Source organism: Nicotiana attenuata, unplaced genomic scaffold, assembly GCF_001879085.1.
Source record: "Nicotiana attenuata strain UT unplaced genomic scaffold, NIATTr2, whole genome shotgun sequence".
In the NCBI taxonomy this organism is placed as follows: domain Eukaryota; kingdom Viridiplantae; phylum Streptophyta; class Magnoliopsida; order Solanales; family Solanaceae; genus Nicotiana; species Nicotiana attenuata.
The window spans coordinates 165,839-216,868 of NW_017671083.1; the positions used below are offsets into that span (position 1 = coordinate 165,839).

The following is a 51,030-nucleotide window of genomic DNA, read 5'->3' on the forward strand; positions in this document are numbered from 1 at the left end:
TCTATTAATTAATAAGAACAAGCAACATAAGAGAATTCATAAAGAACTTTCTAGTTCTTTAATATTTACCCATGTGAATTCTCTTTTATTTTTGCACATCATACTTGAATTGATATGGCTAAACCAATTATGCCAACTGAATAAATTATCAATATTGATAAACTTCATATTTACACCATGGCGTGTGCAATTATCAATAAACTCCAAGTTTATTATGATATGGGTTTTTATATCAATAAACATCCACTTTATTGTGGTATTCTTTTATTTGTGTAGTACAAACTGGAGAATAAAGCGGGTAGCTTTTCACATACATATTACCCCGCTACAAGTTGTAGTAATAGAAGATATTAAATCTTTCCTTTATTTATAGTCTCAATATAATCAACCGCTTTCGCGTATACTTTGGAAACTGAATAAGTTTCTTTGAGACTTACTACAACACAATACATTATTGGTAATCAATTGTGTTTCTCCAAAATAGTAATAATTGGCTCTTCCAGAGCTCTCAATTAATTTGGTACTACCACATATTCATCAACATCCATATGGTGAATATCTCTTTCAAGGAGAAAGTTATACCATTATGGTTATGGTCAAAATTATATGCCAGATCTGTTTCTTGCATTATTGTTGTCTTTTAATAATCACAATGCCAAAATATTTTGGCGTACAATAGGTACGTGACCAATGACCATTCATGCCATAATAATGACATTATTTTCTTATATCATCTCAAACCTTCTTTTAGAGGTGACTGCGGTATATTCACTACCACTAGCACGTTCATATTCTTTGAAGAATGAATATGTATTCATAAATCAGATGTTGTCACATTCACATCATGAATGGACCATAATTATCTATATGTGCTTTACAAAATCTCATGTCAAATCGATGACAAATATTTTTCATATAGTGAAAGATTATTTTGAGAATCCTTATTGTTCTCATTACCTCAAATGATGACGATTATAATTTCGTCTATTGCCATGTCCATATCCATTGATACATTCATAGTAATAATTTTGTCTTCTTTCAGACTTATCACATACTGCTATCACATTCTCTTAAGAGAATGAGAATGGACCAAATTTAATGGGAAGGGTTTCCACTTTTTGTGCACATAATCATACATGAATTTGATCATGGCAAGACATAGAAATTTTACCATTTCAGGTGGTTATAATTTCTTACAAACTCCATTAGAGTTATAATCAAACTTTGTTGTCTTTGCTTGTATTTAAAATCAAAGTATAGAATAAAAGAGAAAAATACAGTAAAATACTTACCTTAAATCCAGAATTTAATCATGAAGGAAGTTCATGGAATAATTGACAATCATTATGCTCAATCCAAAAGCTTCTACTCAATTGGTTAGAGTCTCGTGCTGATAGCGTGTTATGAAATAATAAAAGAAGAAGAGTATTGCAGAGAAAAGTAGAGGGAGAAAATTCTTATTGATTTTGGGATGGATTACAATGGAATAGAACCCTCTATTTATAGGGAGAGGTTGACTTAGCCACCAAGCAATAAACCCTAGAATCTCTCTAAATATGGACATTCACCATAAATAGAATTCTATTTATAACAAAATGATATTTTTTCTTTTCCGAATTATAAAGGACTATTATCGCCGGATTCACCTAGAAACTTGACAATAAAATTGTGAAATGATTGTCTTAAAAAAATGTGGTATGGCCAGGACGAATCCAGGATTTAAATTCTATGGGTTCAGTTTTTAAGATTTTTAACATTTAAAGTTATGGGTTTAAAACTATTACTTTTGAAATTTTAATGAATTTTTACACATAAATTTCTACTCCGCGTCGAAAGTTATGGGTTCAATTAAACCCGTAACCATCACACTGCATCCGCCTCTGGGTATGGCAATATTAAAAACAGATGTACCTACACCAAATGTTCTTTCTTGGTACAGATAGGGATGGCCATGGGGCTTGTGAACACCTAATTTTTTGCATTATTTTAACACCTGCTTAAGTTATTAGTATTTTTATTTATTTTAATTGTTTTTCTCAAATTTTGTGTCTTTAATTGCATATTTTTATCATGAAAATATCAAAAGATAATAGTTCTTCCCTCATTTGTGCATTTTAGGAATCGGCTAACTTTTCAATTGGTGAATCAATCTAGTTAATTGATCAATTGAATAAGTTATTTAATTAATTTATTTGTTTGTGTAAATTTAGTTTAATAAGTAGGATTAAGAAAGAAATTTGGCCAAATTTGAAAGAAAAAGTGGCCAAGAGTGCAAGATAAAGGGCTGCCATTGAAAGGATTTAAAACTACGTCGTCTCATTAAGTGAATCAAGATTTAATCTTGGCCACCCATCTTGACTTGATCCAACGGTCCTAGTTTGATCTTCATCCTAGGTATTTAAAGCCTAAAACCCCCAAAATTTTCCCCCATTTTCCCCTTATTTCCTTTCTTTTTCCCCTCTCATCACTCTCTCTTCTCTCCCTCTCAGCTCCGCCCACGCCGCCCCAGCTCCGCCCACCGCCGCCGGCCGGAAATCGCCGCCGGCGGCAGCAACCCTCCAATCCACCCCAAAATTTAACCATCTCTTCCCCTCTTCCTCCTCTTGCTACCTATACCACTCATATCCTCCAAATTTCCACCAATCTCCATAGATCTACAACAAATCCGAAATTTTAGCCGCCGCCCACCACCCCAAATTTCGAAATTTTACACCACCGGCTTCCTCTTCTCCGCCTCTTTTCATATCTCCAACTCAAAAAACCCAACCACCGCCGGCAGCCACCCCCACTGACGCCGTCCCGCCGTCGCCGTTTGGTCGTGTCACTGCCACCCGCACCCGCTGCCTCTCGTTTCTCTCCTCAAATCGGCCCCAAGCAAGGTTGTGTCGTTGATATCACTGAAATCGGACTCGGATTCGCTGGAGTTTTTGGTTTCAAGAATATCAACAATAGAAGCTTGCTCGAAGTCGTACCACTGCCTATCGTTATTTCCCGGATGACTCAAGTATATGGTAAAATCGTAATCCTCTGCTCCGTATTAATTTTCTATTTTTTTGGGGTTTTAGTTAGAATTAGTTTCTGTCTTGTTTCTTTATTTAATCTATTTCTGATTATGTTTATCTAGTTGGTTTTGTTAAATCGTTTCAGCGATAGCGTGTGTTTTGTTTGGCTTTAATAGTTAATTTTTGTTTGCTCATGTTGGTTCATAGTACATGTGTTGAAGTTTTAATTACATATTTTAATACTTGGTTTAATTTGAATCAATAGGGTGATATTAGTGTTGTTAAAATCTGAAGTTTAGATATTTTTGTTATAAAATAGGGTACTAGTAGCTTGCTTTTTAGTAGAGTGGCTGAAATAACTTTTTGGCTCCTGCCATAGCAGATTTCAGGCTGTCCTTTCACCTTTTGGACAGCCTTTAGCACACAAAGTCAGTCCCCTTTTTGGACAGATTTTTGGTGAACCAAAATCTGTCCAAAAAGGTTTTTCTTTGCCTATTTAAGGGATGCCCATTCCTCGTTTAAAAGGGGGGACTCCATCACACTTCTATAGACATTTTTAGAATTGCTTAAACACACAAAAACATAAAAAATTTCAGCAGTTGAACACATGAAAAGTAAGCTGAAATGGTGAGCTTTAGGAGTGAATCTTAGAGTGCAAACTTTTAGAAAAGTATAAGTCCTCTTTAGAGTTCGTTTTTGGGTTTCTTCTCGAAGTTTTCGGGCTGTTTTAACATGGATTTGCTGCTGGTTTTCTGCTGTTTTGCTGCTGTTTTTATTCTGCTTTAGTTGTTGAGCTTTCATTCTTCGTTGTTGTATTTATTATTCTGCGACTCAGGTAACTCTTTAATCGTATGTTGCAGATATTTTCACATTAACAAGAAGATTGGAACTCATCTTGATTGTTGGGAGCATATCCATTTAAATAAATGAGTGCTTAGCTAAATTTCTTTATTGTTTAAATATATCTTGTTGTAGTTCATATGTAAAAAATAAATCCTTGGTTGATCAAACACTCTTTATTCATGTGTTATTTGTCTTTACTATCTTTTATAGTTTTGATACATATAAAATGAGATGTTTCAAGTAGGTTGTAATGTGCTTAAAGATTCCTTTTGCACCTTTGAAATTCTGGCCAGTTTATGATAGGCTATTCTTTAAAGAAAAATAACAAAAGAGCCATGCTTGAAACCTTTATTTATTGTGATAAAATTCAGATTTTACATGTGACCATCTCTGCTAGGATTTTAGATTATTTTGGTAGAAAGTGGCTAGATCTTAAATAGGTGTTTGAAATTGCTAGTTAAAAATAAGGTTAATGGCTTAGAACAAAAGAGGCCAGACTCGCAATTTAAGCCAGGTGGGCTATCTTAATAAACCAGCATTTGAAATCCATTGGGCTTTCAGCTTATGCCCATTTTCGGAGCCCAATAATTGGCCAAGGCAGATTCTGTCCAATAGGCCTAATGCCTTTAAGAAGTCTATAAATATTTTGTCCATTTATTTTATAGATGTTGGCCCAATGCCATAACTAAATAAGCAAATTGGCCCACTTTCTCTATAAATAAAGGAATTTTTACTTCCTATAACAAAAGTTAACACCTTATTTATTTTAAATAAATACCATTTAAGAAAATTATATTCTATAGATACCTTTTAAGGTTTATAGCAAAATATTTAATTTTGGTTACCTCCTAGCCCTAAGCCACTAAATACGCTAATTAGTTACACTATTTTCTTTCTCTCTCTACTTTGATACATCTCATTCTCTTCCCCCATACCATTAAAGTTAAAATCAGTTACACCAGCGTTCCCATCCTTCCGCCGCCGTTCTTGGTTAGTGTTGATCAATCCAGTGTTGGTGCTTGGACCATTGCTTCAACCAACAGTGAATGCGAGTGTTCTTCACATCCTAAAGTACCTCACTCGCTCTGCTAAAACTTACGTCAATTCAGTCCAGGCGTATGTGTATGTTAAGGATGTTGCTCTTGCCCACATACTTCTCTACGAGACTCCTTCTACATCTGGCCGCTATATTTGTGCTGAGAGTGTGCTTCATTCCTTTTTTTTCATTGTATTTCAATGTATCCCGTTGTATTCTATGTATTTCATTGTATTCACTGTCTCGCTATATGCCATGAATGTATTCATAAGTTCTTTTTAATTAATATAATTTATGTATTCAGATGTATTATATAATTTCTCTGAAGATTGCGATGTTTTTGGGATATTTTTTGGTTGAGAATCTTTTTTATAACTGAAAGTAAAAAATTTGTGTGTTATAATTGAGTTTGTTGAGTTATATTAGGAGTCTATTATGTTAATTGATTCACTTTCCGTTTTAAAAACAGTGTAATCCCCTATTTCACGCCGTGAATACAGTCGAATACAATAATCTGTCCAGTTGTAATCCTGTGTTTCACTCCATGAATACAGTCGAATACACTCGAATACAACAACTGATTAGCTGGACTTCCTTGATTCACGTCTATTTTTGCTACTGTATTCATGAATACAATAGCTTAAATACATCAAATACATCTTATAACCACATAAAATGTATCTATAATCCGTAATATAGCAAATGGTATCTATAGATGGCTAATTACTACTAAAAGATAGTGCTTTATGAAAATTTCTCATAAATAAATAGCTGGCCCATCTTATAAAATCCATAAGCTGACCCATTTCTCCTTTTAACAAGAAGTTGGCCTATTTCTTTAAAATAGATTGAGTTGGTCCAACATTTTTTTGCATAATTTTGCCAACCATAAGGCTAGAAGATAATAATAGAGATCATATTTCTGTTATTAATTAATTAACACATTTTCTTTTTTATTAGTTGAAGCGCTAGGCAATTAGTAGGCACGCTTAAATCTTTTCATTCACGGATTCGCTTGCGTGGCATGATATTTAACATTCAATAATTTAATTCACTAATCTCTTACTATATCTATTGTTTTAGTTAAATTTCTAATCCTTTCACCATACTCGCGGATTCGCTCGCGTAGCGCGATAGTAACTTTTTAATAGCGATAGTAACCTTTTAGTAAATAATTATCTCAAAAGCACAAATACAGTAATTTTTTCTGAAAATAATAGCGTGCTAATAATCCTTTGTCATAACTGCGGATTCGCTTGCGTAGCGCTGTTACGACAAAATTAATAAAATTCGTTTTGGTCGCACATTCGCTTTGTTAGGACAATTTTATACTATTTATATCATATATTTTTAACAACTTTAATAATTAAAAGCGGATAGGTAAAACATGAAAATACATATAAATCACAGTTTGTCCAAAATTAATTCAAGCCAAGTTTAAGTCAATAAAGCGACCGTGCTAGAACCACGGGACTCGGGAAATGCCTTATACCTTCTCCCAGGTCAACAGAATTCCTTACCCGAACTTTATTTTCGCGGACCGATAAAAATAGAGTCAAATCTTCCTTTGACTAGGGATTCAAATAAATAGTGACTTGGAACACCGAAAAATCAATTCCAAGTGGCGTCTCTGAACAATAAAATAATCCCTACTCAAGTTTTGTCACTTTAATTGGAAAAACTCTTTAACCCATACACATATTCTTTTAGGAGGTACAAAAAGGGGTGTGACAGGGTTGTGCGGGTGTAGGTTTTAAATCATGTGAGGCGGGGCGGGTGCAGACGAATGCTAGGCGGGTGCGAGGGGTTTGAACATTCTTTTAAAAACTAAAAACGATTGCAGGGTGGTTGCGGGTTAAAAATCATGTGAGGTGGGTTCTTTAATTCCAGCAAATTTGTCATTGAGTATATAGAGTACCGTTGAAGATTTCTTCTTATACTTTTCTTTAAAATGAGATTTTGGATGTTTAATATTTTAAGGATGTGGTTATTGTATTAACTGAAAAAACCTGAATTTTCTTTTCCTCTTTTTTTTTTTTATTCATGTTTTTTTCCCTTTTTAGTTTTGAATAAAGTTGTTGCTGTAACTAAAAGAAAAATAAGAAAAAACAATAAAATCAATCCAGTAGCCAAATCTGGAAGTATGAATTTTTATTAAGATTACACAATAATATTTAATTAGCATAGCTAAGAAATCAGTTCGAGCAATAAATAGATGAGAAGATTTGGTAATTGACTTAAATTACCAAACTTCAGTAAATTAAAGTTGCACAGAACTAAAACTTTCAGATGAAACAGAGAGCTTATAGAAGAAAATGAATGATTTTTGTTAAGTGGGCCGGGTTGGGGCGGGTTTACGCGGGGCGGATTGGAGCGGGTTGAAAAAAGAAATAATGCTATGCGGTGCGGGACGGGGCAGGTTGAAATTTTGCGGGTTAAATCTAAACCCGCACTATCACTGCCCCGTCCCGCCCCACTGCCATCTCTAGGTACAGATGTCTTCATTTGGAGTCATGTTGGATTGTGCTTTCAAACAATTCAACGAAATAGTTTGAGAAAAGTCTTTTCCACAAAGATGAAGAAAATCAGACTAAAAATGTATACCTACTAAAGTGCCAGAACAAAAGAGTTTAATAGCCCGTTTGGACATAAGAAATTTTCCTTTTTTTTCAAAATAATTGTAATATTTTCGAAATCAGCGTTTATTCATAAAATGTTAATTATCACTTGAAGATACATTTTGAAAATTTTCTAAAATTTGAAAAACTCCAAAAAGCTGTTTTTCAAAATTTTCACTCAAATCACTCACAAAACTTCAAAAACAACCCAAAATCATATTCATGTCCAAACACAACTTAACTCTAAATTTCAAATACCATTTTCACTTGAAATTTTTTTGCCCTTGTAGACAATAAATTTGGTTCGAGAAAATAAAATCAAGACCGAAAAATATTGCAACAATCGTAGTATTTTATTTCGAATATTTGAGTGTACAATCTCTATGATTCCTCTGATTCTACTTTTCTAATATAAATTCAAGGGCCTTTGAGCTTGATCTTGAATTTGAATTTGATTTATCCGTCGCGAACACTTTGATTGTTGCCACGAATTTTATCACGAACAAGTAGCCTTGATCTTGAACGCCTTGTATTTGATTTGACTTCATCTTGATCTTGAATACTTGATCTGTTCTTCGTTCTTGAACTTGATTTCTTGAACTTGAACTTGAACTTGATTGCTTGAACTTGAACTTGATTGCTTGAAGCTTGAAACTTGTGGAGAAATTTGCAGTGTTTGATCCACGAGCTCTTTCTTGCTTCTTGTTATAACTTCTGGTCCCTTTTCTGGGTTATGAAGACCCCTATTTATAGTTGTGGAAGGAAGGAGTTGTGATAAGAACAAACTCTTTCCGACCAATCAAATTGAAGTGTGACATGGCCGCATTTGATTGGCCAGAACATGTCACTTGCACATGTGGCGCGTTTCATTGGCCTTTCAGTGTGACTGGGCATGCCTTGTCATTTTGACATGTGGCATGATCCTATTGGCTCTTCCGTTTGACTTGGCGCGTCACGTCATTTGACACGTGGCACCAAACTGGGCCTTTAGGAAGATGACATCTTGGGCTTAGTGAAGTGGGCTCATCACTTTAGCCCAATCAAATGGGCTAGCCCAATGGATTAAGACTTATTTATTTAATCCCTATATATTGGACTTATATAATTAATTCAATTATATTAGCCCATATCTTTATTTGGACCAATATATCTTGAATTTAAAATATAGTCCAAATTATTTTATAAATTTAATTTCAATAAAATTAGGGTGATTTTTAAAAATAGCCAGATTTACAATTGGTCGTTCAAAAATAGCCCAATTTCAAAAGTAATCGAAATTTAGCCACTTTTTATGTAAAGATAAATCTGAGCGAAAACACTGTTCAAAACCCGGAAAATACTCCAGTATATTATGCTGGAGTTCCAGCATAGTATACTTGAACTCCAGCATATTATACTGGAGTTCCAGGATAGTATGCTGGAACTCCAGCATAATATGATGGAGTTCCAGCATAAATACACTAGAACTCCAGCATAATATACTGGAGTTCCAGCAAGTATAATGGTCCAGTATAATATACTGGAGTTTGGAGCACCAGTGCTCCAGTCTCCAGTATATTATACTGGAGCCAGCAAAGTATACCGGTCCAGCATAATATGCTGGAGTTCATACACAAGTGCACCGAACTCCAGTATATTATGCTGGACCGGTCTCTATTGCAGCAAAACGGTGACTATTTTTCATTGACTTGCTAAACGCTGACTATTTTTGATTGACTAGTCCGAAAATTGGCTATACCGTGAAATTTTAACTTTAATATGCCTACAGCCCTATTTTGAAATTTTACAATTCGTATGTCCAAACGCCCACTAAGTTCCATTTTATGTGAAACACAGATATGATGGAAATCAGTTGTTTGAAGTTGTTGTTTAGGAAAATCAATTTACTATAATAATATTTCACATGTATAAACTCAAAAAGTTTCATTTCCAGTTTATTATTTTTCCAAAATACGTGCTGATACTAACGATTTGTAATATTATATTCATTACTGAAAATAGAACAAAGGAATAGATTAATAGAATAGTCTGCAATTATGTAGAGTTGCAATTATTAACTCCAAAGAAGCATCATGTTTGTTGACATTTCCCTCCAATTATTTAATTCCAAAAAGGAAAAAACATCATACATTTGTTGACAGTTGCGTTATTAACATTATGCACAATGATTTTCAGGTATTGCTGGTTGGTCTGGGTGCAGATTAATTAATAGTTTTTATATCGTTTGATAAAGAAGAATAAAGGACAAGTAGCAAACTTGAAACTCCAGACTACAAAAACTATCTCATCTAAAGCATAGCTCGGTTCGGTTCGATTGTGAATATTATCGGTTCGTCATATTAGTTATCGATTTATAAATATACTAAACATATAACCAAATTGATAAGATATCGATTATCGTATATCGGTTAGTGGGTTATAGATCTTTAGCGGTTCGGTTATCGGTTTATCCGATAAGAATAAAAACTATCCAAAAATTTTATATTTTTATTGTAGAAATCGTGATCATACTGTTAAGAGAAAGGAACTAAATTTTTGCTCTTAAGAATAAAGGGATTAAATTTCAACTTAAAACTTTCTTTGCATTTGAAAATCCCAATGAATAATCTCAATTTTCAAAGTAATAAGTCAGTAGAAGTAAAGGATAAGACATTAAGCAATCTAATCTTACTATTCCATTGCGAGCAGGCATAATTTAGAGGAAAATAATAAAATCATAATCTTGTAAATACTAAAAAATCAGTGCAACAAAACAAATAAATACAAAAACTAAACATCTTAACAATTAATTCTTTAAAGCTTAAAACTAAAAATCTTAACTGAAGAATTGAAATGAAAAATTCAAAAAAGTTTAAAACGTACTCTAAGAATTAAGATCTGAAGATGAAGCCTAACTACCAAGAGAATTGAGAGAATGAAGCCATAAGGTGGCTTTATATACTTAGTGGATAGAATTATAATTTTGTTAAACCTTATTAAGCTATCGGTTAAACTGTTAATGAAATTGGACAAATCGAGACCCGAACCGATAACCCGATAGTCAAATAACATTAAATCGTTATCGAACTATTTACCTAATAACCCGATATCGATAACCTAAGAGTATTTTATCGGTTCAGACTTTCGATTATACCCGATATATATACCTAGCCCTAATGGTGGCAGGCTATCTCAAAAGTGCAACATGTGGACTCTTTTTTCTTTTCTTTTTTTTTTACAAAAAAAGAAAAAAATATTCCAAGTAGTTGTTTCAAATAGACATTAATAATTATATTTCCCTGATAAAATAATTTACACCGATAGGGGATACAAAACCTTAAAAGAAATACATAAATATATTGTAAGCGGAGTGAAATTGGCTAATCTTTAAATATATTGTAAACTATGAAATATCTTAAACAACATACTTAAATTTGATTATCTGGTAGTATCATTTTCACTTATTTATAATATATTGTCTCGGTGTCCTGCCACTGCCAAGTCTTTAATGCATTTCAAGTGTGTTTCCGGATTTTATAACTTTCTTTCTTGTGTTAGATCCCTATTTTGCTGTCATGATCACAAGACCAAATTATTCCTATGCACAAAGGAAGAAAGAAACTTTTACACCATAAACGCCTGAAGTTGAGACAGGCCAAAGCCTCCATCCTTCTCCTTCGTGTTGAGAAATTACGCGGCGTTAGGTGTCGCTATTTCTAGTAAGAGGCCTACAACGGTCAAAAAATATTTTGTGGAGCCAAGGGAATTTGAACCCAAAACCTCTTAAACCAATTTTGAAGCTATCAAGCACTAGAATACTAAGTTGTTTTGTTATAAGTAGTGTCACTTTAATTACTTTTATCTTGTACTTCTGTTTTACTTATTATTTTTGTATATATAAATAGTAAAAACTTTCGACAAAGCGGTGTCCCGTGACACCGCTTGATGCTATATAAATCCGCCCCTGGTTAGGTGGATTAAAATATGAATATGTTAAAGGTTTGTTGTGCTTATGGAGTTATCGTAGTGCTGTTATTTTCAATCCCAGTACAAGAGAAGCGACATTTCTTCCTTGTCTAAATGTTGCTTAAGATTACAGTACTTACGATTATTACTATTCATTGGGTTTCGACCCAGATAAAAGCAAGGGCGGCGTCAAAGTCTGGGATGCGAGTTCGGCCGAATCCAATAGCTTTTAATGAAATCTTATATTAAATACTAATTAATAGTAGCTGAATCTTCCTAATTGTTCGAGCTAAAATTGAGGAACAGAATATTCTAAAAAGATTTGGCGTAAATCAGATCAAATCATATTCTTCCAGATATTCTTATTAGGCGCGCTACAATTATGGAAGTAAATATTCTTCCAGATATTTTCCACCATTGATAGCCATTAAAAAACTTTGAAGCTTTGAATTCAAATTTGGGTTTTCAAAAATCATTATTTGTTTGGATGGGTGTTGTTGAAAATAATCGGGAATATGATTTGGAGTTTATATCTCAATTTTGAGTGATTTTGGTGAAGATTAGACTTGGTTTTGACTGAAATTTAGATTGAAACTCGAAGAAGAAGAAGAAGACGACATATTGCAGAAATTGTAGATAAATTTTAGATAAATTGTAGATTATTTGTATTCTGATTGTAGATGCTTTATTTTCTGTTTTCACAAATAAAAAACGGCTAAAACTTCTACAAATCTTCTGAAAAAACGTAATTATATCAAAAATCACAATTATGCTACAATTGGATGGGAATTGGGATATAAAATTCAATGTACCCAATTTGTAGATATTTTGTAGATAAATTGTAGATTATTTGTATTCTAATTGTAGGTGCTTTATTTTCTGTTTTCACAAATCAAAAACGACTAAAACTTCTACAAATCTTCTGCAAAAAGCAATTATGTCGAAAATGCCAATTGTGCTACAATTAAAATGGGAATTGGGATATTAAAATTCAATGTATGCAGTTTGTAGATATTTTGTAGATAAATTGTAGATTATTTGTGTTCTGATTGTAGATGCATTGTTTTCTATTTTCACAAATCCAAACGACTAAAACTTCTACAAAATCTTCTGCAAAAAATAGTCTACAATTTATCTACAATTTCTGCAATATGTCTTCTTCTTCTTCGAGTTTCAATCTGAATTTCAATCAAAACCAAGTCTAATCTTCACCAAAACCCCTCAAAATTGAGATATAAAATCCAAAATATATTCCCAATTATTTTCAACAACACCCAATCAAAACAAATAATGATTTTTGAAAACCCAAATTTGAATTCAAAGCTTCAAAGCTTTTTAATGGCTGTCAATGGTGGAATTGCTGCTCTCTTGTCTCTTTGAAGGTTTGTTCTTCTTCATTGAGAAAATTTGAAGCTGAAGGCAAATGTGTGTATGAACTCTGAAGATTTGACTTCAATTTTGATGAACTTTGTTGTTCTTCATTGATGAACTTCAACTGGAGTAAAATGGGGAACCAACTTTGTTGAAGGGTTTCTTCAATTTTCTGTGAATTTAGAGGGAGAATTTGGTTTCAGAAGATGGAAAATGGTAAAAAGAACGTGGGTATGAGTAAAACGTGGGTGGGACTGAGGGGTTAGGAGAGAGAAACGTGCGGATTCCTTTAATTAAGGAGTAAAAAATGTATAATTAATTATACCTTTAATTAATTATGGTATAGAATTGGTAATTTGGTATACTAAGTAATTAAGTCAAACCTTAAGGGTAATAAGGTTTCCTATGTGGTATAGAAATGTAAAAATCTCATTTATTAACTGATATGTGAGCCATCGGCTCATGTGATAGGTTCATCAAGGTAGCTTGTTGCATGGGCCTTCGTGCGTCCCCGGTCTTGCACTATTGTGTGGGCCTGATGCACCCCGGTCTCGCGCTTGTTGTATTACTAGGAGATCATAGTAATAAACTCAGGGGTAAAGCCAAACCGAATTTTATCATATGATTTGAAGAAAAAGAGGTGGAGAGCAACTGAAATCTTGGGGCTTGAAAATGATAAGCTTATTGCTATCCATAGTTATGAGGATAGTGTCTACACATTAGGACTTTATAGGTGACGAAATAGACATCTCTTATTGGTATAGTCAGGGGCGGTCCTAAGGCTTTGCCGATGAGGCCGTTGCTTTAGGCCCAAAAATTCGAAAGCCCCAAATTTATTTTAAACATTTTTTATTATTATCATTATATAATTTATCTAAATAATTTTAATAAATATAAGTATAACAATATGTTTTCTTGTCATTTAGTTGAGGTTATTTTATACCAATAAATTCATAAATTATGATAATTTTCTTCGCTCTTTAATTAGCATATTTGTTTCACTCTGAAATATTAGTTTTATCCTTCTTATATAGGAATTAAGTTATATACATCGACATCAAAATGAATTTCTTTTAGAGTCTGTTAGGACCGGAAAAACCAGGTTCATGTGGAAGCTCACAAAGCAAACTTTGAACGACGATAAATCATACAATAAAAGAGAAATATACCAAAAGAGACACAAACATTTAACGTGGTTCGGTCAACTGACCTACGTCCACTAATAAAAATGAGCAATCCACTATATAAAAGAGAGTACAAAATATCGAGAAAACAACCCCACGAATAGGCAAACACAAGTGACACTAACACTTGTCCCGAAAAAATCTCCCCCTAAATAAGACTCTCAAGCCCCATATGGCTACATTGTGGATGCTACTGAATGAGAAAGACAGATCCTCAATTTATAGAACTCCAAACATTTTCCTACAAGAAAAGGGACTAGCCTAATATGGAAGAATTATATTTTGCTTCAAGGAAAATAAAAACCCAATTATGGCAAATATGTTATCATTTCCTTCATGAAATAGAAAAAACCAATTATGGTAAGAAAATCTGGACAAACGCCTAACAATTCTCCCCCTTGGCTTGAATTTTCTAACAAAATAAACTTGATCTACCTTCTTCAGATAGCCTTCAATAGGTCGCATCTCCAAATCTCCACTATAAAGTTTATCTCAACGTGGGTAGCATACTGGTCAAATTTCTCAAACAAAAATCACGATCATCGTCAAATATGTTGCGGCTAGAACTGAACCCGCAAAGATAAACCCGTCTTGAACCTCGCTCTGATACCACTTGTTACGTCGAGGAAGAGGCAAACCCGAAAATAAAGAAGATAAAGAACACCAAATTTTAACGTGGAAAACCCTTCATAGCGAAGGTAAAAACCACGTGATCACAAAGACTCAAAAATCTCTACTATAACAATAAAAGGGTTACAAAAGTTCTCCAAATTGGCTACACAAAAAGTATCAAACACGGAGCAACAATAGCAACAAGAGCAACAACTAATCAATTGAAGAAAGAGGAGAATCCACAAACATGAAGCTGCTATTTGAGGCTCGAAATCAGATGCTACGGGCCTCCAAATCTTATCTCCACCGTTAAAATCAGACACCGAGATATTATGAATAACCAGCCAAAATTTCAGCCCGATCCAACGGTTAACGAATCAGAAAATGTGATTTGAAGTTGGCTGGTCGGAATAAAAATCTGCAGCAAAGCAAATACTTTTCTTCTCTCTTCTCTCTTGATGAAAGCTCTCTCAAAAACCACTCTTATGTGCTTAAGTATTTCAAAGACTTGTATCAATAAGCATAGAACAATTCTCCAAGGTTGTCCTATTTATAGATCATGAGTGGTACTTTCTCTTAAAGTTAAAACCCACTCAAAATAGGAATAAACACCGAATCCAATTCCGAATAGGAATGGAAATCAAAAGAGAATAGGATTAGGCCATTGGGCCTTTGGCTGGACAACATTGGCATGTACCCAACAAACTCCCCCTCCAGCCAAGGGGCCAAATGTGTCTTCAAGTAGAGAACCATTGACATGCTTCATGCCTGCCAATTTTTCTGCAAAAATCATGTTTATCTGCAACCACCGCCTTTGTCAGCATATGCGAAGGATTTTCATCAGTGTGTATCTTCTCAACCTCAAATAATTTCTCTTCCACGGTCATTCTTATCCAATGATACTTTCTGTTTATATGTTTGTCTTAGAATGAAAAGTGGAGTGCTTGGTGAGACAGATAACACTCTGATTATCACAAAATAAGATGTACCTTGGCTACTCAAAGCCAAGATCATTAATAAACTCCTTCATCCATAAGAGTTCTTTGGCACCTTATGTGACAGCAATATATTCTGCTTCTGTGGTGGATAGAGCTATGCACTTCTGTAGTCTAGATTGCCAAGAAACAGCTCCCCCTGCAAAAGTGACCAAATATCCAGAAGTAGATCTTGAATTATCAAGATATCCTCCTAAATTAGAGTCTGTGTAATTAACAAGTTCAGGCTTGCCATTGTCAAAGCACAACTTCAAATCTGCAGTACCTTTCAAATACCTTAATATCCATTTTACTGCATCCCAATATTTTTTTCCAGGATTAGAAAGGAATCTACTAACAGTACCAACGGCATGTGCAATATCTGGTCTAGTGCAAACCATAGCATACATCAAGCTACCAACAGGAGAAAAGTAAGGAATACGAGACATCTCCTTTTTCTCTTCATCAGTAGATGGACTCTAACTAATACTCAATTTGAAGTGTTTAGCAAGAGGAGTACTAACCACTTTTGCATCTGTCATATTGAACCTCTTGAGTACCTTCTCAATGTATTTCTATTGAGACAGAAATAACTCCTTTCTATCTCTGTGTCGGTGGATTTGAATGCCCAAGATTTTCTTTGCTGGCCCCAAGTCCTTCATTGCAAACGATTTGCTCAACTGCTTCTTAAGAACTGCAATTCTGGATTTATTCTTGCCAACAATAAGCATGTCATCCACATAAAGAAATAAAATAATAAAATCATTATCAGAGAACTTCTAGAAGAATACATAGTGGTCTGAAGAAGTTTTCTTGTACCCTCGTTCTTTTATGACAGATTCAAACTTCAAATACCATTGCCTTGGAGCTTGCTTCAATCAATACAGGCTCTTTTTCAATTTGCAGACGTAATTTTCTTTTTCCCAAGTTATAAAATCCTCAGGTTGCTCCATATAAATCTCCTCATCTAAATCACCATGAAGAAAAGTAGTTTTGACATCCATCTTCTCAACCTCTAAATCTAGACTTGCAGCTAAGCCTAGAACCAGACGAATAGAAGACATTTTCACAAAAGGGGAGAAAATTTCATCAAAGTCAACTCCCTTCTTATGGACAAAACCTTTAACAACTAACCTCGCCTTGTATCTAGGCGCAGAGGTATTTATCTTGCTTTATTCTGAATATCCATTTGTTAGATAAAGCTCTCTTACCTTTTGGCAATTTCACTAACTCATATGTGCCATTCTCATGGAGTGACTTCATCTCATCTTCCATGGCTTCAATCCACTGATATTTATGAGTATTTGGTATGGCTTCATCATAATTCTCATGTTATCCCATGTCAGTCAAAAGTACATACTCATCAGGAGGATAACGCATAGACTTCTGCTTCTCCCTTGTAGATCTTCTAAGAGAGGTTTCAGGAGCATTCGAAGTAGTTACCTGAGCAGGAATTTGTTGCTGATCAGCCACAACTTCATCAACTGAAGAATCCATAACATCTATACCATGATGGTCATTTTGATCTTGATCACTATCTCCATCATTGTCTTGGATTCCTTCATGTGCAATAGGTGCCTTAGCAATAGAAACTAGATCACTATCAACTAAGCTCGCATTACTCTGAGAATCTATCTTCTCAGCTTTGTCAATATCTTCAATAGTCTGGTCTTCAAAGAATATTGCATCATGACTTTTAATAAGTTTATTGTCAACTGGATCGTAAAAATCATACCCAAACTCATCTTGACCATAACCGATAAAGATGCACTACTTAGTTTTGACGTCCAGTTTTGATCTCTCATATTTAGGAATATGCACACAAGCTTTACACCCAAAAACTCCCAAGTGATCATAAGAAACATCTTTGGCAAACCAAACTCCGTTTGGGACATCACCATCCAAAGCAACAACAGGAGACAAATTGATAACATAGGCAACAGTTTTAAGTGCTTCCGCCCAAAATGTGTATGGAAGTTTAGCTTTTGAAAGCAAGCATCTAACTCTCTCAACTAGAGTTCCATTCATCCACTCTGCCAAACCATTCAACTAAGGTGTCTTGGGTGGAGTTTTCTGATGACGAATTCCTTTTTCCTTGCAATAGTTATCAAAGGGACCACAATATTCACCACCATTGGCAGTGGAATACATTTCAATTTCTTCCTCGTCTGTCTCTCAGCTAAGGCCTGAAATTCCTTAAACACGCTAAGTGTTTGATCTTTAGATTTCAAAGGATACACCTAGAGCTTACGAGAATGATCATCAATGAATGTCACAAAGTAAAGTACACCACCTTTTGACTTTACTTTAAAAGGACCACATAAATTAGAGTGTACTAGCTCCAATAAATCGGGCTTTCTTGAGGGAGGATGGCTATGAAAGGAAACCCTTTTTTGTTTGCCAACTAAACAATGGATACACATTTTCAACTTGCTTGTTTTACTCCAGAAAGCAAACTTTTCTTACCCAAACACGTAATCTCCCTCTCGCTCATATGACTCAATCTTCTATGCCACAATTCTGATAAAGTGTCACTTTCCACCAGATTTATGGAGTCATTAAGAATAAGCCCTATGTCACATATAATTGACCAGACTTGACTCCTCGAGTCACTACTAATGAGCCCTTGGTGAGCTTTCATTGGCCATTAAAGAGGGCATTATAGTAACCTTTATCGTCTAATCTTCCTGCGGAGATCAAATTGAAAGGGAAGTCTGGAGCATGCTTGACATCTTGAAGAACTAAAGTTGAACTATTATTAGTTTTCAAACAAACTGTGCCAACACCTTAACTTCACTGGCATTGCCCATCTTTAACACTCCAGAATCAACATGAGTATAAGATGAAAAAAAGTCTTTTCTTGGTGTGACATGTGAGGCAGCTCCAGAACCTACTATCCAGCTTGTCTCATGGGATACCAAATTGGTGATGTTTTCATCATAAGCAAAAAGAAGGTCATCTCGAACAATAGCATCAACATTGTTCTCGTTTTGTTCAACCTTCTTTCCTTCTCTAATGTCTTGCAACAACTTGCGGCAAAACCTTTTGATATGTCCTTTCTTGCCACAGTGGTTACATGTAATATTATGGTATTTGGACCTTGACTTACTTCTACTTTTACCTCGATTCCACGAGCCTCTTGTTCTATCTCTCCCCCGGTCTTCTGTAACCGAGATATCTGCTTGCAAGGACGAACGTTGAGATTTTCTTCTTACTTCCTCGTTCAACACACCACTCTTGGAATATTCCATGGTCACCTTACCTCCAGGATCTAAATTCGTCAAAGAAACACGAAGATTTTCCCAAGAGTCAAGCACAGTATAAAGAAGCCATAGTCCTTGTATCTCATCATCAAAATTAACTCCTATTCTAGACAGCTAATCAAGGATGCCCTAAAAATCATTTATGTGATCAAGGATAGGGCTGCATTCCTTGTATTTAAAGTCCATCAATTGCTTTAGCAGGAACAACTTGTTGTTCCCGGTTTTTAAAGCACAAAGAGTCTCTAGCTTTTGCCACTATGATCTTGCATGTGTCTCGTTCACAATATGATTGCGAACATTATCTTCAACCCATTGTCGTATATATCCACATACTTGTTGGTGCTCGAAATCCCAATCTTCATCATATATACTCTTTTTTCGGTCCTAATAAGTGGTATCAGAATTGTTAGGTGTTTGTCCAGATTTTCTTACCATAATTGGTTTTCCTATTTCATGAAGGAAATGACAACATATTTACCATAATTAGGTTTTTATTTTCCTAGATGAAAAATATAATTCTTTCATATTTGGCTAGTCCCATTTCTTGTAGGAAAAGGTTTGGAGTTCAATAAAATGAGGATCGCCCTTCTCATTCAGTAGCATCTACAATGTAGCCATATGGGGCTTGAGAGTCTTGTTTAGGGGGAGAACTTTTCGGGACAAGTATTAGTGTGTCGCTTGTGTTTGCCTCTTCGTGAGGTTGTTCTCTGGATATTTTGTACTCTCTTTGATATAGTGGATTGCTCATCTACATTTGTGGACGTAGGTCAGTTGACTGAACCACGCTAAATATTTGTGTCACTTTTGGTATATTTCTCTTTTATTGTGTGATTTATCGTTGTTCAAGGTTTGCTTTGTGAGCTTTCACGTGAACCTGGTTTTCCCGGTCCTAACAAGTGGTACAGAATTGTTAGGTATTTGTCCAGATTTTCTTACCATAATTGGTTTTCCTATTTCATGAAGGAAATGACAACATATTTGCCATAATTGGGTTTTTATTGTCCTAGAAGAAATATAATTCTTCTATATTTGGCTAGTCCCTTTTCTTGTAAGAAAAGGTTTGAAGTTCTATAAATTGTGGATTTGTCCTTCTCATTCAGTAGCATCCACAATGTAACCATATAGGGTTTGAGAGTCGTGTTTAAGGGAAGAACTTTACGGGACAAGTGTTAGTGTGTCACTTGTGTTTGCCTCTTCGTGAGGTTGTTCTCTCGATATTTTGTACTCTTTTATATAATGGATTGTTCATATCCGTTGTGGATGTAGGTCAGTAGACCGAACCACGTTATATGTTTGTGTCTCTTTTGGTATATTTCTCTCTGTTGTCTAATTCCTCGTCGCTCAAGTCTTGCTTTGCTAGCTTCCGCATGACACCTGATTTTTCAGTCCTAACACAATCTTGTATGAAACTGTCATGCACCTGTTTCTTTTTGGTGTAGTTCAACATATTATACTAGTTTATAATTTAATTTAAATATTCACCAATGAGTGCTACTTAATAGAATAAACTATAATTATCCTTTAAATTGATTAGAAGGTGTAAATAATTTCGACACTATCAATGTTCAAAACTTAAACTAATACGTTATGTACGTTCCTTTCTTCTTTTTGTTCGTGATGATAGCCAAATCAAAAGTTTCATTTTGAGTCGGACCTCAGCATCTAATAATTCACCACTTTATTCTTTGTGCTCTTCTTTTCTATATTTTTTTTTTTTTGAAATTCACTATTTTTGTCTTAAATTATTATTTTGTTGTTTAGAAAGCAAACCTTTTGTTAGTGTACAAATTTATAAACTAAATAAATTTAAGGGTCCTTCAATATGATTTCGCCTTAGGCCACGAGATTCATTGAGCCACCTCTGGATATAGTTATCTTCGGGACTCTTTTCCTATTATTAGTTTAGTTGAATACCTCGTTATGTTGTCAAGGCTTGATGAAATGATTAATATTGAGCATTCAAAACGTAAGAAAATTAGGTTGGGGATCTTGTTCTGCGTTTCCAGCTGGTAACCCTTTCATTGCAATTTCTTTTCCTGACAACTTTTACTTATATATTGGAGTATAATTTTTTGATTGTTCAGAATATGTTTTTATTCTTGATTATGCAATTAAATCACAAGCTAGACTAAGCTGTCACTTATGATAGATTGTCATTAATTGGAAATGCGCAGAAGAAGAGTAAAAAAAAAATGAAGGGGCTTAGACATCATGGCCATGTGATCAGCTCCTGAGATCTCTTCCACTTCGTCTGGTGGATTCTTTTCAATCATGTACTGCTTGAGTTCCTTCTTTTCAATTTTATGCTGAGCAGCCACGATTAACACTCGTCTAACACATTCCTTCGACATTTCATTAGGTCAAGGATCAGGGGCGGAGCTAGCATATATAGGGTTTGCCGGTTCGGCCGAACCAATAATTTTTATCTAAATTCTGTATTTGTCTTAAATAATTCATTGAATATATATAATTATTAATTTAAAACCCAATAACATAAGCAAACTAGAATCCCAAACCCACAACTTTCAAATACTATAAGGTGGGGTTGCAGAAGTTTGTCTACGCATGATATATACACATTAACCTTAATTAAGAATGTCAGATGTAATGAAACTGATTGATATGTCTTTTGCTCCAATTCTTCTCTCTCTCATGGTATTTCAGTAATTTCACTATTGAAAAGATAGGTGGGTTACGGAAGTTTTTCCACACATGATATATACACTTTAATTAGTTATCCCAACCATCAAAAAGGAAAAAGTGGATCCTTGCATTAGCCTTCAAGAAATTTGCTTTTTGGATTTTGTTATTTTGGGCCAAAGTTGCTTTATGCTTTGTATTGTAGTCTCAGAAGGTGAACGCTTCCTGCTTGCTATTGCATTTTCCAGATATTTATTTCAAATGTCACTAAATAAATGTCTCATCCTCACTTTCTTGTAGTGTTTTGAGCATTTCTAATCTTCTTGGGGTTGTTTTGATGTTGAGCCTTCTTATAGTCGTAGAGGTTATTTAAGATTAAATACTTCTCTTTTAAAAGGCAGAATTGAGATTCCCCTGGGGCTCGCCCCGGAGCGGAGCACTCGTAAAACGCCCCTGGGCTTATGTGTTGGGCTTAGTTCCGTGAGACTTAAACCTCGGCCATCAGGGCTTACGCCCCGGACACACCCAACGCCCAACGTACTAGGCTCGCCTAAAGAACTTTATGCAATTATATGTAACTAACCTTGTAAATCCTCAAATTTTCTTAATAAATCGTTGACTATTCAAAATTACTTTTTTCTTAATCATAAATCATTAAGTTGAGAGTATTTTATATCATAATTAAAGTAAAAATTATTGCACCTTATCCACTAAGACTGTTATGATAGTTAATTTTAAATAAATCTTTCATTTAAAAAGTATTTATTTATTAACTTTTGTTATGTCTTTACTATATAATAATCCATAATTTTTTTATAATTATTTTTCCAAATATTATTTTCTTCACATTTACGAGATACAATACTTATTAATTTAATATCTCAGTATTAGCTAGTAACTATTTACAAATAATTAGTTATCATGGTATTGTATGGTGAATTATATGTCACTTTATTAACTTGTTGAAACTTAAAAATAAATGATGCTAAAGAATCATATTTAAATTGTGAATTATGTTTTTATATACATTCTCTTTCAAATAGAAAGCATATTAAATAAAAGGAGTATTTTAAGAAAAATATCAAATTATAATATCGAAATTCTTTCAAGATTCATTACTCCTTGAGAGATACATATAAGATTTCATATCAAATACATTACTTTTGATGTTTGAGTTGTAACTACGTTGCAGCTAATTTGCATATTATGATATATGTCATACTTTTCTTGTTATTCATAGTTGAATTATAAATTATAAATATTTTAAATAGGTTATTTGTTAAAATTTAGTGATTTTAATGTAAATTTTATAATTATTTTTTATTTTATACTATTCTAAAATTCTTGAAATTAGTAAAATTTAAAGATCCGTGGTACTTACGCCCCGTGTCTCAGGGCTTATGCCTCGCTTCACGCCCCCGCCTTTTAAAACATAAATACAAGGTCACTTTTTCAAAATTAGACCAGTAGTATGAAGTTGAAAGTAATTACCTGGCCTGAAGTTTAAACATCAAAATTAAAATTCAGACTACTGCTCTAATTTTGAAAAACTTACCAATTTCTAAATACATGGCCACAAAAGTGGCTACCGGGTGTAAATAACGCGTGTAATGGGGAGGCACTATTTTTCAACCCCAGATGCTAAGTGCTAAGGGAGGCACTATTTTTCGTCTTGGCTGGTAGCTTTGCCCCTACTCATTTTACGCATAGCCTTCACGACTAGTTGAGGTTAGTGTTGAGTTCTCACTATTTTTTCCTTCATCTTAGTGCCGGGCTTTATCTACTAGTTATTGTTGTGCTTTCCATCTATTTTCTGGTTCTTATTATGCTGTTATTTTTTTTCTTTTTCCATGGTTTTTATTGATATTGCATTTTTTGGACTGATGGTCTTTCGGAAATAACCTCTCTATCCCTTAGGTAAGGTCTGCGTACTCACTACCCTCCCCAGACCCTACTAGTGGAATTTCACTGGATCGTTGTTGTTGTTGTAGATGCGAAGTGATAACCTCAAAATAGATAAGAAGATGAGCAACTTGCTTGTATATTGAAGTATATTGCAATAATGCTTTTATCCTTGATATCATGTAATCACAAGTTGGGTTAAGCTAATAAAGATATATATCTTGTTACTTGTTGGCAATCTGCAGAAGAGTAGTAAATAGTTTAAGGGGCTTAGACATCATGACCATGTGATCAGAGCCTGAGATCTCTTTCACTTCATCAGGTGGATTTCTTTCAATCATACTCTGCTGGAATTCCTTTGTTAGAGCTTTATCTTCAGCAGCCACGACGAACACTCGCCTAACTGATCCATACCTTTTGCTTGAAAGAACAATCTCCTTTGATATGTCTTCTAGGCTGTTTAAGTATATTGGCCTTACTAATGTAGTAGCCAGCGCCCAATCCTATAACCAAAGATAAAAGAAACAATTCGATGAGTTCCTTATGATGTAGATTCATCTGGAATCATATTAATCTAGTTAGAGATTGTATATCCTTTTAGGGATGAGAATGAGATAAAGGTAACCTCAAACTTTAGTATTAGAATGAAATGATCCCAAGTAAAGCGAAATGCACGATCAGGCATAGTTGATTGATCAATTGATGTGAAGATTCATATAGCTGACTCCACTCATTTAGGATTGAGGCATATTCAATTGATTAACTGCAATAATGACTGATAGTATTTGTGAAAACATGTCACATTTAGGCCATTTTCACAATCAGTGAATCATAACTCGGCTATTCCACATTTATATCTTGATTATGCTTAGCTTACCTGAATCGGGCTCAACTGATAAAGATTACTCGCCAAGTACTTTGGACCGAAGATGAAGGTTGTTGGAGGATTGTTGGGTCCATTGTCATACATAAGACGATTATCAAGTTGAGATATTATTTCACTAGAAGCCTGTAATGAAATATGAAACATAAAAAGTGTTATACTATTGAAAGAAATCATCTTAAGGCTAAGGTTGGCGAAATGATACCTCTATGAAGACAGTGGTTGCATTGAGAGTTGGGCCAGGCATTCCAGCTGTGACGAATACAGCAACTGAAATCTTTTCTGGAAAGCTTTCCATGGCTTTAGAGACGGCGAATCCACCAAAGCTATGACCTACAAGGACCACTTTCTCATGTGCGGGAAGAGAAGCCATGAACACCATTAGCGGACTAAAGTAATCAGATAATCGTGGGATTTCAAGGACCTGTTTCGGGTTGATCCCTGATGCACCTAAGTCAAGAGCTGTGACATTATGCCCCGAAGATCTCATCAATGCCACAAGCTTGTACCAAGACCAGGCTCCGTGGCATACCCCGTGAACTAGCACGAAATGCTTGCTAGCTTTAGGCCATTTAGTCCCTGATGTTGTTGCATTTAGATATGGCAAGATAAGTAGCAGCAGAAAACTTATCAGATACTTGCTTTTCTCCATATCTCTTTTTTTCCCTTCTTTTGAACTATGAGCAGTTGTACACATGGTTTGAAGATGATAAAGGATCTTATTATAGTTAGAGGAGTTGACCTTTATAAAGAATAAATAATTGAATTATTCAGGCTAGAGATCTTGTAGACAGATAGATTTCTGCTGTCTACTGATTAGTCTTTCATATATCCCATATGCTATGCAAAATAAATGAGTAGAAGAAAAAGTTACAAAAGGGAAATAACAAAAACAAGCACAAAGTGCTAAAAGCTCATCAAATACTGCAGAGTTGTGTCCTTTCATAAAATTGAAAACCTAGTATGTTCAGCAAATAGAATGAAAACAAGAATTTGGCTATTTGTTTGGGTTGTTCCAAGGATACTTTACGCCTTGGATTACTGTCTCATAAATGCTTCCACAGATTGCTATTGCATTGTTTTTGAGCATTACTAATCTCTTTGTGTAGTTGTTTGGATGTAAAGCCTACTTTTATATCAATAGGTTATTTTAACAGACAAGAATTTATAATGTTGTCTTACTTGGAACTATTAGTAATATTTAAGTGGTTGAATTACAGTTGGAAGTTCTTATTTTGCTATGCTCGTCAATGGAGTTGTCTTCAAAACCAAAGATGTGTAAGTGTCAATAATTCGGGAACTTTGACAGCACACCATAAAACTCAACATTAAAAAGGCACCATCTTCCAAAGACCTGATTTAGCAATCTTTGCACAAGTGAAAAAGAGCAATTTTATATTTTATTTCAGAATGCTTTAAAAGAGCAACCCGGTGCACTAAGCTCCGGGGAAGGCCGGGCCATAAGGGTCTATTGTACGCAGGCATTTCTGCAAGAGGCTATTTCCACGACTCGAACCCGTGACCTCCTGGTCACATGGCAGCAACTTTACCAGTTACGCCAAAGCTCCCCTTCTTATTTCAGAATGCTTTATTTTTTAATATGAAATCACAAGCTGGATCAAGAAGCTTGTTACTTCTGTGCAATGCGCAGAAGAAGATTAAAAAGATGAAGGGGCTTAGACATCATGACCATGTGATCGGAGCCTGGGATTTCTTCCACTTCGTCGGGTGGATTCTTTTCAATCATCCACTCTTGGAATTCCTTCAGTAGAGTTTTATCTTCAGCAGCTACAATGAACACTCGCCTAACTGATCCATAACTTTTGTTTGAAAGAACCATCTCTTTCGATATGTCTTCCTTGCTGTATACATAAAGTGGCCTTGCTAGTGTTGTAGCCAGCACCCAATCCTAACACCAAAAGTCCAAAAAGAGACACAACTTAGCGTCCATTTGAATAAATCATAATGTAAATGAGCTAGTTTTTGGAGTAGAGGATGTCTACTAACAATACTTGGCGAAAACATGCAATATAAGGACAATCCTCATGACTACCAAAGGTTGGATATTTCACTATTATCCTTACCTGAATTGGGCTCTGCTGATAAACATTTCTTGCCAAGTACTTTGGACCGAAGAAGAAGGCCGTTGGAGGATTGGTGGGTCCATTATTGTATGTTACACGATTATCAAGTTGAGATACCATTTCACTAGAAGACTGTAACTAGATAATAGTTTCAAACATGAAAAAATGTTAGCTGACAGAAGAGATCATAGCAAAGAAAAAGTTGGTAAAATTATACCTTAGTCAAGAGAGTGGTTGCATTTAGAGTTAGACCAGGCATATGAGCAGTAACAAATACAGCAACTAAAATCTTTTCTGGAAAGCTTTCCATGGCTTTAGATATGGCCAACCCACCGTAGCTATGTCCTACGAGAATCACTTTCTGATGTGCAGGAAGAGAAGCCATGAACTCCATTAGCGGACTGAAGTAATCCGATAAATGTGGGATTTCAAGAACCTGCTTTGGATTGACCCCTGAAGCACCCAAGTCCAGAGCTGTTACATTATGCTCTGAAGTTTTTATCAACGCCATAATCTTGTACCAAGACCAGGCTCCATGACACGCGCCATGAACTAGAACAAAGTGCTTGCTTGTTTTAGGCCATTTATGCCTTGATGTTGTTGAGTTTACATATGGCAACAAAAGTATCAGTAGTAAACTTATTAGAAACTTGCTTTTCTTCATTTAACTTTTTTTCTCTTCTTTTGAACTCTGAGCACATAGTATGAACCATTATAAGGCAATCTTGTGTTTGACCTTCTAACTTACTTCCCTGCATAAGCAACCCTACGTCAAGTACTATTTGTTGAGCATTTTATATAGAATATCTTTTCTGTATTTTTTATCATTCATCAAGTCAACTAGAGGAAGAAATTAGACAAGTATTCAGGCTCTAGCTGCATTAAATAACAGTTAGTTAACAAATATCAAAGTCAACTAACTGCTGACTAAATCTCATCAAATCATTGCAATTTCGGTGTCCTTTGCATAAAATTAGAACCAAGTGTGTTCAGCAAATAGAATGACTCAAGAAAAGACACCTTAACCACTTTCGTGAGGGTAGAAATGTTCAGAGTTGGACCAGGCATCATTGCAGTAACAAAAGCAGCAACTGAAATCTTTTCTGCAAAGCTTTCGATGATCTGCCAATTTAAGTAAGATTTTGACATTAAAAAAGCTCGTGTTATAATCTTGAGTACATGGTTATTTATCCCATGTTGTTCCTTAGACATCTCGGCAAGTCAAAGGTAAGTACTAAGTTGTGGCTCCAGTTGTATTGCCAAACATGACATATGTACATTAACTTTTGGAATCTATGATCTGATGAAAATAATTGCAACTTATTGTGATGGAATTATTAGAAGTATGTATTAGTTTGTCTCGCAGAAGTTGCATTATTTTGTCAATGCCATGTAATGGAGATGTAATTAGGAAGGAACCATTTCACAGAACCCCCAATGCCAAGTGATAAGCCCAAGAATTAAGAACTTGCTTATGTACAACAGTGTACACAATCTTTATACAATGAACAAAAGACTGATTCATCATTTTAACGCGTGAGAATAAGGGTAATCTAATTTTATTTCAGTTGTGCGTTATTCATGGATATGTAATCAAGGTAGCTTGTCATTTGTTGGCGATACGCATAAGAAGAGTAAAAAGTTGAAGGGGCTTAGACATCATAGCCATGTGATCAGAGCCTGAAATCTCTTCCACTTCATCTGGTGGATTCTTTTCAATCATCAACTGTTGAAATTCCTTCGTTAAAACTTTATCTTCAGCAGCCACAATGAACACTCGCTTAACTGATCCATACTTTTTGCTTGAAACAACTATCTCCTTTGATATATCATCCGAACTGTATAAATATAATGGCCTTACTACTGTAGTAGCCAGTGCCCAGTCCTAATACCAAGAAAGGGGAAAAAATGAAACACAGTTATAAGTTCCACATTATAAAGAAAAAAAAAGATTCCACATTAATGTTGTGAAACAAGTCACTTCAGGGTCATTCTCATTATCAGAATACCAGTATTGAGCTATTTCAGTTTATTATTTTTGTTATGCTTAGCTTACCTGAATTGGGCTCAGTGGATAAAGATAACTCGCCAAGTACTTCGGGCCAAAGCTGAAGGTTGTTGGAGGATTTGTACGTCCATTATCGAATGTAACACGATTATCAAGTGCAGATATTGCTGCCTTTGATGACTGTAATGAAGTCGAAAATTTTCAAACATGAAAAAGTGTAAGCTAACATGACAGATGATCATCTCATGGATAAAGTTGGCAATATGGAGGAATTGTACCTCAATAAAGATGGTGGTTGCATTGAGAGTTGGACCAGGCATTAGAGCAGTGACAAATACAGCAACTGAAATCTTTTCTGGAAAATTTTCCATGGCTTTAGAAATGGCAAATCCACCAAGGCTATGACCTACAAGAATCACTTTTTCATCCGCGGGAAGAGAAGCCATGAAATCCATCAGCGGACTAAAGTAATCCGATAAATGTGGGATTTCAAGGACCTGCTTCGGGTTGACCCCCGAAGCACCTAAGTCAACAGCTGTGACATGATGTCCTGAAGTTTTTAACGACGCCATAATCTTGTACCAAGACCAGGCTCCATGGCAAGCCCCGTGAACTAGCACGAAATGCTTGCTCGCCTTAGGCCATTTAGGCCCTGATGTTGTTGCATTTACAGATGACAACAGAAGTATTAGAACTAGACTTGTTAGAAACTTGCTTTTCTCCATAGCTTTTTTTCCTTATTTTTTGAAGAATGAGCACATAGTATGAACCATTACAAAGGAGAAATTATAATTCAAGGAGTTTGACTTTTGGTAACTTTCTTTCATGCTGAAGTAACCCCATGTTAGGTGCTATATTGGGCATTTCATTTTTATATTGGATGTGTTTTCTTGCAAGTCTAAGCATTCACCAAGTCATCTAGAGGAAGAGGAATAAAGAATTAAATTAATCAGGCTAGAGATTATAAAAATAGACTAATTATCTGTTCCAATGAAAATGATAACAAAATATTAAATATAATCCTGACAAAAGATAGAAGTCTGTCAAAAGATAAATGATACACTATGCAGGATAAAAAGGGAGATTGTCCAATCAAATTACAGCCATTTAACATCAAAGTACAGGGCAATTTTGAAGTACTAACTATTATTAGGGTTATTACTTATATGGTTCACAGAAAATGGAAAAGCTCCATCCTATATATAATTAACAATATTTCTGGACAATGTGCAGAAAATGAACAAAATTATCAACAGGCTTGACATCATAAACATGTGCTGATCCTTTAATTTCTTCCACTTCTTCTGGCGGACTTCTATCCAATCGTTCAAAGGGTCTATTGGGGCTACTTTATGATACAACTAGTTCCGTTTAATTCATTTACTTTTCAAGAGGTACATATGACATTTTCTATCCAAGATAATATTTTTTTTTCCTTCTGATATTTGGGGTATTAGGACGGTGCATGTAATTCGTGCATCATGATATCTTATACACTTTATTGTTCATAGTTATGCTAGAATTTTTACAATTTATGTTAAATATTTCAAAACTTTATACTATTATTTTTTATTTTATGACAATGTAGTTTGCATTTTTTTTCCATTTAGTAAATTTAGAAATAATAAACTTTTAAAGATTCGTGGGGTAAGTCCGGACTTGTCTTAGGTAAAACGCTTCGCCTTATATCTTGCCTTTTAAAACATCGTAAAAAAACACAAGAATTATTCCTCAACAAAAACTGATTATGGTTCAAAATTAGCAAGGGGGTGGGGATCCAAAATGAGGTAGCAGCTAGCAATATAGTAGGGATTTATTTCCTTCTGTGAAAATAGAAGAGAAAAGAGAAACAGATTAAGGATAAATTGAAGTTGAGTTTCCACCAAACCACTTTTTCATGTGCGGGAAGAGAAGCCATGAACTCCATTAGCGGACTGAAGTAATCAGATAAATGTGGGGTTTCGAGAACCTGGTTTGGGTTGATCCCTGAAGCACCCAAGTCAAAGAGCTGTGACATTATCCCTGAAGATCTCAACAACGCCATAATCTTGTACCAAGAGTGATAGAATATATGAGTCCACCAAACTATATAGAGACCAGGTCCTGTATAGGTTTTCACAGATAATGCTAATGAAACAGTAAGTAAATGGAACAGGGAACTTTTACGTGGAAAAATCCCTACTCAAGGGGATAAAAAACCACGACCTACACTGCTAGGATTTCAACTTCACTATGAGCAAAATTTAGATTACAACCTATGCAATCTAGGAATTAAACTCTTAATCCATCACTAACTTGTAATACACCTATTACAAGCCACTTTACAATACACCTATTATAAAGACTTCAACTCATGACTAACTCTAGTCACGACACAAATACTGAAGGTTTATGATTTACAAGGGGTTCCTAATTAAAGCTTCTAGATAAGCAAAGTAGGAATTACAATGAAGAACAATTACAAAATTACAACTCAACTTAGGACATACAAGATACTTGTTGTAGGAACTGGTCCGTAGTAGTGTTGTACTTTGTTCTTGATGCACCTTGAGAATTGAATGCTTGATTGTCAGACGCTTGGAGTGCTTGAATAAATTCTTAAGTGTTCAAGTGATGTTTTGTTGTAATGCTCTTTGTTAATACAACTTGGATGACATCACTTGAATGATGCAATCACTTGGTTGGTCAATGAGAAGTAACTGTTGTGCTGTGTTGCACTGTTTGCGTGTACAGTGCAGACAGTTCACTTTCCAGCTGTAGACAGTTGACTTCGTACTGCTGTCAGGGGAACCCAAGAGGATCAGGTCCCTATGTTGATTCTTTATCTTCTGAAGTCATAGCAACTCACATTAGCTTAAGTCCGTTGATTTGAGTTGTGTACCAAGTATATCAGGTTCCTTATCTGGTTCTTTGACAGTAAGTTTGTTACATCATCAAAACATAAAGCTAAGGTACTGTAAACCCATCAAAAACCAGGCTCCACGGTAAGCGTCATGAATTAGCACAAAAGTGCTTGCTAGCTTTAGGCAAGTTAGGCCCTGATGTTGTTGCAGTTACATATGGCAACATAAGTATTAGAACAAGACTTGTAAGGAGCTTGTTTTTCTCCATATTTCTTTTCCTTCTTTGAAGAATGAGCACATAGTATGACTATTACAAGGCAATTTTACAATTCGAGGAGTTTGGTTTGTGATTATGCTAACTTACTTCCATGCAGAAGCAACCCCATGTTGGCTACTATTTCAGGAATTTGACTTTTCTATTGAATGTATTTCTTGGAAGTTTAATCATTCACCAAGTCAACTAAATGTACCAATTGCACCATCAAGAATCCCAGCAAGTTGTTGAATCTTCTGAGATCCATTAAAACTGGGTCAATAAGTGTAACAAACCCAATATTACACCCAAGCCAACTAATTATATTAACTCAATAAACGGATTACAAAAACCAAATAGCAATACATAGTAAAAAACAACACTAAAGGAAATAGAGACTAGATGAGAAGAGAAATTGCAACCTAAAGCTAAGAAGAAAGGGGATGAGGAACAGGTTCAACAGAGGAGATGAGAAGAACAGACTGAGCCGAGGCTTCAACATAATTCACATACCCCTTCATTCTACCCGCTAGTCCTTTTTAAATAGTTGCTAATTGGGCCTGGATCCCAACTCAATCTGTGTGAAGGTCCTTTTCAATAAGAATGCTTAACAATCCATGAGATGTTTCACCAAAAGATACATGATTATCACACTGAGATGGTTGATTATTTAGCGATTAAAAATCATTGATAGAGAGGTATAGATAAAGAAGTTTGGAGAGCTGTAATACTAACATTGCTAGCTTGCTTTCAAACTCCATCTAACTAGCTAGAAACTTAAATTACTATATCTTGCTTAGCATTTATAGACGGCAGAAAATTGATTTTACCTCTAAAGCTCAATCTTGTATGACCATTCAATGCAGCACCTTTAGAGATGTTTGAAACATCTTATACGAGGCTTCAAACATCTCACTGAGATGTTTCACCAAAGAATACTTAAATATTTATAGTTTTACTTTTTTTATGTGTTAGGAACAAATTATTTGTTTATTTTGTTGATGGTCGTTACTTGTTTGTATGTGCAGAAAAAATGGCAAAGGGACGTGTGTCAAAGAGAGGTGGAAGAGGAAGAGATAAATCTCCTTTCAAAAAATCTAGCAAAAGAATTAAGACATCTCAGGAGGATGAGCTACAAAAATCAATTGTAGCTGAAGTGGAAGCCAAACCTCTTCAGGTAGTAGAAGGAGGGAATGATGGAGAAGAAGAAAAAGAGAACGAAAATGAAGAGCAAATTGAGAAAGAAAATAAAGAGGAAACAGAGAATGTAATAGGAGGGAATGCTAGAGAAGCGGAAACAGAGAAAGAAAAAGAAGAGGAAACAGAAAAGGAAGAAGAAGAGGAAACAAGAAAAGTAAGAGAAGAAAAGACAAATGTTGATGAAAAAGAATCAAAAGAGGAGACAACAACTGATGAAAAAGAAGAGGAGACAGATATTGATGATGAAGCATCGTAGCAAATACTGAAGAAGAAGCTTCAAGAGAAGAAGAAGAAGAAGAAGAAGAAGAAGAAGAAGAAGAAGAAGAAGAAGAAGAAGAAGAAGAAGAAGATGATGATGATGATGATGATGATGATGATGATGATGATGATGATAGAAGAGGAGCAGGAGGAGGAGGAGGAGAAGAAGAAGAAAAAGAGGCAGCGGCAGAAAAAAAAAAGAGAAAGAATGATAATGCACCTTCTAAATCTATTTAGGTAAGCTTAATATGTTTCAAACATCTCTCTGGATGTTTGAAACATCTCTCTGGATGTTTAAAGTTTCTTTCTGGTTTGAAATATTTCATAGGATGTTTCATTAAACATGGCTATAAAGAGATCTTTTTAATTATAAAATTAATTATTCTTGTGTTTTTGATTAATCAACACCTTTAAATCATGTACAGGATGAGATGGTTGAGGATGAGTCTGACAGTTGCGAGGTTAAAATCTTAAAGCTTCGATCGGAACTTTCACCCTTAAAGTACAAGATATTTTTAGATGATAATGACACCTTCAACAAGAAGATTACTGTGAGATCCTCGTTAGGATTAGCAGGTATGGGTGAGTTCCGAAAGTTGTTGTAGGATGAGGGCCTCGAAAACAAGTTTAGGAGTAGTCCTTGCGGGCACTTTTTGGATTTGCCTGAGAGGCCACTATTTCAAGCATCTATAGTGCATGGCCTTCTACTCTGTAGAGTATCGTGTGAGAAAGCCCAGGAGTTATGGTTTGATTATAAAAGATTACCAGTTCGCTTCGGCCTTAGTGAGTTCGCCATAATGACTGGACTCAACTATGGACATTCCTACACGAATTCGAAACTTCAAAACTATTTTCTTGATGGGTAAGAGTTGTGGAAATTTGTTGTCAAAGGAAAAAGGTCTGTGACTGGTAAAATGGTGTTTGAGTTGATCAAATCTGAACCCAAAAAAATAAAAAAATACGAGTATGCATTATGCTTGATTTGGTTTGTCCACTATATTTTATTGACAAAGGATTCGAACTGTGGTGTGTCCGAAACTACAATTAGATTGGCCTCCACAGAAGAGGCTTTCTACAATTATCCATATGGCCGAAATAGTTTCCGGTTGACTGTTGATTATCTTATGAAAGATATGAAGGAGCTCAACAATCTAAGGGTGACTCGTATAAACTCTACGGATTTCATTGGGCTTTCATGGTAGCTAAATAAATCTTGTGCATTACTTCTATTTTAGTGTTATTTATATAATTTTTTATTTACTTTTTTATTCCACAATGTAGGCTTTGGCATTTGAAGTCATACCTCAATTGAGGCCAAAAGACTATCCAAAAGAAAGGACATTGTCGATGATAAAGAGGTGGCTATTTGAAAAAGTAGAAAAAGACGGGCATGATCCATTTCAAATCAAAGATCGTCTAGTAAGGCTCATTCTAATAGATGTTTAATGTTTGAAATATCTTGAAAACATTAGATGTTTGAAACATCTACAGGATATTTGAAACATCTTTCAAAAATCATCTACAGGACATTTGAAACATCCAGATTGAGTTGGGATCCAACATTTCTACTGCATCTGATGCAATATTTAGATGTTCTTTCGCAATAGACGCAAAACCTAATTTATTCTGCCCAGTGTCGAGCCAATTGTCCAAAGAAGTACAAAATAGAACAATCGATAGTACGACATCAGACTCCAAATGGTAATATGTGCATGCCCCTATATGACAACAGTCATAAGTCTTAAATCTATGGCAATCATCTAAAGTGATGCCACTTTGCAGAGGAAGTACTTGACCAATACGAAACTTCTCATGTAGAAGTGCAAATCGTACTTTCAGAGCGCCCACATCAGTAGATTTTTCATCTTCAAAAGTAGATTCCACTGTATTGGGTGCGGCATAATCAAGATAAGGACCAGGATCAAAGACAATATACTGCTTGGAGTAATCTTCAGCAAATGCCCGGAGCATTCCCCGTATTTTCTTCTCCCTAGCACGCTTTCTTGATTTAGATAACCAGAATTCAAAAAGATTGCGCTCCTGCCCCATGTCAACCCAATTACAGTTGTGGTCACTAAATTCAAGAGAAAGCGACACGCCAATTTGTTTATCCACAAGAATTACTTCAAGGGAATTACGCAAAAATGGAATTGTGCGAAGACATAAGGCACCATCAAATGGATATTCAACTTCAGTAGTTCTCATACTTGCATTCAACATCATCTTTCCGTGAATATCAAACATGGCCATGTCACGGGGAATAGAGAATATAGAATTAATCCCTAGTGGAGGCTTCCTTGTAATTGCAGCAACACCCTGTAGAGGTTCATCTCTAATGATAACAGTTTCATTAACCCAAAGTGCCATTGTGAAAGTTAAAGCTTGGTATAACTCACTTAGCTCAAGAGCCCTTCCACTATAAAAAGACCTCAGCTGATCAATTAGGTATTGCTCCTCAATTTGAGTAGTAGCATCATCAAAAGAACATACAAATAAATTTGCTATAGACTCTCCCCATAGCTTGTATATTGTAGAATTGATAACTCTACCATTATGTTCAACACCTATTTCAACTCTACCTGAAGCAACCTTAAATTCATGTCCAGTGTCAAACCACTTGTCCACATAACTACAAATTGGTAAGCCAGTATCGCTTGCATCAGTGCTATGCTCTGAATATATATGATAGCCCTTTCTTCGTTTTGCAGTCAATAACAGGGAATCATGTTGTCCAGTAGCAACCCAATTGTATTTGTGTAAGCCAAAATCATAGTGACGCCACAATATATTTTGAGAAGCCCCAATAAATGGATATGCTATTCCAACAAATCTACCAATAGCATTTGACACGACAGATCCTTGACTAGCAAAAGGAATCCGATAACTTGTTTTATCCTCTATAGGAGAATTTTCAAACTCCCGAGCTACATTGTTTCGCGCATTTCCCTCTTCTTCATGTTTAGATACCAACGATGGAGTTACATGCTGACTGTAACCAATTGAAACCACTAAGGAAGTCATGGGAACAAAGTCCAAAGAAATACCGATAGTATTGTCGAATGTTGCAGCAGTCACCTCAGTTTGCAAGGCATCACAGCTAGGCTGGAGTAAGCTATCACTCTCGCGAAAATTGTCATTGATCACCTTGTCAATGGTCGTGGTTGAATTTTCTACATCAGCCATACGAATCAGAAGATCGAGAATGCTTGGGTTAGCTGTTGTAATGGAAGAGTTGTCATCTACTGATTGTCCAATTTCAAAAGTGGATACTGATTCAGATTTGCTCCTATGAGAGCTTCCATCAAACACATGGACCTCCTCTGATTTTGCAATGTTCAAAGTTGATGTCGTTGTATCACTAATGACTTTAACATCAGATTGATCAGTATCAAACACCTTGGAACAATAGCCATATGACATTTTGTCGAACATCTGGGCGTCGATCTTTGTGGAATATTCCCTGATTGCAACCAACTGACCTTTCGGTGGCTCGAGACGCCGTTTACGGAAGCGAATCAACACTTTCTCAGTAAAATGTTCCCAATTTGCCAATTGTTTGTTCTAGAAAAGCCATTGGTTCCACTTCAAAGCTTCTCCATCGAGATAGGACGAGGCGAAAAGTAACTTGGTGTTTTCTGAAATTCCATAGAATTTAAAGTATCGTTCAGCCTGAGAAATCCATAATTCTGGATTCTTGCCACAAAATCGTCGGAATTCCAGACGAGTAGGCTTGCTCGTTTCAACGTTTCCCACCAACTCATGTAACATTGTACGAATTTCAGCCATCATGACCGTAATTGGATCGTTAGTTCGACATATTTGGTCCTCCATCGAAGACCTCTGGATGAAAGCACCAATGTAACAAACCCGATATTACACCCAAACTAACTGATTATATAAACTCAATAAACGGAACTACAATAACCAAATAGCAATACAATAGTAGAAAACAACACTAAAGGAAATAGAGAGCAGATGAAAAGAGAAATTACGACCTAAAGCTAAGAAGAAAGGGGATGAGGAACAGGTTCAGCAGAGGAGATGAGAAGAACAGACTAAGCCGAGGCTTCAACATAATTTACATACCCCCTTCGTTCTACCCGCTAGTCCTTTTTAAATAGTTGCTAATTGGGCCTGGATCCCAACTCAATCTTTGTGAAGGTCTTTTGGTCCTATTTCTCGGCCCAATAGCTGCTTGTTTGCAGGTATCCACATTGAGCTGAGACTTGTTCATAACAATAAGCCAACGACAATGGGGCTGCAGAAGTGCATCTTCCCATGATATATACACATCAACCTTTAGAATCTAAGATGAGATGAAAATAAATACATTGTCTTTTACTCCAATTCTCTCTCTCACATTTCCTCTAGTATGAGTTATAGCTGGGGGTACTCTTATAGGAGATTCAGTGTTTTCATTACAAATAGTCAGATGAAAAACAGGTAATCTATTAGTTACCCCAATTTTAGAAAATAAAAAAGGATCTTTGCACTAGTTTGTTATTTATATCACATGACACGTTTACTTGAAGAAGCCATAATATGGGTAAACACAATATTGATTTGTTTCAAGCCTTGAAATGGTGAATTTCAAGGTTTTCATCATCACGCTTCTTGAAATTGCTGTTCTTCCGATGAGTGAAAAGCATTCCCCAGTTATAGGCCTTATATTTTGCAGGGTTCTTCTCATTGACGAGCTCCTCCAAGGGTCCTATCCAAGTATAGTGTGATGGATTGAGGAAGAACGGAATTGAAAACCTTTCCTTCTCAGAGTTCACCACCACCCGGTGTTCCACGCTCTCATATTCATTGTTGCTCCAAACCTGAACAAGCATTGTGATCATACACCAATTATATATCAATAATACAATTTATCTGTTCTTCTACTGAATTCTTTGATAAGAATACCTGGATAGCGTCACCAACATTTATAATGTAAGCATCAGGAGTAGGTTTGACTCTAATCCATTCTCCATCAGTTTGTCTCTTTACTTCAAGCCCTCCTATATAATCTTGAGCCAGAATAGTTAGTGCACCAGCATCTTTGTGTCTACCAACTCCTAAAGCCAAATGAGGGATAGGGCAAGGAGGATAATGATTCAGCCTCGCGAAACTAGTTTGGTCTTTAAAGAACCCATTCAACCTTTTTGCTGGCAAGTCTAAGCTGAGAGAAATCAGTTCCAGTAACTTGTAACACAGCTTTTGCATTTCTTGAACATACTTTTCACAAACATCCCTGAAAAGACAAATATAAATCAATCTTGCTCAGCTTCGTGCTTTATTAAAGAGAGATGCTCCAGTTTTGCCCCTCTACCATACGAAATATCTTAATTTTATTCTTCGTCATACCTTTTGGATGCTCATGTCGTCTTGTTTTTGCCCCTTACACTAACAAAGCTCCAACATAGATTGGGTAGATTCTAAGGGTCAAAATACTCAGGGAAAAGGTACAAATTTCCCCCTCTAAGTTTGGACTATGGTTTAATACTTCAAGTTGGAGCTCTGTAAGAGTCAACGGCAAATACAAGACGATTTACTAACTGCGAGGATATGATGAGCTCATAGTATAACAAGGATAAAATTAAGATATTTTGTATATTACAGAGCTAAATTTGGAAATTTTCTCTTTACTAAATTGTGGGTTTAAAAATAGAATATCGAGTACCTTAATTCTGGAGGGTACTCAGGCCATTGATTGTGCAACCCCTTGAGCTCCTTGTCATCAGGGTCATGAGAAAGCGGTACAACAGTTGGATTCTCCACAGTAAAATCAAAGACTTCTTTCCAGTCCCTAACATTTTTGGTGAGCTCAGTATCATAATATCCCATTGAGTTCAGCTCATCTCTCTTCACTTTTCTCTTTTCCTCCTTAGACAAAGCAAAGAACTTTCTTGATCCCAACTCAATCTTTTCCCTGTACTCTAAGGACACCCCATGATTGATCACTTGGAAGAATCCCCATGTCTTGCATGCATCACCTATTTCTGCTACTAGACTTGACAATTCCTTGTGATTTTTCTCAGTGGAGATATCTGGAGAGTTGAGTATTGAGAGATCAATCACTGGAATACCCTCTGCTTCAGTTATGGTCAATTTAGGCCTGTGTTCAACATCTTGGATGAAAGCTGAGTCAACTTCTCCCATGGCTGAATTATTTGGTAGGTACTGAGTTTTTCTTTGAGGATCACAATCAGAGAGGTGTAATAGATTTTGGACACTGGAAAGCGCTTTGTCATACAATAGATTGAGGTTGCTGAGGTTTTATAGTTGTAACAATGACTGAAGCCTACATCTTGAAGGGCTGCGTCATAAATATAATTTCTTCCCTGCTACAATTTTTTTATTGGAAGGTTGGTTTGATTTTGTTTTCATGCTGTTGCATTATTGATGCTAATTTTAGTACTGTTTCTGTTCCCACTACTATAGATACTACATTTCTAAAGTAGGACATGATGGAGAAAATGATAACAATAACTTTAGATTAATAAATAATGAAAGTAGGTAATTGTACCTTTCACAGGTGTAGGCAAATCAATTAACTTGTAATTCTCATTAATGACTCAAGGATAGTAAATTAAGAAAACCATTTACAAGAGCAAGATGTACCATTTTATTTCTTTCCAGCTGAGAACGACAGCTTAATATAGTACAAAATTTCTCATAGACTATATTTGTCATTACATGTTATGGATTCTAAAATGATATATTTGAATGTTCTCAACATTAAGTTTCTTGAAATTACTGAGGTTTCTTGTAGTGTTAAACTTGCCCCAGTTGTAAGCCTTGTATTTTACAGGGCTTTCTTCACTTGTCAGTTCTTCTAGAGGCTCAACCATTACATAGTGAGATGGGTTGAAGAAAAAAGGAATAGAAAATCTCTCTTTCTTGGAGCTTGCTACCACCCTATGTTCCACACTTTCATATTGATCATTGCTCCAAACCTGTGAAAACTTTTCATTTCCAGTCAACCAAGAAAATGGTATTGGCTCAATGGAAGTTTTTCGCTTTTCTGTCAATAAATAAGCAGCATGATACAAAAGTCATACCTGAACTATGTCACCAACATTGATGATATAAGCATCTGGAGTTGGTTTAACTTGTATCCATTCTCCATCTGTCTTACGTTTCACCTCGAGGCCACCAACATCATCTTGAGCAAGGACAGTCAGGGCGCCTGAATCCTTGTGCCGGCCAACCCCCAAAGCCAGATGATGAATCGGGCACAGAGGATAGTAATTTAATCGCATAAAACTTGTTTGGTCCTCAAAGTAGCTATTAAGCCTTTTAGATGATAGGCCTAAGCTTAGAGCAATAAGTTCTAGCAACTTGTAGGAGAGTTTCTCAATACCTCGAGCGTATTCTTCACATGCCTCCCTGTACCGAGCCAGAACTTTAAGTAAGTGCAGAATATTGTTGCATCCACTAACTCATTTGTGACAACTTTTGTGTACTTAGTATAAATATATTATTTTCTACAATTGTTCATGTGATAAAAGTTGAAAGGCAGTGAGGGACCAAACCCGTTGGCCAAATAGTGAAGCACCCGGGCCAGTAGTAGAAATTTATAATCAAGCTAGAGTATTGGCAGCCTCCCCCGAATATAGTACAATTTTTGTAATCAAGCAAAGTTGCTGCCATGTGACCAGGAGGTCACGGGTTCGAGCCGTGAAAACAGCCTCTTGCAGAAATGCAGGGTAAGGCTGCGTACAATAGACCCTTGTGGTTCGGCCCTCCCACGGACCCCGCGCATAGCGGGAGCTTAGTGCACCGGGTTTTTTTTTTGTGTGTAATCAAGCAAAGATAGAGTCCAAGGGCATCTAGCAAATTATAATGACAAGACTCTAGTTGGCTCTACCTGGTGATCCTCATTCTTTTCCTTTCAGTTTTTCTGAAGGTAAGATGTATCATTTCTGAAACTAATACCGCAGCTATTGACTAGTGTTACTAAAGGCGAAACGCGCAAAAAAGCTCTAAGGTTTGTTGGGCTTTAAGCGTAAAGCGCAAATAAAGCGTGGGCTTTAATGAAGAAAAGCGGAAATGGGGAAAAACTACAAATCTGTATGTGTGGTCCAAGACTAACATCTAAAAGCATGAATACCAAATATATGGACAAAGAAATTGAAGAAAATTTACGATAAAAGTAAAATATCAATTGTTTGGTGTCGCCTCTTCAGGATTATGCTTATTGGCAAGGAAAAGTATACCTTAAAGCCTTGATGACAACATTGAAGCGCCCGCTAAGCGAGGTGAAACGTTCAACATGTTTTGAGCCTCGCTTCAGGAATCAAGGCTTACGCGCGCCTTTGATAACACTGCTATTGACTTCAGAAACCAATTAACCAATTTTTCGGAAACCTTTGTGGCCGACTTAGTCGCCCAGGAAATGTATTTGTGCTAGATCATTCCCAACGACTACCTCTAACCACTCTTGATGCTACTATTTGTAATTGATTTAACCCAGGATTTTTCACTGTTATTATTCCACTACTATTTGCAATTGATTTAACACAAGATTTTCCACTGTTATCATTCTTAAATATATGTTCCAACAACTATAGATATATATTTATAGTCTAGTGATGTTCTTTTATTGATTGAATTCATCGACATGCCTTAGCACTATGGTTCCCACTTACAACATTAAAGCGCCACCCAACTGAGGGAAAGCACCCAACAGACAAATTAACTTAATGAGGAAAAGGTTAATAGGAACCTGGAACCAGTAGGAAATTGAGGCCATTGATTGACCAGCTCCTTGAGTTCCATATCACCAGGTTCATGTGAAGCAGGTAAGATAGTTGGATTCTCCACAACAAAATCAAACACTTCTTTCCAATCCCTAACATTTTTAGTATGCTCTGTATCATAAAAACCCATAGGATTATCTTTATCTCTGCTCACTTTCCTCTTCTCCTCAGTGGGCTGCAAGAAAAATCCCCTTGATGCTTTCTCTATATTTTCACGGCATGTTGAGGGAACTCCATGGTTTATCACTTGAAAAAAACCCCAGTTCTTGCACGCATCACCAATTTCTGTTACAAGATTTGTAATTGCTGAAGAAGTGTTGGAGGGGTCAGAGGTTAGAACTGGAGAGAGATCAATTAAGGGTATGTTTTCTGCTTCAATTGTGCAGAGTTTTGGCCTGTGTGAAGTTTCTTGAAAAAATGATTCATCAACCTCTCCCATGATACTTCACTTTTGTTACAAATTAGACTGTGAGAAAATCTGAGAGGTGCTTCGGATTTCGGAGAGATATAGGAATGTGGTTGTAGGTGGTAGGGGCAATATGTCACATGATAGATAGCGACAGAACTGAATATGATACACTGAATATACACACGTTCTCGTATTTGGCGTTTCCGAGCCTCTTGGAAAAATGTGTTTAAAACCATCTCTAAGCATTGTGCAAAGTATATGGGACTCCCTTTTTTATTAACAAATTTGGGTCAAATTAAAAATAAAAAAAGTTTGGGGTAAAATTTAAAATACTAAAAAATAAAAATAAAACCATCTCCTAATAAGACACGATTTTCCAACTTGTCTCTTTCTTTTCTATTCTAAACCACATACGATTTTCTTCTAACTTTTCTCACAAATTCAACCTTCAAACTCAAGAGAACTATAGGGCTATAAAAATCGGCTTCATTCCGTTCAAATTTGCTTTGAAGTCGAGATTCCATCATCAAGGTAAGTATTTTTTTCCTTTTTCTACCATATTGATAACATTAAACATGATATATCAACCCTAAATTAAAATTTTTTTTTTTATGTATCTTCTTGTTGTTGTGTAGTTTTTGTGCCTAAATTCTAGAGTTGTGTAGTTGATATTTTTGATCGAAAATTTGATATTTTTATGTTGTTTAATTGTAGCCGTTGATGTGGTTGTTTCACATGCCCATAAAATTAGTTGTTGTGATGTTGAAACAGCTATATTGCTCTATTTAAGTTTGTGGAACACTTTTTGCCAGATATTTTAAACATGTTGAGTGTTTGAAACATCTCAAGATATTGTTAAATATTTGTATTACTATTGTTGTTATATGTTGTGAAGTTATTGAAATGTTTATCTCGGTTTGGTTAATGATATTTTGAGCTGAGTGTTTGAAACTTCACATAAGATGTTTGAAACATCTGTAAGAATGTTTAACAATCCATGAGATGTTTCACCAAAAGATACATGATTATCACACTGAGATGGTTGATTATTTAGCGATTAAAAAATTATTGATAGAGAGGTATAGATAAAGAAGTTTGGAGAACTATAATACTAACATTGCTAGCTTGCTTTCAAACTCCATCTAACTAGCTAGAAACTTAAATTACTATATCTTGCTTAGTATTTGTAGACGGCAGAAAATTGATTTTACCTCTAAAGCTCAATCTTGTATGACCATTCAATGCAGCACCTTTAGAGATGTTTGAAACATCTTATATGATGCTTCAAACATCTCACTGAGATGTTTCACCAAAGAATACTTAAATATTTATAGTTTTACTTTTTTTATGTGTTAGGAACAAATTATTTATTTATTTTGTTGATGGTCGTTACTTGTTTGTGTGTGCAGAAAAAATGGCAAAGGGACCTGTGTCAAAGAGAGGTGGAAGAGGAAGAGATAAATCTCCTTCCAAAAAATCTAGCAAAAGAATTAAGACATCTCAGGAGGATGAGCTACAAAAATCAATTGTAGCTGAAGTGGAAGCCAAACCTCTTCAGGTAGTAGAAGGAGGGAATGATGGAGAAGAAGAAAAAGAGAACGAAAATGAAGAGCAAATTGAGAAAGAAAATAAAGAGGAAACAGAGAATGTAATAGGAGGGAATGCTAGAGAAGCGGAAACAGAGAAAGAAAAAGAAGAGGAAACAGAAAAGGAAGAAGAAGAGGAAACAAGAAAAGTAAGAGAAGAAAAGACAAATGTTGATGAAAAAGAATCAAAAGAGGAGACAACAACTGATGAAAGAGAAGAGGAGACAGATATTGATGATGAAGCATCGTAGCAAATACTGAAGAAGAAGAAGAAGAAGATGATGATGATGATGATGATGATGATGATGGAGGAGGAGGAGGAGGAGGATCTCTCTGGATGTTTGAAATATCTCTCTGGATGTTTAAAGTTTCTTTCTGGTTTGAAATATTTCATAGTATGTTTCACTAAACATGACTATAAAGAGATCTTTTTAATTATAAAATTAATTATTCTTGTGTTTTTGATTAATCAACACCTTTAAATCATGTACAGGATGAGATGGTTGGGGATGAGTCTGACAGTTGCGAGGTTAAAATCTTAAAGCTTCGATCGGAACTTCCACCCTTAAAGTACAAGACATTTTTAGATGATAATGACACTTTCAACAAGAAGATCACTGTGAGATCCTCATTAGGATTAGCAGGTATGGGTGAGTTCCGAAAGTTGTTGCAGGATGAGGGCCTCGAAAACAAGCTTAGGAGTAGTCCTTGCGGGCACTTTTTGGATTTGCCTGAGAGGCCACTATTTCAAGTCTATTGTGCATGGTCTTCTACTCTGTAGAGTATTGTGTGAGAAAGCCCGGGAGTTATGGTTTGATTATAAAAGATTACCAGTTCGCTTCGGCCTTAGTGAGTTCGCCATAATGACTGGACTCAACTATGGACATTCTTAGACGAATTCGAAACTTCAAAACTACCTTCTTGATGGGTAAGAGTTGTGGAAATTTATTGTCAAAGGAAAAAGGTCTGTGACTGGTAAAATGGTGTTTGAGTTGATCAAATCTAAACCCAAAAAAATAAAAAAAAATACGAGTTTGCATTATGCTTGATTTGGTTTGTCCACTATATTTTATTGACAAAGGATTCGAAATGTGGTGTGTCCGAAACTACAATCAGATTGGCCTCCACAGAAGAGGCTTTCTACAATTATCCATATGGCCGAAATAGTTTCCGGTTGACTGTTGATTATCTTATGAAAGATATGAAGGAGCTCAACAATCTAAGGGTGACTCGTATAAACTCTACGGATTTCATTGGGCTTTCATGGTAACTAAATAAATCTTGTCCATTACTTCTATTTTAGTGTTATTTATATAATTTTTTATTTACTTTTTTATCACACAATGTAGGCTTTGGCATTTGAAGCCATACCTCAATTGAGGCCAAAAGACTATCCAAAAAAAAGGACATTGTCGATGATAAAGAGGTGGCTATTTGAAAAAGTAGAAAAAGACGGGCATGATCCATTTCAAATCAAAGATCGTCTAGTAAGGCTCATTCTAATAGATGTTTAATGTTTGAAATATCTTGAAAACATTAGATGTTTGAAATATCCACAGGATATTTGAAACATCTTTCAAAAATCATCTACAGGACATTGAAACATCCACATGATGGCTGAAACATCTTTCAAACAACATGTGGATATTTTTTTAAATTCTACAGAAAGTATTTTATACATCAAGCATGCCTCTAATATTTTTTGCTTATAATTTTTTTATTATCTTCCTAAGTAGTGTACCCTTTTCTTTACCCTACAAAGGCTGAAAAGATGAAGCTTTACATTCAAAATCTTGTTATCTTATCTGACAAAGAGGACATGATGATAGATAACATAAGTAAAGAGTTGGATGGAGTGACAGTCTTAAGGCATTTGGATGGTGCCCACAAGTTGGAGATAGCCATGTGGTTAGAGGATATGATGATAGAACAGAAAAATCTATTGGTGGAGATAGTAAAATGGGAGGAGAAGCTGTTGATGACGATGATGGTGATGGTGGAATGCACTTTAATGATGATAATGGCAGGGGGAGGGTTCTAATTATGATGATGGCAGAGGAGCTGCTTCTATGGGGAAAAAAGGGTGATGAAATAAAAGATCGTGTTGTTACGGGTACCATCTAGTATCCATTGTCCTTGCATATGCCCTGATTGTCAGGAAAAGGAGCAAATAAAGCGGAGGGATGACATGCAGCGTCAGTTGAACCTTATAAATGATCAGTTGAACTCTATGCAGAATACAATGGATGACTTGGTTCAAAAGCTATCAAAGAGACCTATGGTTCTTCCCGAGCTATTCGGGATCCTTACACTGAAGGACAAAAATAAACAAAAAGAGTAAGAAAACTGGAAAGGAAGAAACCTCCATAGCAGTCAGTGAGGAGAGGCTAAAAGTTGATATTTATAAACCGATTGACGGGAGAGGAGAAATGCCCTCATGACATTTATCAAAAATAGGGGGTCTCAAATACAATTCACATAGGGAATGTTCAATTATGAAGACTTTAAGAACATTCAAGATTCTCAATTTTTGCTGGAGGATAAGGTACATATTCATAACCCTTTCACCTTGATTTGATTTTTACTTCCGAGTTTGAAACATCCTCTAGGATTAATTGTATATGGTTTGCTGAATTATTTGACCCACAATAAGATTAGCCTTTGCAAGTTCAATGTTCAAGCTTTTTTGTATCTTTATTAGTTTTAGGCAGAAGTGTTGCCTGTCTGTAGTATCATGAAACAAGAACCAGATACTCCCTTGAATTAAACTAATGTTTCACTATTTCACTTGCTCCAGTGTAAGATGTTCTGTAAGATGTTTGAAATATCCTAATGGATCTGTGACTGATGTTTACGGATGTTTGATGTTTAATACTAGTATGTGGATTAGTAATTTAATTATTTTGATCCTACAGGACATGGAGGATTTCTTGGCCCTTATACGTATTAGACACAGAAGGTACCCCAAGCACTATGATCAAGCAGATATCATCCTGGATTGTAATTTTTTTTATATCTTAAAGGAACATTGTTGTACTCTTTGTGATGGGGTGGACAAGGTGAATGCTGCTCCATCTCTTCCAGATCCATTCACCTTGTCCATGGGAAGAGATGAGAAGCATTCACCTTGTCCATCCCATCACACAGAGTACTATAGTGTTCCTTTAAGATATAAAGAAAATTACAATCCAGGATGATATCTGCTTGATCATACTACTTGGGATACCTTCTGTGTCTAATACGCATAAGGGCCAAGAAATCCTCCATGTGATGCAGGATCAAAATAACTAAATTATTAATTCACATACTAGTATTAAACATCAAACATCCATAAACATCCGCCACAGATCCATTAGGATATTTCAAACATCTTACAGGATGTTTCAAACATCTTGCGGAACATCTTACACTGGAGCAAGTGAAACAATGAAATATTAGTTTAATTCAAGAGAAATGTATCTGGTTCTTGTTCCATGATACTACAGAGAGGCAACACTTCTGCCTAAAACTTTCTCATAGAGATACAGAAAATTTTGAACATTGAACTTGCAAAGACTAATCTTATTATGGATCAAACAATACACAATAATCCTAGAGCATGTTTCAAACTGGAAAGTAAAAAATCAAATCAAGATGAAAGGGTTATGAATAGGTACCTTATCCTCCAACCAAAATTGAGAATCTTGAATGTTCTTAAAGTCTTCATAATTGAACATCCCTCATGTGAATTGTATTTGAGGCCCCCTATTTTTGAAAAATGTCATGTAGGGCATTTCTCCTCTCCAGTCAATCGGTTTGTAAATATCAACTTTCAGCCTCTCCTCACTAACTACTATGGAGTTTCTTCCTTTCCAGTTTTCTTCCTCTTTTTGTTGCTTTTTTTTCAGTGTAAGGATCCTGAATAGCTCGGGGAAGAACCACATGTCTCTTTGATAGCTTTTGAACCAAGTCATCCATTGTCTTCTGCATAGAGTTCAACTTATCATTCATAATGTTCAACTGACGCTGCATGTCATCCCTCCACTTTATTTGCTCCTTTTCCTTTTCGTGACAATCAGGGCATATGCAAGGACAATGCATACTAGATGTACTTGTAACAACACGATCTTTTATTTCATCACCCTTTTTTTCATAGAAGCAGCTCCTCTGCCATCATCATAATTAGAACCCTCCCCCTGCCATTATCATCATTAAAGTGTATTCCAACATCACCATCATCGTCATCAACAGCTTCTCCTCCAACCACATGACTATCTCCAACTTGTGGGGTTTGCAAACTACCCTTCTCTATTTTAAGGGCACCACACAAATGCCTTAAGGTTGTCACTCCATCCAACTCTTTACTTGGGTTATCTATCATCATGTCCTCTTTGTCAGATAAGATAACAAGATTTGGATGTAAGACTCCATCTTTGCAGCCTTTGTAGGGTAAAGAAAAGGGTGTACTATCTAGGAAGATAACAAAAATAATTATAAGCAAAAAATATTCGAGGCATGCTTAATGTTTAAAATACTTTCTGCGGAATATTTAAAAAAACATCCACAGGTTGTTTGAAAGATGTTTCAGCCATCATGTGGATGTTCAAGCATCTTGTGGATATTTCAAACATCCTGTGGAGATGTTTCAAACATCTAATGTTTGAAAAATATTTCAAACATTAAACATCTATCAGAATGAGCCTTACCGGACGATCTTTGATTTGAAATAGATCAGACCTGTCATTTCTATTTTTTTAAATAGCCACATCTTCATCCTCGGCAATGTCCTCTCTTCTGGATAGTCTTTTGGCCGCAATTGAAGTATGGCTTCAAATGCCCAAGCCTACATTATGTGATAAAAAAGTAAATTGAAAATTTTATAAATAACACTAAAATAGAAGTAATGAACAAGATTATTTAGTTAGTGTGAAAGCCAAAGAAAATTCGTAGAGGTTATACGAGTCACCCTTAGATTGTTGGCGCTCTTTCATATCTTTCATAAGATAATCAACGGTCAACCGGAAACTATTTTGGCCCCATGGATAATTGAAGAAAGTCTCTCCTGTGGAGGCCAATCTGACTGAAGTTTCGAACACACTACAGTTCGAATACTCTGCCAATAAAATGCAGTGGACAAACCAAATTAAGCATATTGCATACTTGTATTTTTTTTATTTTTTTAGGTTCAAATTTGATCAACTCAAACGCTATTTTACCAGTAACAAACCTTTTTCCTTTGGCAATAAGTTTCCACAACTCTTCACCATCAAGAAGGTACTTTTGAAGCTTCGAATTCACGTAAAAATGTCCACATTTGAGTCCAGTCATTATGGCGAACTCACGAAGGCCGAAGAAAACTAGTAATATTTTATAATCAAACCATAACTCATGGGTCTTCTCACACAATACTCTACGGAATAGAAGGCCATGCACTATAGATGCTTGAAATAGTGGCTTCTCAGGCAATCCAAAAAGTGCCCGAAAAGACTACTCCTAAACTTGTTTTCGAGGCCTTCATCTTGCAACAACTTTCGAAACTCACCCATACCTTCTAATCCTAATGAGGATCTCACAGTGATCTTCTTGTTGAAGGTCTCATTATCATCTAAAAATGTCTTGTACTTTAAGGGTGAATGTTCCGATCGAAGCTTTAATATTTCAGCCTCGCAATTGTCAAACTCATCCTCGGGCATCTCATCGTGTACATGATTTAAAGATGTTGATTAATCAAAGGCACGAGAATAATTAATTTAATAATTAAAAAGATCTCTTTACAGTCATGTTTAGTGAAACATCCTAGGAAATATTTTAAAAATCAAGACAGAAACTTTAAATATCCGGAGAGATGTTTCAAACATCCAGAGAGATGTTTGAGACATATTAAACTTACCTCAACAGATTGAGAAGGTGCGTTATCATTCTTTCTTTTTTTTCTTCTTTCTGCCGCTGCCTCTCCTCCTCCTCCTCCTCCTCCTCCTCCTCCTCCTCCTCCTCCTGCTTCTTCTTCTTCTTCTTTTGCTACTGATGCTTCATTATCAATATATGTCTCCTCTTCTCTTTCATCAATTGTTGTCTCCTCTTTTGATTCTTCTTCATCAACATTTGTTTTTTCTTCTCTTACTTTCCTTGTTTTCTCTTCTTCTTCCTTTTCTGTTTCCTCTTCCTTTTCTTTCTCTGTTTCCTTTTCTCAAGCATTCCCTCCTAGTACATTATCTTTTCCTCTTTATTTTCTTTTCTTAATTTCCTCTTCATTTTCGTTCTCTTTTTCTTCTTTTCCAGCATTTCCTCCTTCTACTACCTGAAAAGGTTTGGCTTCCACTTCAGCTACTATTAATTTTTGTCGCCCATCCTCCTGAGATATCTTAATTCTTTTGCTAGATCTTTTGGAAGGAGATTTATCTCTTCCTCTTCCTCTTCCACTTGTCTTTGGCACACGTCTCTTTGCCATCTTATCTGCACACACAAACAAGTAACGACCATCAATAGAATAAACAAATAATTTGTTCCTAACACATAAAAAATAAAACTATAAATATTTAAGTATTCTTTGGTGAAACATCTCAGTGAGATGTTTGAAGCCTCATATAAGATGTTTTAAAAATCTCAACATCTTAATGAGATGTTTGAAATATCTTAGTGAGATATTTCAAACATCTCTAAAGGTGCTGCATTGAATGGTCATACAAGATTGAGCTTAAGAGGTAAAATCAATTTTCTGTTATCTACAAATACTAAGCAAGATATAATTTAAGTTTCTAGCTAGTTAGATGGAGTTTGAAAGCAAGCTAGCAATGTTCATATTATAGTTCTCCAAACTTCTTTATATATACGTCTTTATCAATGATTTTTTTAATTGCTAAAATAATCAACCATCTCATTGTGATAATCAGGTATTTTTGGTGAAACACCTCATGGATTGTTAGACATCCTTACAGATTTTCAAGCATTTTATATGAAGCTTCAAACATCTTAATGAGATGTTTCAAACACTCAGGTCAAAATATCATTAACCAAACCGAGATAAACATTGCAATAACTTCACAACATACGACAATAACAATAGCAACACGAATATTTAACAATATCTTAAGATGTCTCAAACACTCAACTGACATGTTTGAAATATCCAAACCCAAAATAGACCAATATAGTTGTTTCAACATCATAACAACTAATTTTATGGGCATGTGGAACAACCACATCAACGGCTACAATAAAACAACATAAAAATATCAAACTTTCGGTCAAAAATATCAACTACACAACAACTCTAGAATGTAGGCACAAAAACTACACAACAAGAAGAAGATACAAAAACACCCAAAAAAAATCAATTTAGGGTTGAAATAACAAGTTTAGGGTTTATCAATATGGTAGAAAAAGAAAAAAA

At 35.5% G+C, this 51,030-nt stretch overlaps 6 protein-coding genes and 1 long non-coding RNA gene across 9 annotated transcripts; 2 read left to right on the forward strand and 5 right to left on the reverse strand.

Moving 5' to 3' along the window:
* The first annotated feature begins 20,702 nt into the window (after positions 1–20,702).
* On the forward strand, positions 20,703–21,460 carry LOC109205793. The gene is made up of 3 exons (XR_002064729.1): positions 20,703–20,857; positions 21,023–21,121; positions 21,208–21,460. It is a non-coding gene; the product is annotated as an uncharacterized LOC109205793 (long non-coding RNA).
* Positions 21,461–23,222: 1,762 nt separating this feature from the next.
* Positions 23,223–25,733, reverse strand: LOC109205799 (salicylic acid-binding protein 2-like). The gene is made up of 3 exons (XM_019368551.1): positions 24,479–25,733; positions 24,268–24,399; positions 23,223–23,893 (listed from the first exon to the last, which is right to left on the reverse strand). The coding sequence occupies exons 1-3, from the start codon at positions 24,968–24,970 to the stop codon at positions 23,615–23,617; spliced, it is 903 nt and encodes a 300-aa protein (XP_019224096.1). The 5' UTR covers positions 24,971–25,733; the 3' UTR covers positions 23,223–23,614.
* A 32-nt stretch (positions 25,734–25,765) lies between these two features.
* Positions 25,766–27,642, reverse strand: LOC109205800 (salicylic acid-binding protein 2-like). 3 transcript variants are annotated; one of them, XM_019368553.1, is made up of 4 exons: positions 27,378–27,642; positions 26,575–27,109; positions 26,358–26,495; positions 25,766–26,182 (listed from the first exon to the last, which is right to left on the reverse strand). In XM_019368553.1, exons 2-4 carry the CDS (start codon positions 27,019–27,021, stop codon positions 25,904–25,906), a joined length of 864 nt encoding a protein of 287 aa, XP_019224098.1. In that variant the 5' UTR covers positions 27,022–27,109; positions 27,378–27,642; the 3' UTR covers positions 25,766–25,903. The 3 variants fall into 3 exon arrangements, with proteins under 3 accessions (XP_019224098.1, XP_019224099.1, XP_019224097.1); XM_019368554.1 differs by having other exon boundaries at positions 26,358–26,489; positions 26,575–27,642; XM_019368552.1 differs by having other exon boundaries at positions 26,575–27,642.
* A 163-nt stretch (positions 27,643–27,805) lies between these two features.
* Positions 27,806–29,196, reverse strand: LOC109205802 (salicylic acid-binding protein 2-like). The gene is made up of 3 exons (XM_019368555.1): positions 28,644–29,196; positions 28,414–28,545; positions 27,806–28,242 (listed from the first exon to the last, which is right to left on the reverse strand). Exons 1-3 carry the CDS (start codon positions 29,088–29,090, stop codon positions 27,964–27,966), a joined length of 858 nt encoding a protein of 285 aa, XP_019224100.1. The 5' UTR covers positions 29,091–29,196; the 3' UTR covers positions 27,806–27,963.
* An 8,035-nt stretch (positions 29,197–37,231) lies between these two features.
* LOC109205798 (protein DMR6-LIKE OXYGENASE 2-like) lies at positions 37,232–39,369 on the reverse strand. The gene is made up of 3 exons (XM_019368550.1): positions 38,585–39,369; positions 37,828–38,155; positions 37,232–37,742 (listed from the first exon to the last, which is right to left on the reverse strand). Exons 1-3 carry the CDS (start codon positions 39,061–39,063, stop codon positions 37,488–37,490), a joined length of 1,062 nt encoding a protein of 353 aa, XP_019224095.1. The 5' UTR covers positions 39,064–39,369; the 3' UTR covers positions 37,232–37,487.
* A 102-nt stretch (positions 39,370–39,471) lies between these two features.
* LOC109205797 (protein DMR6-LIKE OXYGENASE 2-like) lies at positions 39,472–42,218 on the reverse strand. The gene is made up of 3 exons (XM_019368549.1): positions 41,633–42,218; positions 39,966–40,293; positions 39,472–39,860 (listed from the first exon to the last, which is right to left on the reverse strand). The coding sequence occupies exons 1-3, from the start codon at positions 42,103–42,105 to the stop codon at positions 39,597–39,599; spliced, it is 1,065 nt and encodes a 354-aa protein (XP_019224094.1). The 5' UTR covers positions 42,106–42,218; the 3' UTR covers positions 39,472–39,596.
* Positions 42,219–42,494: 276 nt separating this feature from the next.
* Positions 42,495–44,108, forward strand: LOC109205794 (101 kDa malaria antigen). Its single transcript, XM_019368542.1, has 2 exons — positions 42,495–42,606; positions 43,485–44,108. Exon 2 carries the CDS (start codon positions 43,490–43,492, stop codon positions 43,910–43,912), a length of 423 nt encoding a protein of 140 aa, XP_019224087.1. The 5' UTR covers positions 42,495–42,606; positions 43,485–43,489; the 3' UTR covers positions 43,913–44,108.
* Positions 44,109–51,030: the final 6,922 nt, after the last annotated feature.

Bases quoted from the DNA above. Each gene is read 5' to 3' on its own strand.
- LOC109205799 (XM_019368551.1), bottom strand. From the start codon at position 24,970: ATGTGTACAACTGCTCATAGTTCAAAAGAAGGGAAAAAAAGAGATATG. The intron at 24,400-24,478 runs GTATCATTTCGC...ATTTCATTACAG, and splicing joins CAACCACTGTCTTCATAGAG to GCTTCTAGTGAAATAATATC. The intron at 23,894-24,267 runs GTAAGCTAAGCA...CTTTGGTTATAG, and splicing joins ATCAGTTGAGCCCGATTCAG to GATTGGGCGCTGGCTACTAC.
- LOC109205800 (XM_019368553.1), bottom strand. From the start codon at position 27,021: ATGAAGAAAAGCAAGTTTCTAATAAGTTTACTACTGATACTTTTGTTG. The intron at 26,496-26,574 runs GTATAATTTTAC...ACTATTATCTAG, and splicing joins CAACCACTCTCTTGACTAAG to TTACAGTCTTCTAGTGAAAT. The intron at 26,183-26,357 runs GTAAGGATAATA...TTTTGGTGTTAG, and splicing joins ATCAGCAGAGCCCAATTCAG to GATTGGGTGCTGGCTACAAC.
- LOC109205802 (XM_019368555.1), bottom strand. From the start codon at position 29,090: ATGGAGAAAAGCAAGTTTCTAACAAGTCTAGTTCTAATACTTCTGTTG. The intron at 28,546-28,643 runs GTACAATTCCTC...ACTTCATTACAG, and splicing joins CAACCACCATCTTTATTGAG to TCATCAAAGGCAGCAATATC. The intron at 28,243-28,413 runs GTAAGCTAAGCA...TCTTGGTATTAG, and splicing joins ATCCACTGAGCCCAATTCAG to GACTGGGCACTGGCTACTAC.
- LOC109205798 (XM_019368550.1), bottom strand. From the start codon at position 39,063: ATGGGAGAAGTTGACTCAGCTTTCATCCAAGATGTTGAACACAGGCCT. The intron at 38,156-38,584 runs GTACTCGATATT...TTGTCTTTTCAG, and splicing joins GAGTACCCTCCAGAATTAAG to GGATGTTTGTGAAAAGTATG. The intron at 37,743-37,827 runs GTATTCTTATCA...ATGCTTGTTCAG, and splicing joins ATGTTGGTGACGCTATCCAG to GTTTGGAGCAACAATGAATA.
- LOC109205797 (XM_019368549.1), bottom strand. From the start codon at position 42,105: ATGGGAGAGGTTGATGAATCATTTTTTCAAGAAACTTCACACAGGCCA. The intron at 40,294-41,632 runs GTTCCTATTAAC...GGCTCGGTACAG, and splicing joins CAATTTCCTACTGGTTCCAG to GGAGGCATGTGAAGAATACG. The intron at 39,861-39,965 runs GTATGACTTTTG...AAGTTTTCACAG, and splicing joins ATGTTGGTGACATAGTTCAG to GTTTGGAGCAATGATCAATA.
- LOC109205794 (XM_019368542.1), top strand. From the start codon at position 43,490: ATGGCAAAGGGACCTGTGTCAAAGAGAGGTGGAAGAGGAAGAGATAAA.